The sequence below is a fragment of the Bombyx mandarina genome, chromosome 25 (genome assembly GCF_030267445.1).
Source record: "Bombyx mandarina strain Sakado chromosome 25, ASM3026744v2".
Taxonomy (NCBI): domain Eukaryota; kingdom Metazoa; phylum Arthropoda; class Insecta; order Lepidoptera; family Bombycidae; genus Bombyx; species Bombyx mandarina.
In genome coordinates, this window is record NC_143231.1 from 7,517,497 (window position 1) to 7,589,585 (window position 72,089).

At 35.9% G+C, this 72,089-nt stretch overlaps 4 protein-coding genes and 1 long non-coding RNA gene across 11 annotated transcripts; 3 read left to right on the plus strand and 2 right to left on the minus strand.

Moving 5' to 3' along the window:
- Positions 1-1,524: 1,524 nt before the first annotated feature.
- LOC114249328 (uncharacterized) lies at positions 1,525-24,819 on the minus strand. 5 transcript variants are annotated; one of them, XM_089738656.1, is made up of 13 exons: positions 24,651-24,818; positions 24,275-24,391; positions 23,549-24,078; positions 23,354-23,464; positions 22,829-23,047; positions 21,581-21,747; positions 21,254-21,369; positions 14,872-15,118; positions 11,923-12,088; positions 11,061-11,171; positions 10,453-10,548; positions 9,642-9,784; positions 1,525-8,706 (listed from the first exon to the last, which is right to left on the minus strand). In XM_089738656.1, exons 2-13 carry the CDS (start codon positions 24,304-24,306, stop codon positions 8,665-8,667), a joined length of 1,980 nt encoding a protein of 659 aa, XP_089594782.1. In that variant the 5' UTR covers positions 24,307-24,391; positions 24,651-24,818; the 3' UTR covers positions 1,525-8,664. The 5 variants fall into 5 exon arrangements, with proteins under 5 accessions (XP_089594782.1, XP_089594779.1, XP_089594778.1 ...); XM_089738653.1 differs by having other exon boundaries at positions 23,354-24,078; positions 24,801-24,819; XM_089738652.1 differs by having other exon boundaries at positions 23,354-24,078.
- Positions 24,820-26,771: 1,952 nt separating this feature from the next.
- flfl (serine/threonine-protein phosphatase 4 regulatory subunit 3 flfl) lies at positions 26,772-37,775 on the plus strand. The gene is given in 15 exon segments (XM_028182865.2): positions 26,772-27,101; positions 27,205-27,620; positions 27,840-28,536; positions 28,539-28,774; positions 28,845-28,935; positions 28,938-29,036; positions 29,206-29,265; positions 29,268-29,347; positions 29,664-29,730; positions 29,733-29,838; positions 30,923-31,020; positions 31,023-31,112; positions 31,556-31,756; positions 33,990-34,099; positions 35,926-37,775. Coding segments are annotated over 14 exon segments (2,316 nt in total). The 5' UTR covers positions 26,772-27,101; positions 27,205-27,323; the 3' UTR covers positions 36,010-37,775.
- A 4,151-nt stretch (positions 37,776-41,926) lies between these two features.
- On the minus strand, positions 41,927-47,993 carry LOC114249312 (cilia- and flagella-associated protein 36). Its single transcript, XM_089738353.1, has 7 exons — positions 47,731-47,993; positions 47,126-47,202; positions 46,736-46,939; positions 45,661-45,775; positions 44,835-45,055; positions 44,393-44,519; positions 41,927-42,147 (listed from the first exon to the last, which is right to left on the minus strand). The coding sequence occupies exons 1-7, from the start codon at positions 47,858-47,860 to the stop codon at positions 41,993-41,995; spliced, it is 1,029 nt and encodes a 342-aa protein (XP_089594479.1). The 5' UTR covers positions 47,861-47,993; the 3' UTR covers positions 41,927-41,992.
- Positions 47,994-48,787: 794 nt separating this feature from the next.
- Positions 48,788-52,493, plus strand: LOC114249319 (uncharacterized). Of its 3 annotated transcripts, XM_089738712.1 has the most exons (5): positions 48,788-49,424; positions 49,619-49,742; positions 50,177-50,207; positions 50,477-50,576; positions 51,913-52,493. In XM_089738712.1, the coding sequence occupies exons 1-4, from the start codon at positions 49,300-49,302 to the stop codon at positions 50,479-50,481; spliced, it is 285 nt and encodes a 94-aa protein (XP_089594838.1). In that variant the 5' UTR covers positions 48,788-49,299; the 3' UTR covers positions 50,482-50,576; positions 51,913-52,493. The 3 variants fall into 3 exon arrangements, with proteins under 3 accessions (XP_089594838.1, XP_089594836.1, XP_089594837.1); XM_089738710.1 differs by having other exon boundaries at positions 50,177-50,576; XM_089738711.1 differs by lacking the exons at positions 50,177-50,207; positions 50,477-50,576.
- Positions 52,494-59,262: 6,769 nt separating this feature from the next.
- On the plus strand, positions 59,263-59,994 carry LOC149499863 (uncharacterized). Its single transcript, XR_016325365.1, has 2 exons — positions 59,263-59,521; positions 59,848-59,994. It is a non-coding gene; the product is annotated as an uncharacterized LOC149499863 (long non-coding RNA).
- The last annotated feature ends 12,095 nt before the right edge of the window (positions 59,995-72,089 follow it).

Consider the following 72,089-nt stretch of genomic DNA (forward strand, 5'->3'; position numbering starts at 1 on the left):
TGAAAATAAAAATGTATACTTTTAGAATTTTACTCATTTTTAAATATGGAGTGGACGCTTAAAGAAGACCGTGTTGCAGTTATTGCGTTGCATCGTTGCGGTTACGCGCCAATTCAAATTTTTAACATACTGTAAAATTTGAATATAACCAAAAAGATTCGTTTATCGTACCATCAAACGATACAATGAAGACTCTAGTGTAGATGACAGGTCAAGAAGTGGTCGCCCTCGGTCTGTTAGGACTCCAGCAGTGATAAAAGCTGTGAAGGCGCGAATTCAAAGAAATCCCAAACGTAAGCAGAAACTGTTGGCCCTTCAGATGGGGTTAAGCAGAACCACGGTGAAAAGGGTGTTAAATGAAGACTTAGAGCTTCGGGTATATCGAAGAAAAACAGGACATCGTTTGAATGCTCGTCTAATGGACCTGAGACTGAAGAGATGCCGCGCTTTGTTGAAGCGATACGCGGGAAAAAATTTCGGGAAATTCTTTTTTCGGATGAAAATTTTTTTATCGTAGAAGAGAGCTACAACAAACAAAATGATAAGGTGTACGCACACAGTAGTGGAGAAGCGAGCAACCGTATTCCGCGTGTCCAACGAGGTCATTTTCTATCCTCGCTCATGGTATGGTTGGAAGTTTCTTATTGGGGCGTAACAGAGGTACATTTTTATGAGAAAGGTGTAAAAACGAATGCATTTGTGTATCAAAATACAGTCCTGACGAACCTTGTGGAACCTGTTTCTCATACCATGTTCAATAACAGGCACTGGGTATTCCAACAAGATTCGGCGCCAGCTCATAGAGCGAAGAGCATACAAGACTGGCTGGCGGCGCGTGAAATCGACTTCATCCGGCACGAAGACTGGCCCTCCTCCAGTCCAGATTTGAATCCGTTAGATTACAAGATATGGCAACACTTGGAGGAAAAGGCATGCTCAAAGCCTCATCCCAATTTGGAGTCACTCAAAACATCCTTGATTAAGGCAGTCGCCGATATTGACATGGACCTCGTTCGTGCTGCGATACACGACTGGCCGCGCAGATTGAAGGCCTGTATTTAAAATCACGGAGGTAATTTTGAATAAACTTTAGTGTCATAAGAATCTATGTTTTGTTAAGTTCATTTTGGTATATGGATGGTTACATAATGAATAAACTTGTTTCAATTATTTTACATTAAACATGTGACAGAATTTATGACCTGACTAGGTATAAAAATGAATTGCTGTTAGTCTCGCTAAAACTCGAGAACGGCTGGACCGATTTGGCTAATTTTGGTCTTGAATTATTTGTGGAAGTCCAGAGAAGGTTTAAAAGGTTGATAAATATGAAAATGCTTGAAATTTAATAAAAATAACAATTTTCCGGACGGATTCCTTTGTGTTTTTTTTTAAGTTTATTTTATACAAAAGTTTAGGTCTTTTATTTATCGATTGAAGCACTACGAAGTCTGCCGGGTCAGCTAGTGTAATATAATTATTTATTGTTTTACTTAAATAATTAAAATAAAAACAACACACGAGTCAAAGTTTCATATTTATTTCACTTTTTTTTAGCATCATCTCGTTACACGCAATGGACAATAAACTGTGAACAATTTCAGGCATTTAAAGAGGTAGCGGTTTCACTTATTCATCGAATAGTCACGATCGCAAATATCAGTTCACCGATTTCACTGAACGATACGAAATTAAATGCTCAATAATTAACGACTACCTTTTGATAAAATCATTCAGTCGCACGTTTCAATTTGAAAAAAACGGTAAACCGATAATTGTGAATCGGTACGATAAATTTTTTTTAATTACAATTATCATCACCACAATTCGCGTATTAGAAGGTACTAAAACACCAATTCTACTATAACCATTCTAACACGTTTCACAATCACGCATTTTAACAATTTCTTAAGACTTCCAAAGTCCTTACAGACAAATACATGAACACTACGGCGTTTAATAATTATTTAAAAAAAAGAAGAGAGAATTATAATTTCCTAAAAAAACCGTTCGGAAGATTAATTATTATTTGAGCGAACAAACAAGACGCTTTTACCGATTTTGAGACAGGCAGTTCAGTAGATTTCGTTTCCGTTCACAGAATTATATATGACATTAAACTAATATTAAAACTTTGACTTTGTGGATTTAAGGCGAACACGTTGTATGGTGACGCAGCATTTTTTTTTTTTTGTTTCTGATTCCCTAATAAATTTTTCGCTAATGCACTCAAATATGCAAAACATCAAAACCTATTCGGTTGAGAGTGAAACTCAACGCGTAATAATAAATGTATAATGTAATTAATTAAACCTTAAAATTAATCCTATCAACGTACTTATCACATGTTAGGCTATATTTCGAAACGCTCAATCATCAAACTACCAAGTAAAAACTTTAAAAATATCAAGTGCTTACTTAAATTAAGTTAATCTAAGAGCAGTCAATTCGCATTGTTTCTAAATGTAAAAGATACATTATTATTTTTTTGTTTGTTTGTTAAATATTATAACACTAAAATACAAGACGATTAAAACTATTGTTGTTTGTATAAAATATTACAAAAAAAAAAAGTACAGGTACCGCTTCCATTAAGAATAAGCGTATCCGTTATTCAATAAAAACTAAACGTGTACAAGTGAATTATTGAAAACATTTCCGCAAAATCAATTTTTTTAAATCTTCTAAATTTTCTTTTTTTTAAACATAAAGAAATTACAATTGAGGACATGAGTGGATGAAGGGGATATGATACAATTTGTTAAATTTGAAAAAAAAGGGCAAATGCAATTTCTAAAAATAACCTTCAATCTCGGAGTTTTAAGGTCTAATATGGTTTATAGGCACATTGAACAGCTTCATTCAATATTAAAACTCAAAAATCTTAAAAATTTAATTAATCCCTTCATCCATTTATGTCTTCAATTATGTACTCAATCGGCAAATAATGAATCGAACGATGTCACTATCCGGATACAGATAGACACTTAAAAATCAAAAATACCCTACACACGCACACTGGCGTAAAATTTAGTTATTAGAATCTAAATGTGATAAAAGGAACGATTTAGTTAAAATTACACCTCAAATATCTCATACCTTTAAACGAGCAATTCTTGTATATTAATATATATATATATATATATATATATATATATATATATATATAATCTGAATCTCGGAAACGGCTCCAACGATTTTCATAAAATTTAGTATACAGGGGATTTCGGGGGCGATAAATCGATCTAGCTACGATTTATTTTCAGAAAATGTTGTTTTATTCGTGTTTTCAATAATCAACTCTTCCCGACATCTATTGGCGAATAATAATACTATTTTTCTTAATTGAGGGCAACTAACCGCTTTAAAGACACAACAAGATGGCGTTATCAAAAAAAAAAAACCGGTCATCATCTAGTTATATTAATTTAACACACAGTACCTTATAAAATGGAAACTCCGGTTAAAATCTTCTTTGAGGGCATTATGTGTTCATTCGAATTAAATGCGACGAAGCCTTTTCCCGCGTAATTACGCGTACACAGATCGTAGACAATATTAAAACGACTTTTACTTTTTTTTTGTCATTACCTCATTTCCGACTTTTCGAATACTTTAAGGTTTTCGTGACGCGAGATTGAATCGTAAAAGCGCTTTTAATTGTGTTTACGTAGTCACGGTATATATCAATTATGACAGCGACCATGTGCACTAACTTATAAGTGTGTGTACCTGTATACTGTACGGGCGATTTTCTTGTCACGAAATTTGAATTCATAAACGCGAATTTCCATTTTCCTCTATCCTGTTCTCACCACCACCGGAACTCTTAAATGATGCAACCGCGGAAAATTATCGTCACCTAGCTTAGACTGGTACACACTGAAAGACTTATTAAGTAACATACGATGGTTTCTAGGGCGTTTTCTCGCGACAGAAAAATCGCCCATATATGATAGCCTTTGTCGAATCTGAATCCCCAAAAGGGTCTGCGTTACAATCGCCAATCAAACTTTTTTTACGTCTGACTATTTCGTAAATGAAATTTTTCTACTATTATACTTATAGTGTTCCAAACTTGCAACATTGGTTAGCAGTGACAAAACAAAATAAACACAGTACTACAAAATCTATAGGTATTAAATAAAAATGGCGCTTAACGAATGGGACGAAGGCGAATTTTTTCTTTAACCGGGTGGTTCAAAGTTCACAGAGGTCTCGAGAAACTCGGAAAGCTCTACGGGGAAACATTAGGGAATCTTCAGCAATACACTAGGTGTGAGACAACTGTTTCCAAAACAGAAACTTTAATAACATACACAATACTTTAACATAAATAAAATTGCACGGCTAAAATAACAAGAAGTCGTCGCCTTCTAACAGAAAAGACGATGTGTACTCGTATGTAGTGATGCGACTATGTTGATTTGTAAATCCCGGAGTCCCGGAATTAGCAGGTGCACTTCGAGGTTGAAGAAGTAACATCGTGTAGTAATAGAAGTAACATAACATCAATCACGCAAAAAAAATAATTAAATAAATTCTGCAAGAAGCCTTTGAAGTGAGCTTTGTGCCAATTTAAACCAGAATCTGCATAAGTGGACAGTGATCACGTCATTCACGTTATGCTATCTGCTAACTATAAACCTCTAAGCACTTTTCGGTTCCCCAACATCAAGCATGGGATACCTGATGATTGGGGACTTGTTGGTAGACTCAACGAGTTAACATGCGACGATTCATATCTATTCCTGTTCAGACAATCTCTTTATGAACTTATTTTCGAAAAATAAAATCACCTGAAAATTTAGATAATTATTTCGTACTGCATCTCTCTTTTGTTTTTTATTGAAATGTTTCAGAGAAGACAGAAAGTTCTGTTATGAATAAAAAAATTGGCAACATCAAATCTACCACTTCGATTGATGCTAGAAAAAAAAATCTGTCAGCATAACGAATAAAAAGGGAGAAAAAGGCTCGAAAGGATGAGAAAAAGGTTGTAGACTACGTATTTAGCTAATAAACATATTTGTACAAAAAAAGTGTGTTTTTAAAATATTTTTGTTTGTAACAGAATTCAAGCAGTGCTGGTCCTATTTTAATAGAATTATTTTAAAACTTTACCGATTAGACTTTTTTTAACAACAACTACAAAAAATGGCGAGCACCCATTTCAGTTATATTCACTGTTAATATATTTACTGTCATTCAAAGAACCGAACACGCTTAGCAAATAAATTGGAACGAAAAATGTTGTGGCTAAAACATTGATGCGAACTTCAGCTTCTTTGAGGACATCGTTAAGTTAATAACTACTTTTAGAATATTCGAATTGACGATTGTAATACAGACCCCAGACTAAAAATTATTAATTTAGACACTTTAGTTACACAGTTTGTTTACTTATAAATCCGCTTACATTTAAAAAAAACGTTTCACACTTTTCACAATCGGGCAAAGTGACATTGTTCTAAATATTTCAGCACAAAAAAGAAGAAATCTTCTAGAAATCATCGTCATACGTACAGTTGAATTCCATTAAAAATGTATATCGAGGGGTGAAACGCTATCAGGTTTAAGCGACATTTCGCTTAATACGCAATATATATCTTTGTAATTTTTTTTTTATTGCTTAAATGGGTAGACGAGCTCACAGCCCACCCGACGCCAAGTGGTTACTGGGGCCCATAGACATCCACAACACAAATGCCCCACCCACCCTCAGATAGAAGCTCATAGGTCTCAGTATAGTTACATTAATTAAAGGTCCGTTTTATTTCGTATTAGCGTCAACAGTTCGATGTCATTTATTTGAACTTCAATTATGTTTACCCCATTCAAATACCTGCAGAAGTTTTTTTTTTTTTGAAATGATTTTTCTTCCAAATTTTAAACCCTTTAAGCTCTTATGTAAAGCTGCAAAATATTCGCTTAAACAAAATATTCTTTCACCCTTCGATATGATTTTGTGAAAAGGTGATGAATAAGATACGGCATTCAATCGGTCACGGATACTCCAGTGTAGAGTTGGGAACTTTAATTACAAAACTAGAAATTATAATAAAATTGTTAATATGACGAGTTTTTTTTTTTCCAAACAAAAATGTTATTAGTACATAAATTAAATTTAAAAAATACCAATTCAATACTTTTTTTCTTTTAAATCGCAACCACAAATCAAATCACATTCAAATTTCTTATTATTTAGGAACATACAAAAATATTATCATTTATTTGGTACTCTGTTCGTTTTATGGTAAATACAAATTATTTAATACGTAAAAGAATTATATACGTTACATTAACCTTGATGACTGCTCCCTACGAAAGTATTGGAAGTGAGTGTTTTTTTTTTACGACTTTAGAAAACGTTTGTAAAAATCCCGCAACCCCATTAAATATTTCAGTGTTGCAACTGTTTAATGTTGACGTTGCCATAAATTAGGAGAATCAAAGTAGACGCGACGCGACAGACTCACTGAATCTAAAAGATACATTTTCGTAGTTTTAACAGTTTTTATAATTTAATTATCCCCTTCTTAATATTAACTAAACTTATCGAACGATATTTTAGACGCGAGAATATATGAGGCCGTCAGCGTCAAAGTGGCCTAAGCTTACCATAGTTAGTATGAAGGCAATTAGGTTTGAATTTTCATGAATTTGAATTTGAGTAGGCAAAAAAAAACAATACGCGCAAAATTATGTTTACAAAGCTATCTGTTATCTATGGGTGAAACTATGGATAGGCCGGATTTGCATCAAAATTTATTATATTTTAAATAAATTCCAATATACGTCATATAATAAGCTTGAATATAAAAAACATTGTGGGTTAGGCCACTTTTGCGCTGATGGCCTCCTATATGTCGTATGTCATCATTTCGACTCATAAATAGAACACACACAAGAATTTCCGAAATCTGCTTCAAGAATTTCCTTACCACAGATACTACCAACACATCATGAAAAGCATCATTGATTTATTATTATAGCGTATTTTTAAAACAGCTACACAACGAGTCAGGTGGCACAAACGGGGAAGACCATACCCTGCAGACGAAAACTGATGAAACAGTTGCATACACCCAAGGATACTTCTAAAATCATTCGTACATACATTACCAAAAGTACACAAATAAAACACGCGTTCATTTTCTCGTCTCGTATGGATCCATTCATTATTAGGTGACTCGCGATGCTCAACTATAAATAATATATAGTATTCAACAATTCCTCTAGTTTACATTATACTAATGTTCGTTAACAACGTTTTTGTAAACATTCGTGAAGTTTTTGGATTTTCGCTGATCCGAAACTAGTTTCCGATATATATATTTTTATCGATAATTTAGAATTGACGCTTTAAAGAACAAATATGAGGCATTAGGCAACTACATTCATTCATTCATTTTAGTACAAGTTCCAAGTTTTGAAATGAATTATTATACAGCTTCAATTAATTCATTCAATTGAAGAAAACCCAAAAACTTCACTTAATAAAAAGAATAGCTATATTTGGCTGATGTCTATACTATTTATTGCTTATCTATGGAACTTGGTCGATTGAAAATATGTACTTAATACTATTACATATTTTATTGGTGTTTCTGAGTTATACAAGTGATTTTTAACAATCATACATATGTATATGAAAAACATGTAAAGAATTCAAAATGCAACATTTATTTTATCGTATTTATCGAGCATTCATTAGAATATATTTCTGAAAGTATCATTTGCAATTTATCGATATGAGTATCTAATGTATGTATGTATATATTATCGATATTTCAATATATTGGACATGATGATCGCTTGCACTATTTTGAGCAGAAAAATATATTAGTTAGATAGATAGTAGATTATCTTAACACCTGTTTTTTTTGTAGATTAGTTAGCGATGTCATCTGAATTATATCGATAAAAGTATATTACCCGTTCAAAAATGATTAGAATTAAAGCCATCATCATATTCAATAATTTCTAATCGATACAACAATAGGGCAGAAAGTTTAAAATATTTAAAAAAATCGGTGCAAATATTCATCACAGTATAACATATAATATAGTACTGATGTATTTTTATTTATTTAATATACACATATTAAGCGTGTTATTATTGCTTTTTCGAATGAAGTATTATATTTAAAAAATAAATAAGTATTTATATGCATATATATATTTTTGTTCAACCTACATTACCTACTTTTTAACACCCAAACATCATTTTAATGAACGTACGTCTAACAAAACGAATAGAGTAAGCATACGCACTTTTACTTTCAACTAAAATATGTGTGTACCGATATTAGTTATTTTCCTTATGCAACGCGTCAAGCACATATACATATAACTCAGAGCACATTTTTGCTTGGCTTCAAAAATTGTAATGGAAAAACGATTATACAGAAAATACAACAAAAATGGCCAACACAGCTGTCGATATTTTGTTTCTGTGATGTTAGACGTTTAGTTCGAACACACACCAAACCGTTACACAATCTCTACTTACGTACAAATTACATAAAAAAAATTAAAGCACGAAGAAAAATATTTTTCGACAATTTCAACTCAACGTAGTCCTATGTTATACGAATTTGTTCCTAAATGTTAAGAGTACATGAGTCATTTAATAAGATAACTTAAAAGAAAATTATTATGTTATGACGGTGCGCTCGACGGCATCGAAGAAGGTACTTGTATCTGGAAAGGAAACCTCCTATAGAATGTTGACTGACATCAGACTACAACAAACAATTTTTTTTTCATCCTGCCATATCCTGTTTCACTATATCCGTGTTTTAGCTGGGATACGCTCGATATGCACGATTTTATGACCTGTTTCGTATTCGCTATCTATAATTTAGAAAATCCAATCAAATTTATCATACAAGAAAATACATTAAATAAGACGCGTTCCTCTTAGAATTTTTGGCAATGAAAATAAATATGTTATGATTTATTAATTTTTTCGTTTTATTGTATTATCTTTTACCGATAAATCATTGACATTGTAATGCGCTACATAATGTAATTAAATTTTATCAGACGAGATAAGCAAAGTAATTAAAAGAAATCTTCCTAATTTCTTTCCATTCTTTCTTTCTATCTCGAAAACAGAATACTGCATATTTTTAAATCTGAAATATATTCTGTGCACTAATGTCACGGGATTGAGTCTGGACGCAAATCACCATGTTACCATATTATAGCCATGCAGCATAAATTGTGCTCAAGGAAGGAAATATATGTTGCAACGACATGGGCATAGATGTGCTCAAGCCATTTGATCCCAGCCTTAGTTTTTATTTCTTTGCGTAAAATCGACTCAGTTTTTTTTTTGCTACAAAATACCGTCAGATTTGATTCATTAATAACTATTAAACTATCAACGAGTAAGCGATGGTTGAGATCATAACAAATAGATCATGTTAACACGTTTGTATATTGCGATTTTTGCTTTATTTGTGACGTCATAATTTTAACACGCATGACCTCATGATTGTTTCGAATTAAGTGTGTGCAAAATTGTTGATTTAGCTTATAGAAACTTGCGCAATAGTAAAATGACCCCAATTGAGACTGTAAACACTAAGAGACTAAGTCGCATTTCTTTATTATTAATATGAGTAACTTACTTTGTCCTTCGTTTCTGCTTGGGGCGTGAAAACACAGTCGGTGATTGAATCTAACGCTCTCTCGTCTAATACTCTTTCGTCGAGTACAGCTTCCAGCGCCGCTGCTAGCTCCGAACTTTCCGCGAACGACGACGACCCTTCCGCTAAAAAAATAGGAAATTATATTTTTAACTTCAAATAAATGATAACGCGCTAAAAAGTTCCCAAGACAATTTCATAAATTCCGTAATTACGCCTTCTATGACATTCTTCATTCACTTCTACTCTTTTCTATTCATTCATACATTACTTATTCTCTTGTGTTATAAGCACAGGCGTACAGTTTGAAGTTTAACTGCTTTTATATGACTCGTGAAATTTCCACGTCTTTTTCTCTGACGGACTACGTTAATATATCTACAGCAGTCGAACTTTGAGTCGTATCTTCAACTATTATCACTATTTTAGAAGAGACAAAGAGAATATAATGGTAAAAGAAGCAGTGTTTTTTTTTTTTCATTTTAAATAATTGACATTTTATACGTGAAAGTAGCCCGCCCCAGTGATTGACAAATTAAAGAGCGGACGGTTAGCGTGGCCCGGGATGTGATGCGTAGAGAGGAGATGCATGTGACTAGGAGATGTATGGAAATGGTAGTGCAAGGTAAAGGGGGAAGAGGTCGATCCAAGAAGAGAGAGAAGTGAGTGTTGAGATGACGGCTGATAGAAGAGAATAGAATAGAAAAGTTCGCTGTGCCGACCCCACCTAGTGGGATAAGGTGGAGTCAAATAAGAAGATGTAATTGAAATTTTCATGTATGTAAATAAATACCTTGATTAAAAAACTCCGTGAATGCTTCGTCAGGGATCTGACTTAGCACCGCTGGATCTAACAACACGTCAGACGGTACCGTGCCGACTTCGACTTCTGTAATGTAATGAATTATATACAACAATGTAATCATTGATTTTAATTTAAAAAAAATTAAGTTGGAACTTACATACGAATTGATCAAAACTTATAAAACTTGCCAGTATTATTGAATTGGCATAGAAGATTAATTTAATTTTGTAAATTAAGTGATGAACTTTAAATAATTATTGTAAACCCATATTTAAACAAAACGAAAAATAATCTTATTCGACTCGATCAGTACCAAAATGTATTCCGATGGGATGCAAATTTAATTTTGTCAATGTTCAAGTAATTATCATAATTGAATATCCTGATGCGAGGAATTTATTCCCAAATCGTATGGTATGCTAACCGGTCATTATAATTTTAATGTTCTTTTTTGTACAAATGTTTCTTGATATTATATTAACTTATGTACGAATAACTAAGTTTGGGTGTTACGCTGTGGGAAAGAATAGTATCGTGAACAGATAAATATTATTTAAACGTTACTAAAAGTGGGACTGAGTGTCTTTCACATTTACCTAGTTCATTTGAATTGTTCGCTGTAGCGATGTACTCATTCTCGCTCAGCGCGCCCATAGTGGTGTCTTCGGAGCTATCGTAATTTGATGAGTTAGAATAAACGTTGATTTCTGAAATAAGTTTCATTAGGATTATTATTAAAGACCATTCCATTAGGGACTAACGCTGAAAATGAAGTGTCAAACTCGTTATCAGTTACTGATAGGTTCCTGTCCATCTCTGCCGCAATAACATGAGGCGTTTTGATATGAAGTATAGGATTGGCGTTACTCCAGTATAACCGAGATTACGATGCCTTAAATTACAAGCTAGAGAATTTTGTATTAGTATCTATTGGTTTCAACTTGGCTTTATGGGCATGATCTCTTTGCCTATTGACAGGAACTAACAAATAGAAAAAAAAAACATCTATGCGCTCTTCAGGATACTTACGCTATGAAAATAAATAATAATAAACTTATTGGCAGAAACGCGAGGAGCGAAGTTGTGCGAGTTGTTTTATTTTGTAAACTTAATATTTCTTTAGCTTTAAGCGTCACGGCGATTTAATTATTTGTTTGGCATCGGTGAAAGTGCACAAACTTAGAAAATGAAACAAAGTCGTTGGACGTGGCTTCACGGGATTTTCCAAAAAATTTATTGACGTGTCACCACTATTTTTCTGAGTCATTATTTAATCCCATCTCGTTTCGTTCAATTTCACCCCCAATTAATTACAGTCTCAAATAAAACTTAAACTCAAATATATATTAATACTTTTTTATAAATTTGACACTGGCAACAATGACAAGAAGTCAGTTGCCATACTCAAAAAAGAAGAAAAAGATAGTAGTTTAATGAAAACGCGAAATTGCTTTATACCTGAGAGAGAATGTTCGGCTGAGGGCGGTGGTGCGGGGGGTTTGTTCTTGAGGGGCACGCGACGACGGCGCTTCACTCGTCTCGGAGTCCGTGACGTCATCGGCAGCACTCGACCGCGCACAACCTTCTTCGGTCTTGTATCGCGACATAACTTATCGTAGTTATCCTGCGAGTGACGGAAATGAGAATCAAAATCTATATATATATATTACTCACTAGCTGACCCGGCAGACTTCGTAGTGCCTCAATCGATAAATAAAAGACCTGAGCTTTTGTATAAAATAAACTTAAAACAAACAAAAGGAATCTATCCGACAGGGAACACATCAAAGGTAAAACAAAAAAAATATTTTTATTGAATTCCGAGCATTTTCACATTTATCTACCTTTTAAACCTTTTCAGGACTTCCACAAATAATTTAAGACCAAAATTAGCCAAATCGGTCCAGTCGTTCTCGAGTTTTAGCGAGACTAACGAACAGCAATTCATTTTTATATATACCTAGTCAGGTCATAAATTCTGTCACATGTTTAATGTAAAATAATTGAAACAAGTTTATTCATTATGTAACCATCCATATACCAAAATGAACTTAACAAAACATAGATTCTTATGACACTAAAGTTTATTCAAAATGACCTCCGTGATTTTGAATACAGGCCTTCAATCTGCGCGGCCAGTCGTCTATCGCAGCACGAACGAGGTCCATGTCAATATCGGCGGCTGACTTAATCAAGGATGTCTTGAGTGACTCCAAATTGGGATGAGGATTTGAGCACGCCTTTTCCTCCAAGTGTTGCCATATCTTTTAATCTAACGGATTCAAATCTGGACTGGAGGAGGGCCAGTCTTCGTGCCGGATGAAGTCGATTTCACGCGCCGCCAGCCAGTCTTGTGTGCTCTTCGCTGTATGAGCTGGCGCCGAATCTTGTTGGAATACCCAGTGCCTGTTATTGAACATGGTATGAGAAACAGGTTCCACAAGGTTCGTCAGGACTGTACTTTGATACACAACTGCATTCGTTTTTACACCTTTCTCACAAAAATGTACCTCTGTTAAGCCCCAATAAGAAACTCCCAACCATACCATGAGCGAGGATGGAAAATGAAGTCGTTGGACACGCGGAATACGGTTGCTCGCTTCTTCACTACTGTGTGCGTACACCTTATCATTTTGTTTGTTGTAGCTCTCTTCTACGGTAAAAATTTTTTCATCCAAAAAAAGAATTTCCCGATATTTTTTTCCCGCGTACCGCTTCAACAAAGCGCGGCATCTCTTCAGTCTCAGGTCCATTAGACGAGCATTCAAACGATGTCCTGTTTTTCTTCGATATGCCCGAAGCCCTAAGTCTTCATTTAACACCCTTTTCACCGTGGTTCTGCTTAACCCCATCTGAAGGGCCAACAGTTTCTGCTTACGTTTGGGATTTCTTTGAATTCGCGCCTTCACAGCTCTTATCACTGCTGGAGTCCTAACAGACCGAGGGCGACCACTTCTTGACCTGTCATCTACACTAGAGTCTTCATTGTATCGTTTGATGGTACCATAAACGAATCTTTTGGTTATATTCAAATTTTTCAGTATGTTAAAAATTTGAATCGGCGCGTAACCGCAACGATGCAACGCAATAACTGCAACACGGTCTTCTTTAAGCGTCCACTCCATATTTAAAAATGAGTAAAATTCTAAAAGTATACATTTTAATTTTCATGAACAATTCGAAATTCGAATTCAATAAACTTTTTTGTGGCCAGCATTCTAAAAGAAAAATTTTTACTGTGTGACAATACTTATGACCTGACTAGAGTTATAGATACGTGAACCAAAAATTTGTACCCATTTTTACGAAAATTGCGCGGACGGAGCAGTATGAAATTTCCCACACTTATAGACAATATAGAGAAGGAGTGCAGAGTGTTAATAGTTTTTTTTAAATACGCATAAAAAATACAATAAATCAATAAAATACAACATTACACACACTACCATGTCTGACACACACGCATTCTTTTGTTTATTGTTGAGTGTGTGGTCAAATTGAGAATAGATTAATATTGTTTGGCTTTAATATTATTTGTCTATAGTGTAGTTATGGCGAAATTTGTGATTAGAAGTAATCTTTGACAATAAAACCATAATAATTTTATATTAATACTTTAATATATTAATAACATAATATCAATTAAATAAAGTCGAATATCGACTACTGAGGGACCACTAGTATGAATAAATTTAAATGTATCAGTAAAATCAAGGTCTGTAGCGGTCTTAAGGTTGATCACAGGCTCAAGTAGCCGGTGAGTACTAAGATGGACCGTAATATGATTTACCCACTAATTGCAAAAAAGCTGAATATAAAAAAAAAAAAAAAACGTGTGGTTCTTTGGACGCCCGACAGAAGTGATAACTTAAACGAATCTAACTAAGTTGGACTATTTCATATTGAAATTGTTTAATTTGAGAAAAGATTAGGTTATTACTTGTATTTTATGTATATTAGTTTGATAATGCAAGGGAAGGTTATTTATTAATAAAATCTGTTATTGATTATCAAAATTTATTTTATTTTTAGTTACAATTCGTGAATATGTACATTAGAAGTTTGTGTACATAGATTATCGGTTCCTAGATTTAAATATATTTAGAAATATACAAATACATAATTAACAGTTACATATGTACGTACTCAGTAAGGCTGTCGTATGCGCGAGAGAAGACAGACTGGCGCCGTAACGCGTTACATGACGCAGCGGTTTACCCTCCCACAAGAATCACTTCAAAAATAAAGTGTCAAATAGATATGTCGCAGAAGAGAAACTTTGAAAAGTTATCTATCTCATTCTCTTGCACCCTAAATCCTGTATTGGGTACGTATGTGTCTTTAGACCTTAAAAAGTTTAAACCTCATTAAATCGTTTGATTTCGAAAATAACCAGTTCACGCTTACCCGTTTCCAGGCGTGTTCGGCGCAGAGTGGCGTGTGTTCGTGCAGCGGAAGCAGCGGATGCCTGCAGCGGGCCCCTCCAGCGAACACCGCAGCACAAGCCGCGTACAAGCGCTGTTCCGCTGCCAAAGTAACGTGCGCTAGACAATAACGTCCGCACGGCAAGGGTTCCGCCTCGCATTTTTCTTCGAGGCACTTAGCTTTCGTGGCATCCCATGAACCACTCTCGCCACCAGACCAACCGCTTTCTCTGTAATTTATTCTTTATTTAATTCAAAAAAATGCCGTCAGTATGACAGTTATGGGTCAATTATAATTACAATGTCAACGACCTTGTAAATCTTTTCTTTTTTTTATTGCTTAGGTGGGTGGACGAGCTCACAGTCTACCTGGTGTTAAGTGCTTACTGGAGTCCATAGACATCTACAACGCAAATGCATCATTCACCTTGAGATATGAGCTCTAAAGTCTCAGTATAGGTTATGAAAACGCATTAGAATATTATTATTTTTTCGAAAAATTCATTCGTCCGATTTTTCGCAAATGGTGAATCGCCAGCACCATGATCACCAACCAACTGATGTAACGAGTAAATACGAATAATCCTTACATTCGTCATAAAAAAGACACTGTGTGCGATGATTCATAACGAGTGCCGAATGAAGAAACACAATTAAGCCATTACTCGTGTCCGTACGTATTCGCCCGCACTCGTCGAGTATCTAAATGACACGTAACGAACTCAGATTTACGTAAATGAGACAAAGATTTTTCCTTCAAGTGCAATAACTATAAAAATATCAACGTAAACAAAACTGTCTATTAATAATTATTATATAGGTATTACTGGTCGTAATGGTTAATTTACATTCGAAATAATCCTTTTCAAAATGTATTTTATTGACGATTTCTTATCGTTTTTCGCAGTTCCATTTAACCTTTGCCCGTTGTTTCATTGCGTGTTTAGTATATGTGAAAGAGCACTTGTACTGATTGAATATTTTGTTTATATTAAACTAGTGAAGCTTGGTTACGTTCCGCTGTGACCATAGAAAGTTGTTCGATAAAATATTTATTTTTTTAAATTACTCGCGCGCTACATATTTGTACTTAAAATACCCTATAAGACTAAACCTTCCCCGGAATACTCAAAACAGCAACCATACAAAAGTTCGTCATAACCGGATAAATGATTTTTTTATTGCATAAATGCCTGCTTCCAGTTGGGACGGTTTCCGGCGCAGTGGAGGACGGGCAGACTCATCCTACTGAGGAATGGAGCACAGGCTTACGCTCCATTGTTTTGCTGGACGAGGGGGAAAAGTTACTGGAGCGAGTCGTCACTGCTAGCATCTGTGCGGGTCTCGATCTGTCCAGGGGCAGTACGGCTTCAAAGAGGGACCGTTCTACCATCGACGCAATCATGAGCGTGCATGCCCTCTCTAACACAGTCGTCACCAGGGACGGGGGACTTTGGAGGTGGCGTTGGACATCTTCAACGCGTTTAACACCCATCCAGATGGTTAATTCCAGAGCCGGATGTTACGTGGTAAAATGATCATGGAACCACTGGATGAACAGCGCTTCTAGGCGATGAATAAAAATCCTGCTGCGTTGGCGAGTGGAACGATGATAAGTTAGGTTAGTTTTTTATTTAGTATTATACAAAAATGTCTATATGTTCGTATTGCAGCTATTAATTTACGTGGACACTATAGGCAAATTTGATATTTTGAAGATAGGTTGTATTCTATCTAGCAAGCGCTTGACAACTGTGTTTTGGAGATATGGCGGGATAATCCTACTATGCTCCCAATGTTTATCAACACAATATCGAAATTAATAAAACAAAACAATTGTTTTATTGGTGATGTTTTACAGAATGAATTAATTGAGAACACTAAAGGAAAGATTCTCAATGCACTTTTGTATCTACGTATTCAAATGACATTAACACTAAATTTCATTGACATTTTGATATTGTCAATTCTTTGTATAGGCACAGATACATACAAGGTCGTCAAGGCCATAATCATATATAATTGAAAATATTTATGTGTTAATATGTCAGAAAACTAAAAGGTTAGGCGAGATTCTAAATAAATTCCTAAATAATCCTCGAGGTAGTTATATTCACGATAATTCGTTGTGTGGTTTGATGGTGGTGGATGCTCTTATTGTCTTGACCTGTATTTATCAATATACGTAAAGGAAATAATCAACGTAACGTAGCTTTCACTAATTTAAAAACGTCCGATGAACTTGAAAATTAGGACACGAATCAAGAACGATGACTTTTATACGACCCAGGCAACGACGAAAAGCAAAGCCGCGACATGCTTGGCTGAAAAGCATTCTTGTCAGTCCCCAGTCTTCAGTATTGCTTGCAATACGTGCTTTTAGGCCCCTCAAACACCGGCCACCGTCTCTCACTCTTGGTCGTGATCGACGAGTTCGACGAGAGGATCAATCCGTAGACAAAGTATACCGAGTTTCTCGCCGGATGGGTTCGGAGGCGTTCATGTCTTCAGGTCCTTAGGGTCTAGTAACCACATCACAACAGATGGAACTGTGAGCTCTTTTACACATTTAAACAATGAAAAGCCTTACAAGTATCCGATAAAGTGCGGTATACGAACAACTAGTATGACTGCCATACTTCCGCGAAAAAGAATTGCAATTGCCGCCAGCCACTTCGAGCATATGAACGATATCTCAATTGTATTGTATAACGGCTGATCAAATCGGAACGCGGGACTGCTTCACTGCAGAAACAGGCAAGACGGTGGTACTTATTCGTGCGGGCTTACATTGTTCCCGACCATATCATTAAATGGTAAAATTAAGCCCACCGAGTTCCTCGCCGGATCTTCTCAGTGGGTCGCGATTCCGATTCGGAGGTAGATTCTGTGAAACGCTTCTTTGCGTTAGCAAATTCTCTCAGATTTAGTACGTGAGCTCACCTACCCGTCCGCGCATAACTGGAATAACCTCTTAAGCTACCAGCGAATAGGTAAAAAAAACGATACCAGTACAGTGGTCTCATTACTTTGACTAAATATAACCAGGTTAAAAAAAGAAAGAGGTGTCATATGACCACCCTGTTGGAATGGAGCTCCATTTTCCATTTTTTTATGTGTATATTAAGTAGTAATCAAATAATAAATAAAAAGTCAGTATATAATAAAAACCAATCATAAAATTTGAATAAATGCGAATAAAGTTGGTATTGCTTGAATCATGGATTTCTGGAATTTTCGTGAAAATAGGTACATCACTGTCTTATTTTATTATCTATATCTATACTAATATTATAAAGAGGAAAGATTTTTTTGTTTGTTTCGAATAGGCTCCGAAACTACTGGACCGATTTGAAAAATTCTTTTTCCATTAGATGCCGACATTGTCCCTGATGAACATTTTTTTTTTTTTTTTGGTTTCATGTGTGTTTTAATGTTTCCGAAGCGAAGCGAGGGCGGGTCGCTATTTAATATAAATTTATAAAATTTCTTTGAATATATTCAAAATTGACGACCAGTTGAATCGATAGAAAAAAGTTTCACTTGTCTAGGTGATCGGAAAGTGCCCCTTAACCCATTAGACATCAGGAAAGTGCCCCAAAAATCACTGCAAACTGTCGCTTTTTGGGGTCGTTTTTCATTATTACTTTTTCCGGTCTAGCCCCTCAGTCCGCAAACAAAACATGCGCTAATATGCGTAAATATATATATATTTGTTTGTCTTGTCATTCAAGTGTGATCGTGTACGTATTATTAAAAATATGTTTTAATTAATGTATTATGTTACCACTACCGCCACTCGTGTTTTTTTTTTCGAGAAATGTTCTCTTTAATTCGATTTATACCTAACGAAAAATTGTACTGTGTCATTTATATTAATACATATGTCATGCGCAATTATAAATATCCTGTTTTTAAAATCCAACGTTCAAGTTCCAGTCACCGCGACGGCTGTGCAAGTTCATTGACACTTACGATGACACCGCGCGTATCAATTTTTCAAGGAATGTACACACAACGTTTCTTGTCTTGATTACAGTTTAGAATTCAGTTTTTTTTCGGCACCAACAGGAGGCTTTGCTTATACGTGTATAAGCATCGAAAAATAACTAAATAAAATCGTATTTTAATACATTTACTATATTATCATGTACCAACGGCAGATGGGGGGGGGGGTCATAGGGGCCATAAAATACCTACTTTTTACGTGTATCTATTGTTATCAAAATTAAATTAGAAGTTCTTGACTTGACCACGACTATGTGGCCCCCTCTTGGCGCCAAAGCTGGACCCGTCCTTGTCGTGTACAAATAAATATTTTGACTGATTTCAATGAAACGAAAATATTTTCTTTCAACGTAGCTGCGATACTATCGTGAAACGTATAATATCATATATTGAAAACATAACAACACGATAATAAATGAAGATATAATATTATTGTTGCAATAATGAATAAAACTTCACATGCAATAATTGGTCCAAGCACAGCGTGAGGGTTCAACAAACGGAGAACGGTAAGTACGTAATAAATGAAGGAATGAATATTTAAATACAAATATTTCTGTATCATTTTCTGAGCATCAAACGTAAATTTCAACTGAATCTCAATATCAGAGCTGATGGTTGTAAAGTGTGAGGATTTTATTAAATATGAATAAAATTTAAGCACTGTTCATTGGTAATTATTTGGGAACAGCTGGAACGATTTGTCATTATTTTTTGATTCGTATTAATACGGATATCATTTTTTATTTTTATTTTTATTGCTTGGATAGAATAGACGAGCTCACAGCCCACCTGGTGTTAAGTGGTTACTGGAGCCCATAGACATCTACAACGTAAATGCGCCACCCACCTTGAGATATAAGTTCTAAGGGTCTCAGTATAGTTACAACGGCTGCCCCACCCTTCAAACCGAAACGCATTACTGCTTCACGGCAGAAATAGGCAGGGCGGTGGTGGTACCTATCCGCGCGGACTCACAAGAGGTCCTACCACCAGTAAAAAATTATTATATTTTTTAAGAAATAATAACATGGATAATGTCTGTCGGGGAGCTATTTATTTATAATGAAATAAATTAACTAGCAGATTGTAATGAAACTCCAGAATTTTGATTACGTTTTAAACTCATCTAATATGCTACACATAAAATAAACCAAGACAAACTAGTTTTTCTTACGAATACACTGTATTATATCTCATTGGCTAGACTAATGACATACATTAATTACATTCTCAATTAGCTCCTGACGGAAGCGGATTTTAATTACTGTATTTTTAGATGAACGTTTGAAACGAACAATTGCTTCTTATGTTCTTAGTATTCAGGGTCACTCTAGAATTTTTCTAGCACTACCCTCAGGGACCATAGACAAATGGATTCGCTGTTGTATCTTGTATCACGAGAATTAGAGTAGATGACTGATTCTCATCAACGTCAAACATGCCAACCGGTAAGAACAAGCTTACCGTTAACACGTTGAAAACTATGACGGACCATGATGTGTCCACGGCATACTTTCCCCTTGGGCCGCATCAATATATCAAGAATCGTTCAAAAATTATATAAGTGTTTTTTCGCAAATATTGTCAAAAAGTATCTCAAAAATAATTGGCGATATACGGAAACAATGACTAGTCATTATTTTCCGAGGTGTGAAATGTCTGTTGCGCCACCCTGAACCCAACTTATTGGCGGTCACAGGGTGTCCGCCACGGCCTGCTGAGCTAAGCATGGTTTCTAGTCTAGAAATTTCGTGTCCCCGGACATGTCATAAGCACCGTAGTGGAGAACTGACATGACTCATTGACTAGAATATGAATATAAAGCTGTAAATCAATTTACTTTTTTCCCCCTTCCTATTCGCTGGTAGCTTAAGGGGCTATTCCAGCTACGCCCAGACGGGTAGGTGAGCTCACGGGCTCCTAATACTAGCCCTAGCCAGAGTAGTGCTTCACAGAATCTACTACCGGTTTGGAATCGCGACCCACTGAGAAGATCCAGCGAGAAAGTTAGCGGGCTGATGGTTAGCTTAGGTTGTACGCCGAATTCTTTGTCGAGTTCGATGAGTACGGTTAGCGGAGTCCCTGAGCTTGCTCCTAGTGCTAGAGCTAAAGGCATCTAATGCAACGGTTATTGGATCTGATGGATCCGTAAGGACGTGTAAGAGTGGAGAATTCATTACAGATTTTAATACGAGACAAATGATCTGTGGATCCGTCCCCTTTTCAATTTATAAAACTCTTCGAATCTGGCCGCATAACCGATTTGCGGGAGAAATATGCATACTCTCAAAGTGAATCATAATCAATAGTTAAGATAGGGACTGCATAAATAAAGAAATGTTCAATATACACACCTTAGCCGTCTTCGTTCATTCGATGTTAGAACTGCAGGCATACCTCGCATGGCCAGCAGGTGGTTAACTGTTTGAGTTGGTAAGTGATATGAAGGACCTTGCTTGTTCAGCTGTTTCTGTAAAGGTTATTACTATCATTGTATTTTTGTAATGTTAGATGTATATTTTTTTAGCAAATAAAAAAAAAAAACATCTCAAGATATATTTATGTTTAGAATTAAAAAAAAAACTATTTCTTTGATACTCAACACTAAATAGGGATGTAACGTTTTAAAGTTTCAAAAATATACTCTTACTTCTATGTGAACATTTCAATTACAGAATTACTTTGATTAATGTTGCTAGTGCTCTATCCTCTCTGTAGTCTCTGGCTAGTTTTAGTCCTGTATGTGCTCTCACAACGTGCCTCCGTAAAGCAGCCCGACGCAGCGCCAGCCTTGCACTTCGACTTTCTGCTGCTGTTTCTTCAACGCAGACCGGACCTCCGCCTGATTCTGAAATATAAGTGATTTTCCATTAATAAATAGTTATTTACATTGAAACTCAATTGCATTGTATAAATTGTCCTATTTTTATATTTGCACACTCAGAAAATATCTTACTAACAATTTAAATAAAAATATTTTACTACAGAATTCATTTACAGTTAGTTTACAATAAAATATATTTTGTAATAGCTCATGTATGTGAAAAAATATTATAATATTAATGAACAAACTCAGCATTATTATTATGATGATACACAACATGAAACACAAGTAACTAAACCACAAAACAAAAAAAATCGCTTGAATAAACAAGACCCCAAAGGGTTTTTTTTTTTAAATTAACTCTCTTTTTTATCTCGCCTACAATTGCCATTAGCTAATTCAGATAAAAAATAATCTATAAAATAATCAACTTCACCTAAAATTTTGATGTAAATGTTTCAAGTCAATGACCTCAAAGTCATTGATAATGAACTTCCGAATAAACTGACCTTCAGCTATGTCATAATAATCTGCAGAATATTTGTTATACTTCTGATGTCAAATGACCTTGAACTTGCATGATAAACATTATGTATGCACATATGGATACAAATTTATCATAATAATTTTAAACTTCACAGAATACCTGCTGTGTACAGGTGAATGTGGATGGTTTACTCTTACTTATGTAGTTAGATTGATTTGAATGTGGTTAAAATTTGATATTATTTGAATAATATTATTTTATATTTCAATGATATTTAAGTTCTGATACTATGTAAGCAAGCATATTTTAAGCTATGTTCCAACTAATTTAATATTGCAAAAAAAATTCAATTAGTCACCACTTTTCACAAAGAAAATTTGAAATTTACGTAACCAATTTAGATTTCAAAGTTTGTAACATGAATAAGTTAATTTATTTTTTAGAATATTTTTGCATACAAGCTTTCTAAAAATATGGCAATGCAAAAAAATAAATTAAATATATTCACAATTTTAGTTTATAGTTTGTTTATTTGTACTTATTTTACTACTCCTTACTTATTGTATCTTTTATTTGACTAAAAATGTTTTCATTTATATTACACTTTTCATGTATTACCATAATCAGGAATATTATCATCATCACTACTGCTCGTGTCAACCTGCCTGAACCCAGGACGTTTGCTGTCCAGTGGTCCACAGCTAAACAATATTTCTCCTGGAGCATGCCATGTACCACAAGGTACAGGCAAAGCACGGTTTTGGTTAGATATCCGTTGCAAAGCTTCATGAACAGCTGGTCCTCTGCCTTTACGCTGTTTTGATTGATGTGTCTTTCCTATTTAAAAATTGAATCATGTAATTTTTTATGTCTTTGTAAGTGTTAAGTTACTTAAAGTCTCTTACAGATTGGTACCACCATCCTACCTATTTCTGCTATAAGGTAATGCATTCCAATTTTGTTGGAAGGCAAGCAGTTTTAAAATACATTTGAGACTACGACTTTATATTTCAACAAAGACGGCGGCAGTCATTACTTTAACAATTTATACCAGGTGCCTATCTGCCCATTTATCATAAAATTCCAAATGGGAATCCTTTTCATTTTTAGCAATATCATATTAATTTATAATGAAGCACTAACCTGCAGATACTTTTTTGGGTGGTGTTGTAGGTACTTTAATGACAGAAGCAACAGATTCCCTATTAATGACTACTTTATTATCAACCAATCCTTGTTCTCTTTTGAAGACATCTAAAAAAGTTTCGTTGCTAGACGTTTTTGACAACAAGATGGTATTATCATTTACATTAACATTATTAATACTGTTTTTATTACTTGTAGATGTTGCATTTTCAATCTGACAGGGGCCACTTCCTTGATTAATTGAAGTTGTCGACTCTCTACGTATTGGCTCTTTAACCTGTTTAGTTTTCAATGCTTTGGTATTTGTAGTCTTAATATCTGTAGCAGTCTGCTTGGAGATGTGTGTGTAATGTCCGTTTGTGACAATTTCTTCTTTTTCCTTTTTAATATCACCATTTGTATATTTTACTGGTACCTCTAAATCTTTACTCGGATTCTCTAACTTGATTTTATCATGATCCAGCATATATGCATCTTCTGTATGACTAACGGTGATCTCACCAGCGACAACATCAGTATCATGAAACGTGTATAACTCGTTTGGATCTATTTTGAATTTAGTAAAGAAATTGTCATTAAATGGAGTTATGTAAGTTTGTTCATCACCGGAATTGTCATGTATAAACATGTTGACATCGCCACATCCCGATACACCTTCAACAGCCATTTTATATTGTGTAGCACAGCTTGCATCTGATATGTTTTGTGGAATACCACTAAAACTGAAGCCAGGACACATTATGCCTATTACGAATGATATTTAATAAAAATATAAAGAATGATATAGAAGTGTTAAGATAGTTTGCCAATTTTATCAATTAGTATGCAATTTCATTATAATTATGGTTTAATGATTAATTATCTACATTAATTAGGTATCTTGAGTTATAAAAGGTTTTTGTTACACCCAAAACTTACCCAACATTTTCTGAAGCACTCAAATAAGACATACTGTGCTCATTTTAGATTTAAACTTCCAAACAAAAAATTGTTTTACAAATCGCTTGCAAATTAGTTTGGTCCCATCTCTTCATACTGGAATAACAAATTGATTACTTAATAAACTATGTTTTTTGACTCTTTTTATTATGAAAATCTCTGTTTCAAGTTTCTCCTTGCAGTTTAACTGTTACTGACACATGTCAAATTAGTTATTTAAATATTTTAATAGTTTTCACAAAATGCAGTGTAAAGTGTGATGAAGTAATTAAATGTAAATTATTTGTTTTATTGTTGTCCAATCTGAAACAGTTATAAACATTGTTTCTGGAATATGATGATAAACGATCCTCACATGATTAAACGATTATATTATAGTTAGTTTTGTTCCTGGAATTATTTCAGTATATTATTAAATGTTAAAAGTGTTTTAATTAGCAATTTTATTAGGTTATGAGCATACAATTATTAAATAAAACAAAATTGTTAGAAACGAACAACTGACATAACGCAGCAAATGGCAGCCAAGATCCACAGATGAACAAAATTGTTACTGTTTTTGCTATTCTGAAGTGGCTGTATATAATCGGAAGCATGTGCCCAATCGAATTCGAGGTCAGTCAAAAAGTCAGAGTTACGGAAATCTCTGGGACTTTTAATGCGGTTATTAAAAGTGATGAATTCTTTTACTTTGTAAATTCTGTTTTTTCAGGTTAAGCGTGTAAAAAGGATGGCTTATTAACCGCTATTGTAATTCTTTATTTTAAGTCAAATTGTCCTAAGCCGCAAAAGTAAGAAACAAAATTAAATGTCAAAAATTGATCTCATCAATAATATTATCACCGGTTGTTTTATCTCTTTTAACAAATAGCTTCTTACAACAAGTTACCTCGTGCTCTTCCTGGCTTTGAACTACATATAAAATGGATAAAGGTATTTCAGATCCAAAACATAAACGTCTCTTGTTTTTTTTATTGAGATAGTTTGCACAATGCTGACAAGAAAAAAATTAATTTCTCTGATCCAACACGCACACAGTGTCATCTAATTTTACTTCTTTTAATTCTATTCAATAATATAATACATTTCATACATATCGATTTCATCCTTTAATATAAATATATTTTCTATTTGAATGATTTTATCTTCTTTTTAAATAAAATAAGTTACGTCCATGGAGTTAATAAGTACAACTCGACCAAGCTAAGTTTGCACCTCGCTGGAATGCAGCGGTCCCCCCGCATCCCCGCTCACCTTCCCGCGATCGCCCTGTCGCGTCAGTACAGTTAGCATCTTTGTCGCAACACGCATTATACGAGTTTTCGTCTACCTATACGTTGAATTTTAAATTTTTTAACTGTTCTTGTTAGGTTTTTTGTTGAAGTTTAGTTATATTTGCACTATTTTTGTTGGAGTTTGAATATAAATATAATGGCAGGCAACACTTGACACATGATTACAGATTTCGAATATTAGAATTATTATAAAATGTTTAAAAAACAGATGATTGTGTTCTCCTTAAAAAAAGGCAGTACTTCTCATCTTGACACGGTCAAAGAAACATGTAATAGTTTTATAAAAATATAAAGTTATTAATTTTATAATGGTGTAAAAGTGTTCAAGCTATATACAATATAATTATAATGAAGCAGTGTGTTTTTAAATAGCCCCTCATCAACCTAAAGAACCCAATCCCCTCAAATTTAACCGTCCAACAATTTTGGTTAAGTTTTTGTTAAACTGTTATTACTGAACGCTTAACGTTCATTTTTTTTACTTCGAGAGGATTGTTGTGGGCCACAAAATGAAAGGAAAGGTGATATACAGTGAAGGGAGAAACATAATCCTGAAAAAGAAACTTAAAGGAAAATTATTACTGAGCAATTGGGATACAAATTTAAAAAGTGCAAGAACGCCCGCGTGGTCTTAATACAAAAACCCGATATCGCTATATTCTAATGTACCTATGTATAATATATTGTTAAAAACAATAAATGCAAAGTTAAATCTAACAAACATTTGTTTACATTTTAAAGTCATAGCGAATCCTTTTTTCAGACCATACCTAAGCGGCAGTGTGACGTAAGCGATGCGAGGTGCAAACTTAGCTTGGTTGAGCTGTACCTACAGTTACGTCCTATGTCATTTTTGTGCAACAGAGCCTAGGCCTTTTGTTACAATGATTGGTTGTATGTGCTATTTACGAACCAACAAAAAAATGTTTTAATTTAAAACATAATAAATAAGATATGTGCATACCTACTTATTATGTACATACATTTATACTTATAAGCAGTGAATATAAATATTAAAGTTGTTATTTGGAGTACTATAAGATCGTTTCAAATCTATGCATATCCCAAAATTAAGCTTGGAACATATTTTCAAGCAGTGATTGAGAGCCGTCCTAAAACGAATAAAATTTGAATTTCGCGCAATTTATTCAATTTGAGAACCCCATTTTTGAAGCGTTGTTGTGAATTCAATATGGCGATATTTGATGTTGTACTATTTTGAAGGTACGTCAATTTGACGAATTTGTAATGATATTTTCGGTAAATATTGTGTTGTTTCCGAGTCGTAAATGTTCACAGACGGTTTTGCAATTGGAAGTATGTTTAAATGAATAAAGTGCAATATTGAAACGTTTACATTATGTATTGTTTTGTTTGTGATTTCCGACAATTTTAATTATTTAACCATTGTTTTAAGTAAGAAATTGGAAAAAAACTTCATGTGCTTAATTTGAAAAGCTTCGTTAGTGCTACTATTTTGGAGATACGTTGTGCCGGTGGTTCACGGTTAGGTGTGTTTCGCCAAAACGTTAAGACCAAAATGTGTTGTAATTGCGGTAATTAGATTCGGAATATTCCTGGTGCCTATTACTGAAGTTAGTTTTTTTTTTACAGAAGTTCATATGTTTTACTTACAAATGGGAGGTAAATAAGTTTAGTATAAGGTGCAAAACATAAGCGCCACAATAATTGAATCACTACTTGAGTACATAGTGTTTAGAGCAGTGACTATCATGACAGACACAAGACGAAGAGTGAAATTATACGCTCTGAACGCTGACAGACAGTGGGATGATCGAGGAACCGGGCATGTTTCTTCATGTTATGTTGAAAGGTTGAAAGGAACCTCACTCATGGTTAGAGCCGAATCTGACGGCTCCCTGTTATTAGAAAGTAAGATACAACCTGATACAGCCTATCAAAAGCAACAGGACACATTAATAGTGTGGTCAGAAGGTGACAATTTTGATTTAGCATTAAGTTTTCAAGAAAAAGCTGGCTGCGATGAAATATGGGAAAAGATTTGTCAGGTAAATTATTATTTTTGGTATAAAATAGATTCCTATCAAGGTGGCTCATTATTTGAGCGTTATGCACAAAGAAAGGAAATATAATAGAAAGGCTAACCTCAATCAAGGTAATGCTGGTTAATAATAGAGAAATAATATAAGTAATGTCATCAGTGATGTTATTAATCATTAAATTTTGCTGGGGTATAATAGCTATGAAGTAATAGATTTCACTTTTAGGTACAAGGAAAAGACCCATCAGTTGAAATCACTCAAGATATTGTGGAAGAATCAGAAGATGAACGTTTTGATGATATATCAGATAGTGTGCAGCCTGTGGAACTGCCTGCATGTGAAATGGGACGCTTGGAGGATATTAGTGAACTTGTAAACAGTTGTTTGGTCTCACCAGTACGTAAAGATAAGTTAACAGCTGCACTAGAGAGCCAACACTATATAAAGAAATTGTTGAATCTCTTCCATATGTGTGAGGATATTGAAAATATTGAAGGGCTGCACCACCTATATGAAATCTTTAAAAGTATATTTCTTCTTAATAAAAACACACTTTTTGAAACTATGTTTGCTGATGACACAATATTTGATGTTGTCGGCTGCTTAGAATATGATCCCAGTTTGCCTCAGCCCAAAAAACACCGAGAGTATCTTAGAGAATTAGCAAAATTTCGAGAGGCAATTCCTATAAAGAATAAGGATTTATTAGCTAAAATACATCAAACATACAGAGTTCAGTACATACAAGATATAGTCTTACCTACACCTACAGTTTTTGAGGATAATCTTTTAAGTACATTGTCAAGTTTTATATTTTTCAATAAAGTAGAGATAGTGAAACTCATAGAGGATGATGAAAAATTTTTGACTGATTTATTCAAGTTATTGATGGATGACAAAACACCTGATATCAAAAGAAGGGATTCTGTTTATTTCTGAAAGAGTTCTGTAATTTTTCCCAAAATTTACAACCTCAAGATAAAGATGCCTTTTATAAAACTTTAGTCACTTTGGGTATCCTGCCAGCATTAGAAATCACACTAAGTATAGATGATCAGAAGACAAAGACTGCTTCAATAGACATATTAACATATATTGTGGAATTCTCACCTTCAGTTGTAAGAGATTATACATTACAACATGCTAATAATACTGAAGAGGTAAACATCACTTCCTTAAATATGAATAAGAAGTATTCTATTCATTTAATAATCATGTTCTTTATTTTAGGAGCATATGCTGTTAAACATAGTTATAGAACAGATGTTACAAGATCGGGATCCAGAGCTGGGTGGAGCAGTTCAATTGATGGGTGTTTTGCGTATTTGCTTGATCCAGAAAGTATGCTTGCATCTGTTAACAAAAGTGAAAAAGCAGACTTCCTAAATTTCTTTTATAAACACAGTATACAAACCTTGATTGGTAAGTTACAAATTATCTACTATTTTTCAACATATATTTAAATATTTTTGCATGAGTTATGCAATGAAGTAAAAGTTGTTGAAGGATAAATATAATATCTTTAAAATATTCAGACTCATTCAATTAAATTTTAATAATATGACAAGTAAATTTGAAACTTGTTACACAGCTCCTTTACTAGATAATACTACTGGTGAGAAGCCTCTAAAAGAAGATTATCACACAGTGCAGCTTTAGGACTTGTACTAGAATTACTTTCGTTCTGCGTAGAACATCACACATACCATATCAAAACCTGCATATTAAATAAGGTAAGTAATTTTAAATAGTGAATGTTATCCATATTATGAAATGTATGAGATTGAGGCTGTTCTTTAGTTTACACTGATGGCATTGAAATAATTTATAATGATCAGTTGCTCAATTTTGTCATAATTTTTATTAATTAATGTCTTCTAATTTATGCCTGCTATTAATTAAAAATTAATATGGTTCCCTGTAAGAGCAGCATTTTGAATTTGTTCAGTGTGTTTGGATATATGAATATGAGTATAAAATATGAAAATAGGGAATCCTATAATGAAAATAGCCTCATATAATTCTCAAATAGCTGTTATTGGTTTATAGGACCTTCTCCGACGCATCTTAGTGCTGATGAGGTCGACACACACATTTTTGGTGCTTGGTGCCTTGAGATTATGAGAAAAATAATTGCATTGAAAGATGAATATTATAACAGATACATAATAAAGGGAAACCTCTTTGCGCCAGTTATAGATGCTTTCCTCAGGAATAATGGCAGGTTAGTTTTTTTTTTTATTGCCATTGATGGAAGATGAGAGGAGAAGTAGATAAGATGTTTAACTTACTTTAAGAGGTCTAATGAAAAAGTTTGTAGTAGAAAGCTTTTCAATACCCAAGAATAGTTACAATGCCTCCTATAAATTATTTATGGCATGTCATTCCGGAAACTATAACTGATTTATGTACTTTATTAATACAAGCTTCAACCCTACATAAATTTTCGTTCTAGAAACTATATTTCATGAACCCCTCCATGCCATCGCGATTTTTTGGTGATGGTGGTGGACTGCATGTCTTTGTTTGGCTGAATTACCTAATTAATACACCCTATATAAACATGAGAGGCCCCTTGTTTATTCAAATTGTCTGTATTAACTTTTGTAATTGGTTTGATTATTTGAATGTCTCAAAAGTAAGCCATAAAATCTAAATTTCAATCCAAACAAGCAAGAAAATACACATTCTGCTTGTGATGTTTATATATAGGCCCTTCATCTATGGTTTGAAGCTGACCTTGAACTAAACTTTGAGATTGTTCCAAGGTTTTGTGTGAAGCATTAAATAACTGTAAAATAAAGTTGTATCGAAATAAAACAAGTTTTAAAAATAGCTGCAGTTATTGAGAGGCCTATTTTGTAATCTCTTACTTTAGAGAATCTAGAAGTAAACGAATAAAAAAAAAGTATTAATTCAGTATACACTTGATTTGATTACTAATGTAGGAAGTTTATATGAAATAATTTTAAACTAGAATTCATCTACGTTTTCACCTGAGATTCAGGTCGACTTTAAATGCTTAGATGGGCAGATGCTTTTCTCGCAAGTTGGTGTTAAGAATTTTTAAAGTGCCTATGATTTAGATTTTGTGCTGCAGTATCTGAATACAGTAGCCTAAGCAGCAAAGTTTGACAACAAAGTTTCAAATTAATAAATCTTGATGCTGCAACTGAAACACATGAATGTTTCAAGTCTTGAAAAAAAAATTTTTGGGCTATTACCTGTCCAGTTTCACTGCACTCATTATAATAATCATATAACTATGTATAAGTATAAATATTAATCACTTTACATTTTATCTTCAGGTACAACTTGCTTGATTCCGCAATATTAGAATTATTTGAATTTATAAAACTGGAGGACATCAAATCATTATGTTCGCATGTTGTGGAGAATTATGGAAAATATTAGAAGATATTGAATATGTGCAGACTTTCAAAGCTTTAAAAACACGATATGATCAACATCAAGACAAATTAAAAGAAAGAGAAAGAGGTAAGGCTTATGTTTCAATTAGGTTTAAAGTAACCGTTTACAAAATAGATTTCCTGTGCCTAATCAAAAATAATTTAATACTTTTGTAAACTAATTTAATTATAACTATTATTTTTATTTCGATGGAAAGAAATTGTTGGGTTATACACACTGTATTTCAGATTTATTTGATTTTGTTATGATATATCATGAGAGCTGATAGGCTAATCTTGCCGTGAATAGTCAGTTATGTGTAATTTAAATAGTGAGATCTATTAGAATTTTCAAAATGAGCCTTCAATCTCACATTAAACAAAGTAGATAAGAGTAAACTATAAATCTATTTACCCACACAAAAAAATCTGCCCATATATAATAATAAATAATATTAGAGATATTCTGTGCGCTAGTACTATTAACTTTAAATCTGCCAAAGGACTAAATTTATGTTATTTTTCATTCAGTGAGCGGTAGTGTGGGCGTGACGGAAGCGGTTGTCCCATCGCTACTGCGCACGCGGTATCGTCGAGAAGCACGGGCGCCGGACGAAGAAGAAGAGATGTGGTTCAACGATGATGATGAACTAGAAGACGAAGCGCCGCTAGAGTCGGCACAACCGCACGCCCATCCACATGCGCACACGCATCACGGACTAGATGCGATCGGTAATTAGCTTCGAGATTTATCTGATAGATATAAGCAGTTTTGACAATTGACTGATGAAGTCGTCGTGGCCTAAAGGATAAGACGTCCGGTGCATTCGTGTTGAGCAATGAATGCACCGGTGTTCGAATCCAGGCGGGGGGTACCAATTTTTGTAATGAAATATGTACTCAACAAATGTTCACGATTGACTTCCACGGTGAAGGAATAACATCTTGTAATAAAAATCTAACCCGCAAATTATAATTTGCGTAATTACTGATGGTAGGACGTCTTATGATTCCGCGCGGGTATGTACCACCGCCCTGCCTATTTCTGCTGTGAAGCAGTAATGCGTTTCGGTTTAAAGGGTGGGGCAGCCGTTGTAACTATACTGAGATCTTAGAACTTATATCTCAAGATGGGTGGCGCATTTACGTTGTAGATGTCTATGGGCTCCAGTAACCACTTAACTGGGCTGTGAGCTCATCCACCCATCTAAGCAATAAAAAAAAAATGACTATTCTGTCAATTTACCATTATGTTAAAGGTTACGATAGTTTTTGCTACCTGTTTTTGGTTTGACTGCAGAAATAATAAGATGTCCTAATCCATGCAAACTTAACTCGCTGGTACAACATTTACACCATAAAATAAAAGAAAGACACTTAAACTCACATGAAGGAGAATGTTGATTTTTTAAAATATCTGGCGGCGATCACCATTGTTTTCGAAACCTTTTGAACTGATTGATGGAGAGCATACCCGATCCAATAGAAAAAGGCAGGTTTCAAATTTTCTAATAAAACCTATTTTAAGACAGATTCATGAACTACTTCCATGACTAAAGCTACTTTCTTCTTTGTCGCTTTCTTCATTGCTGAAGGTCGTGTCCCTGAAACTTGACCGTGGCCTGTTTCGTGAGCTGTTTCCATCTCGCCCGGTCCTCAGCTTCTCGAATGGCGGTTGCGACTGGCAGCCCAGTTAGGGCGGTTATTTGATCACACCAACGGCTAGGTAATCGGCCGCGGGGTCTCTTTCCGTCTACTTTGCCCGTCACAATCACTTTGTCCAAGCTATCTGACTGTTGGCGGGCAATATGACCGAAGTAGCTGAGGATCTCTGGTAACAGATTGTTGAGCTAAAGCTACTAACATAATGTAAAAAATAACATCAAATAGCATTTGTGCAAAATCTGCTATATAGTTCTACAGTGAAGTCATTATGTTTAAGTTGAAGAGTGACATGCGTTATAATGTCATAATCTAAACTCCAATGTGGAATGTGCCGATCGTTGTTATTTATAAGATCCAGTAACCACTTTGACAATGATAAAAGTAATCTTTCTTTAGTTGTCGTGTTTGTGTTATTAATCAGATATTTTGACGGCCCCAAGGCTATATTACTGATTGAATGATTGATTGATTGATTGTTATTATTATCCAGACAGTATGTAATATGTAAAATTGACTCATGGTCACTTTGACACATATTCTAAGACAAAGTTGATCCATAATCATAAACAATACTGAAGTAAACAACAAATCAGTTACATTACAATAAACCATAGCAGGCGAATCCTTCGCGTGCCGACTCGTGTGATTCGTGTCGTGTTATCGTTTCTCATCAAAGTAATAAAAAGTGTTTTAAAATGTTTTTACAGTCTCCTCCAATACAAGATCATATTCGAACTCTTAGGATAATCATAAGGTGTTGTCGCCATCTGACGACAGAGGAATGGACCCCCTTGATTTCTGAAAGAGTAACATAATATATCTTAGATCAAACAATGCCTTAATAGACTTGTTAAGTAACTTGCTGTATATATGTTTTGAAACCACAATTTTGTCTATGAGATTATATATTATTTGTGCACAAGAAATGCTTGAAACTACTTTTAATACAAAATATTTGGGCGCCTACCAGTCACAGATAGGCTTAAAAAACATTTTAAATAATTTGCGACATGACTTACTAGAATCCAGGATTTTACATGCAACTTGCAAAACAACTAATACGTGTTGTTCTTTTTGTTTTGCCCTCTAGGCTATAACTTTATATCAAGTACTTAAAGCAAAATGTTCGTATACATCTATCTAATACAATTACACGAAGGATCTGTCTGCAAATATATCCTAATATTTGGAACTAGTTTCTTGAAATTAAGCTCAGAATGAACATTTAGTATATTGAGAACTTTTTTGCCGGACTATGCATAACTACATTTTCATACATTAAAACAAACCTTTGTTACAGGAAAAATAGTTGAGAAGAAAGTTTGCTCTAATGCAGAGACAGTTAACGGACCGACTAGAGTTCTTCTAAGTACAGCGACGTCACCCAAACCGACGCATGCTGATGTTCAGGTATCCACGCCCAGATTACTCATAAGGTAATTTTGTTTCCCAACTCAAAAAGATTATAAGGGCTTTCTATGGGAAATGGTATCTTGAATCATAATTTAATCATATATGAAGTAGTCATTTTATTTATATTTTACTGACTTATTTAATTCTGAAACTGTCTAACTACAGTTTTGTTTGTTTACGCTGCTCATATCCGTAAAGATGCATGCTCTATGATCATGGTCTATGCTCAGTAAGGGTTTGTTAAGGGGGTCCTGACTAAAACACGCGGATTTTCATTATACGTTTCTGACGGCCACGGTAACTTCATTTAAACCCTCCATGACTCGAGAGACCAGTAGCCTTCCTTGAAAGAAATTGAAGAGAAGAGAAATTTGTCAACAGTACTGCCATTGTAAGCCTGTATTATTTTGTATCCCTGCCTATTTCTGCGGGAGAAGCAGAAATGCGTTCCTGCTTAAATCATAAACAGCTGTTTTTATAAACGCAACTCATGCTTATCGATCATATTCAATCTCATTACTTAGCCCGATCATCGTTCTCGTCGACCCGTCGCTTGCGACGAAGGGCTCGACGAGTAAATTAACCCTCAGACACTGAGTTTCTCGCCGATCTTCTCAGTGGGTCGCGTTGCCGATCCGGTGGTAGATTCTGCGAAGCACGGCTCTTGCTAGGGTTTGTGTTAGCAACGTCGTCAGGTTTGAGCCCCGTGAGCTCACCTACTAGTTGAGGTTACGCTGATATAGCCAGCCTCTCAAGGCTATCAGATTGGGTAGGAAAAGAAAAAAAAAACTTAGCGGGACAGATTCCAATCCTATCCAAACCGATTTGAACACCGCCGCCAACGACTATGTACTAGACTTCAAACTGGAAAACAGAGATTTTTGCGGCATTAGCGGATGGACTTTTACTGGCTTTAGATTTAAAAAAAAAATGGGCTAATGTTTTCTTAATCGTGTAATTTTGTGAAAACGTGTTAGGTAAAAATGCTTTGAGTGCCTTATGCCTTTAGTCAACACATGTTTATTAATTTATGTTTTATATATTATGAACAAGTCAGTGTAGTGGTAGGAATATAGGTCATATACAGCTTATCAGTATCGCGCTTGAACTTTAGCCGAAGTGTAATTTTTATGAAATTATAGTAGAAATTTTTCTGCACATTTTAATTTCCTTTAGTGTTTAAGTTAAAGTTTGCTTTGATGGTGATGGTTCAATTGTGTTAAAATTTTATATATTGTGAATTTTTGTAATTGTATTTTTATTGCATTTGTTGTCATATCCAATTTACTTTAGTATTTGATAATGTTTTAATATATTATTACAAGTTAATTACTGTAGTAAATATCATTTTATTATGTGCAGCAATAATAAGCAATGGAAATTTTGGAATTTCGCTTTAAATTCACTGTTTTTACAATGTCAATGGTGGTTCTTATGTTAGGGTACGTGCGAAAGTTCACAGTACTAAGTTATCAGTTTTATTTCAATAGGATGCAATAATATTTAATTCCTAGTGCCATGAGTAAATTCTGTATAGATAAGTTAACATGCTGAAGTCACATCTAGTGTGGTTTTTTCTCAGTGGGTCGTGTTTCCGATACGGTGGTAGATTCTGCGAAGTACCGTACTGTCTTACTAGGTCGGTTTGAGCCCCGTGAGTTCCTAATGTCAAGGAGAAGCTGAAATTGCTCTCAAGGCTATCAGCTTAGGAAGGGAAAAAATTAGCACTGTTCAGTGGTGTATTAATAAATACGGAGGTTGAATATAATTGATTATTAAATGAACATAGTAACGGCTACTAACGCTATTCGTCTAACTTATAGGGCCTTGTTGACTACGACGGCGATTCGGACGAGAAGAGGACGGCGGCGGGGGGCGGGGCGGAGGCGGGGTGGCGAGGAACGTGACGCGAACGACCGCGGCTCTCGTAGTCTCGCTCTCGCAGCACCCACTGTTTCAAGGAATATAACATACGGACATACGTCTCGCGACGCTGTGCAACCACCATCCCAGTTTAATTAATGACGTAAGCAATTTACGAGTATATTGATATGGTTGTTTTGACTGTACGAGTTTATATGATAATGTCATTTCGACTGATGCTTGATTTGTTTGAGGCTACAAAAAAAAGGCACGGGTTTGTATACTGTTATTGAATTATTAAACTTGAATGTTGACCAAAAAATAATTAGCTGATTCACAGACGTAACGCTTTTTTTTATATCATTTCATTTTAAGGCCGTTATCTGGCCAGCCAGTCATCTGCAGTCAAACAACTAAAAAAATGAGGTGATCCAATTGGATATCCATATTTTGTAAATACGAACACATACTGAAGTGGTCGACTTAGTGTATGCCCTTTATGCCCTGTAGAGTTAATTTAATGACATCAGAACGTAGAACAAATGTAATGATGTGTATTTAATATGAAGTAATGTTAATGTTAGATTACTTTCGTGGGCGTTAATCACAAAAAGTACAAAGAGTATAAGAATGGGGTTTTCTATAATAAAAAAATAGATTGATTTAGAAAAAAATAATATCGTCAAATGACTTCAAATTGTAAAAATGTATTTATAAAATCATTTAGGTTTATGAACGATCACAAGACCAATTTCTGAAGAAAATACATGTGCTGTGGAATTGCTATTCATTCACTAGTGTGTTATTTGTGTTATAAAAATACACACAATCGCTGCCTTATTTCCTTATGTATTTTAAATATACTTTATGGACGAATTTTTCAACTTGTAGAACGAGTTAAATGGAAAACAAAACATTATCATTTTTATAGTTTGTGTGAGGAGGAAGGTAGCATAATATTTTATTTGTATACTTTTATCTGCAAGTGGGGAACCAATATATGCCTTTTCGACGGCATGCTTATTATTTATTTATTTATTCACACAGTACTTTGCATTCCTTGACTCTGAGCTTTTGTGAAATGATTTTATATGCATTCTAATTCTTCTGACATTTTCTTTGTAGTTTATGTAATATAGTATTTTGTTGCGAGTAAAAAATTTTGATTGAATTTGGTGTTTTGCTAAATTGAATGGAGTATTAAGCAACCTAAATTTGCTTGGCAGCTCAAGAAAGAACTGTACTAATATAGTATAAGTACGTTTCGTCAAATTAATATTACTTAATATTTTACGCAATATACTGCTTATGCATGACATTCTTAACATTACTTATTGTATGTAGTTTATATAACAAAAATGTCTAAAATATATAGGTACCGTGACTGGAAATAAGACCGCTTATGGAACTTTAAACTGACCTATTTTTCAATTAAGCCAATATGTTTACAATTTTATCAAACTTTGTCCATGTATGTGTAATATTAGTGAAAGTCTATTGGTTGGAATTTTATTTCAAGGTGAACCCTGCCCAAAAGCTGTTTGTTGTTTGAGTGCTTATTGATTATTGATACCCTGAATAAACCCGTTTCCGTCCTAATGCTGTAAAAAAGCAATTTTTTTGTTTTCAAAGAAACAGTATAATAATATTATTATGTAGTGAGAAACTTATGAAGAACTTGAAACTGAACTGCATATTGATAACAAAACTGAAAACTAACTTGAAAACTAATTTCTCCTTTTCTGAAACTCTAGCTACTTCAATATGACTATAGCTACTTCAATATGACTAACATAAAAATGAAAAGAAATTTTAAAATATTTGAAATGTACTTAAATTTGACTAAAAAATACGGGTCCTGCTAAATTAAAATCTATTAAATACAATAGTATCAGCATTTCGAAAAAAAAACTGTCAATTGGAAAATAAATATTAGATTCATAAATATGTTCAGTTATAACATATTGCTATTTAAGTTTTCTCAAAATAAATGTTTTGTTTGTGCCGAATATATTATTAAGTATCACCAAATTCAAAATTCAATTATTTACTCACAACAAATTTTCATTGCTTATTTATATTAAAGATATTATTATATATAAACATATTTAGTTTGCAGTAATGTTATGTGATAAAAATATCTGACTAAGATTCATTTTTATTTTATTACTGTGTAAACGTGTAGATTTATCATTTTATATTTTGTAAATAGTGTTAGTTTGTATAAATAAAATGGTTGACTCGGTAAGAACAAGAATGTTTTAGCTGTCTCTTAGATTTCGATTTCTGTTTGTATGTTAAAAAACACAAAGACTTGACTGGATGGGAATGATTTCGTATTGGTGGATATATTATGTGTTTTAATTATTAAATTGTTTCCAATATACTCAACATTACGAAACAGTAAAAGCCTTTAAATCGTTTTTATTCACTCAAGTCTTTATCTTTTATGGTTCTACAGAGGAATGACTGCAACAACTGTGTATGAAATTGTAGGTTTTATCATAGGTTTTCTCTCGCACATCACAGACTCTTGTTGTCTTAGAAATTGTAAGTATTAGGGGTCACGAAATAAAACCTAATGATTCTTTCTGAACGAACAATGGACGTGAGTGATTTATTTATTTATATTTAATTCAATTAGTTCATTCTTATAAGCTGTTCAAGACAAGTCTAATATTGTTTTCATTAATACCTATTATGTGGTTAAATAAAATTGACAGTAAATAAAATGGAAGTGAAGATTAACAGTGAAAACGATAAACAATGTTTAAGAGTGATAGATGTCTTATTTAACCATTGACTTCGTTCTCGTAGCTATTTTCGTTGTTATATTGTGTAATTTGGACTTGGTAAACTCACGTTTTCTTAACTCTTATAGAAATACGCAATGTACTGATACTGTAACTTGAACTCATTTTGTTGGTGGTAGGGCGTATTTGAGGGTGGGTAGATAACTCCGCGCTGGCTATTGCCTATAGGGCAATGGCCGTGGCCAACCCGATTTGTCTTATCAGCTGTCGACCTGAGATCTCGAAGCGGGCGATGCCTTTCGCGTTGCGATATCTATGCGCTTAGCACCAGGCGAACCGTGAGCTCGTAAGTCCAATTCGCAATTAAAAAAAAATTGCTTCTTATGAGACACAATCAAATTATGAGTTGAGTTGTACGTAGTAAAATACCTGATTGCATTACTGCCCAGTGACAGAAATAGGACACTGGAGCCTGCCTGTTCTCAATATGCCATGTAGCGTAAGAGATTGATGTTGATGCAGCTGCTATTCGGTAACTGCACTTGGATTGTTTCCAACAAAAATGCACATAGCAGGTTATTGTTTGTTAAAGCATCCATAAGGGAGTTAATATTACTCGCCAAATACATTTCAACATAAATCATAATGCAATTAAAATGGAAATAATACAATGCACAAGTGCAAATTCATGAGTCATTGACTAGAATATGAATATAAAACTGTAATTCAATTTACCTTTTTTCTTCCTACCGCTGGTAGCCTAAGGGACTATTCCAGCTACGCCCGGACGGGTAGGTGAGCTCACGGGCTCAACCTGAGAGAATTTGCTAACACTAGCCCTCGCAAGAACAGTGCATCACAGAATCTACCACCGGAACGGTGACCCACTGAGAAGATCCGGCGAGAAACTCAGTGGGCCTAAATTGATCATTAAATGCGATTAGACGGTGGTAGGGAACAATGTAAGCCCGCACAGATAGGCACCACCGTCTTGCCTGTTTCTGCAGTGAAGCAGTCCCGCGTTCCGATTTGATCAGCCGTTATACAATACAATTGAGATATCATTCTTATGCTCGAGGTGGCTGGCGGTAATCGCATTTCTTCGTGGAAGTATGGCAGTCATAATACATGTTCGTATACCTCACTTTATGAGATACTTTTGAAAAGTTTTTCATTGTTTAAATGTGTAAACGCGCTCACAGTCCTATATGCTGTGAAGTGGTTACTGGAGCCTCTAGGACCTGTGTGCTTAGTGCGAGTTTCTTAACGTTCTCGATAGCGTAAAAGTTAAGCCAATTTTGTATGCAATTGGAACAGCGCCCCTAGCAGCAAACGTACGCAAACAATCCCATTCCATACAAATATGAGCTAACTTTTACGCTATCGAGAACGTTAAAAAAACTCCCACTAAGCACACTGATGACATGAACCCACCACCCACCTCAAAACGCATTATTTGTGTTGAATAATGGCCTTTGATCGATGGATTGTTTCTACGCAGTAATGAGCAAGATAGTATGCGATATACGACAACATATGAAAATTTATCAAAAACTATCCTGAGTGTTATTAATGCGCTGCACGTTTCACGGGAGACAACGGTTCGACATTCATTTGCCTGGGCCTCGTTTTTTTGTGGTCTTATGCTAGTCAGCCGATTAAAGAAGAGTATTTATTTTCGTTTTTTCCGACCAAAAAAAATTGCACCCGACCGTTCTTATGTAGCTTTGGAAATACATATCAATTCTTTTTAACAATATGTGTGTCTGATATCGAAAGCGTTCGATCGTTTGTAACGTGAAAATATTAATATGAAATTTAGAAACGCTGTTCCCCGTATGATGGTCTCACTTTGTAAATCTCAACGCGCATCTCTTAACCAATAGGCACAGTAAACGCGAGTCTTTAAATCGAATTATTAAATGCGTGGAATTAATTTGTCAGAGTATATTGTAAATATGACGTTTTATGTAATAATTTTATTTGAAATTCTGCAAAAAAAAACCACGTGTCTAATATAAAAAGTAGCGCAAGCTGTCAATTAGATTAATATACGATACTTATATTCCTTGAAATAGTTTATCGTTAAAAGAAAATACGAAGTTCTAGGTAAATGTAGACTAATGATGACTATTTTTTTATCTGTCTAGGTGGACGACCATCATAAAACTAATTTATACACAGATTAAAATTGAATAGATTTACCTATTGGCAAGTTGTGTAAAATAAATAAGCTTACTATAATGCTATTATTATGATGTCACTAGTTAAGTAAGCAATATAAATATAAGATAATACGAAATTTATGTTATATTATTTAATATTTGACCTTTAATATAAATGTCATGGTTCCTATGTTTGGTTTTACACATTAATATCGATCACACCTTGTATCGATATCAATGATTCCGTCTGTGAAACATTGTAAACAGGCAATGTAATACAAAAAAAAAATACACATTCTACTAAATTCCAGTGATGTGTTTGCAATTCATTGCCGATTCACGATTTGTGAACATGCCGATATGATATTGAAATCCGTTTAGGTTTTGGACTTTTATTTTATTGCTTAGGATGGCCCACCTGGTTTTAAGTGGTTACCGGAGCCTATAGACATCTACAACGTAAATGAAGCCACCTAGCTTGAGACATGAGTTCTAAACTCTCAGTATAGTTACAACGGCTGCCCACCCTTCAAACAGAAACGCATTACTAGTTCACGACAGAAATAAGCAGGGCGGTGGTACCTACTGGTGCGGACTCACCTGAGGTCCTACCACCAGCATCTACCGGCTGGCATCTTTCTCTGCCGGATCTCAGCCGGTCGTGATTCCGCGCTAGGTATAGTAGATCCATTCGCGAAGCTGTGGCGCATTAGCTGTCAGGTCTCTTTCGCTCCTGACTGCAATGTTTGCGTGCACCCTCCGCGTGTGTACCCTACTTATTACGTATAGCAGAAAAATAATTAAAGTGCTAATTTTTATTTATTTACATCTCATGTCAGAGCTGATAAAACGCTGACTGGATCATATATAAAGGGCAAATGCAATCGAAGTTACACCACTAGTATTAATTGTCAACTTCCATCAGATCAGTTGAAGCACGCAAGTTGTGATTAGTTTAAGACGTTATTAATAGTTAGTTGGATAAATGACTATCGAAAAGGGAGCCATGGATTTAGAAGAAGGAAAATAAAGGCGAGTGAATGTAATGTATTTTTCTTTGCTTAGGTAAGTAATTACAGAACAATTTTAGCAGAACATTTTTTTTGAGCTTAATGCATATCGACCACTTCAGTTTTAAGTTTAGAAGCCAGGGCTCTTCGTAGCTGCATCGCATCCGCAGTGGGTTCCGGTGTGGCTCCAGCGAGGGCCTCTTGTGCTACGCGAGCTGATCGCGGTCTAGAATTCATTTTGTGTGATCCTTCGCCTGCCAAGGTAATATTCAAATTATCAACAAAGCCAATAAGATTAGAATCGTTGCAGGGCTAACGTAGATCGTGTATCTAAGCCGGCTCAATCCTTTAGCAGGAGTTACTCTGTCGTCTTGGTATGTAGTGTTTTATTGCAGCACGTACAGATGGACAAACCTGCATTATGTCCATAATAATTTATATAGCGATGCCAATGCTTTAGATTTACTGAACCCTCCTACCCAAATACATCAGTACGCTTAGTGCGAGTTTTTTAACGTTTGCCTACGTTTCCGCTAGGGGCGCTGTTCCAACTGCATACAAAGGACAATGCCCAAAAGTGGGCCAACTTTATGTCAAAACTATTTGTACTTGAAAAACTATGCCTTATTTTTTCACGTTGTTTAGTTTATGTATCAACATTTCTTTCAACCTGGCATTGTTTTCCAAAAAAATAAATTACTTATTTGATAACATCCCAAAACTATCCATGCCATAGTTTTAAATTCGCCAATAGGCAAAGGGCCATACAGCCTTATAGCAAACCTATATGCTGTCAAACGAAAGAGTTGTTTGTGACTTGAACAACAAATTAAAAAAAAATAGCTAATGCTTATAATTCACAGCCTTCTTAGTTTATTTTTGTTCAATTCAATATTTATATATTGTAATTTTTTTTTTATTTTTTTTTTTATTGCTTAGATGGGTGGACGAGCTCACAGCCCACCTGATGTTAAGTGGTTACTGGAGCCCATAGACATCCACAACGTAAATGCGCCACCCACTTGAGATACAAGTTCTAAGGTCTCAAGTATAGTAAACGGCTGCCCCACCCTTCAAACCGAAACGCATTACTGCTTCACGGCAGAAATAGGCAGGGTGGTGTACTCACACGCGCGGACTAACAAGAGGTCCTACCACCAGTAATTACGCAAATTATAATTTGCGGGTTTCATTTTTATTACACGATGTTATTCCTTCACCGTGGAAGTCAATCGTGAACATTTGTTGAGTACGTATTTCATTTGAAAAATTGGTACCCGCCTGCGGGATTCGAACACCGGTGTCGCTCAACACGAATGCACCGGACGTCTTATCCGTTAGGCACCACGTAATAATAATAATTATTACTTAAAACCATGAATTATTTAATATTTTTAGATATGAATGATTCCATTAGTAAAAATATCAATGGCCTACCATTACTCTATTCTTATTATTTATTATTAAATATATGTATGTGTGTAATAAAATCTTACATTTATATCCGTTATCTGGTACCTGTAGCATAAGTCTTTACGAACTTATCATGGGACCAGTTAACGCGGGCGTGATTGTTAGTAAATTTTATTTATTATATATGATCAGAGAGTTTTGGCAGCAACCCGAGTGAAGCGTCACTTGAATTTTTATTTTAATGTATCTTATTAAAGATACATTTCTTATTAAAGATACATTAAAATAAAAATTCATACATACATTAAAATAATACAAATTACACAATAAACTTAATTAAGAATACAAATTACACAATAAACTTAATTAAGTTTATTGTGTAATTTGTATTATTTTAATGTATGTATGTATGAATTTTTTTTTGTATTTGTAATATTGTGTATAAAAGGTCTGCGTAAACTCATGCTCAGTCAATGTGGTATTCGTCGAGTTGATGTCAAAACTCCCAAAAAGCAATAAAAAGAGATACACCGGCTTTTTATTGACATAAAAAATATATAACTTCGACAGACTAGGCTGTATAGGCTACACTCTTTGCCTGCTTATTGGTGAATTTAAAAACAACAACAACAATATCGTTGCCGGCTTCCGGATTTTCATTTCATTTTATTATTATTATGAGGATATAATAATAATAAAATGTACGTAATATTTCTAGCAACATTAACCACAATTAACTTATTTAATACTGTAAATAATTATGAGAGCGATTATTGATTTCGAAGAAAACAATTAACAACTTAATTTTAGCTGCAGAAAAAACAGATTTCTCTTAAACCTGGGTGAGAATATAAAAATCGTTTTCTGAATATGAAACGATATTTCTTTGTCTATCAAATTAAGTTAAAACCATCATGACAGGACAACTTTTTTTAGGGGCCCAAACGCCCATAGAACATGGGCATTGTCCTTGGAGTTAACTTTTACGCTATCGAGACCGTTAAAAAACTCGCACTGAGCACATTAAATTCCGAGAAGATTTACGATTACCAGGGATTTTTTTGATTGCACAGGTTAGTTTGTTACCTGCTAGGCTAGTCTCGGTTTCGATGGCACCTAGTCGTTTTTCTCGGACTTGTTTCTTCAGAGCCAATAGTTTATCACGTTGCTGTTTCAAATACTCTTGACGGGCACGCAGTTCTTCATCACTTACCTGAAAAGTTTTTGAGTTCAAGCTCAAATTATCATTCTTCTGCCCTTCTCCCAGTCACCTGGGGTGGGTGCGACATACTTTCTCCTTCCATACTCCTCTATCATATACAATTTCTTTCTCTCTCACTCCTCTCTTACACGTATCGTCTTTCACGCAATCCTTTCATATTTTTTTTGGTTTTTAGGTTCAAGATACTGGGTCGTAACAATGGCAGTCACGTTTTTCGTGGCGAATTAATGAAAAATAATATTCAACAGAAATAATTCACTGAGTTGGGGCTAAAATGAGAATCGAATAACGAAATAAACTTATCACCTCCACTTTCGTGGACGAAGTAATTGTACTTTCCACGGGTTGCGCGTCTTCCTCGGGTACTTGTATTGTAACCTTTTTTACAAAACAGTCCCCTTTCTTATCAAAACTGTTCAGCTTAGACAATAAGGTCTGCTTTTGTGTAACAACAACTTCAGGCGTAACGTTTAAGGCTTCCTCTTTGTCATCTTCCATTTCCCCGATTCGTAATCTGGAAGGAATTTAAGTTTTAATCGACAAGGTGTATGTACTTAGTTCAAATGTGTTCAGAAAATGGGACTGGTTTTTCGTATTTAGATTTTCGGAGTATATAAACATCCAAAATGTAAATGCCGCCATCCACCTTGGGAAATAAGTTCTATGTCAAATTTAGAGCATAACGGCTGCCCCATCCTTTAAACCGAAACGCACTAGTACCACTTTACGGCAGAAATAGACAAGGTGGTGGTCTACCCGTGCGGGCTCATAAAACGCTATCATCAATTTGTACTAGGGATATATATTTAATCTAGAGGACGCGACAGACGTCCTGTGAATGCATACACAGAAATTCATTCAAGTCGATCCAGCCCTTTAGTTGCTGTATAGATAAATAACATAGATACTGACTGCAGCGCCATCTGCCGGGCTGATTTGTGAATCTAAACCATCCAGGGTGCGGCCCAAACGCATACAAAGGAAACCGTTCAAATCGGTCCAGCCGTTTAGGAGTCCAGTGACATATACACACGTACAGTAAATTAAATGTATATAAAGATTATTATACTTATGGGCGGTTTGAGGTAATCTTAGTAAATTAAGAATCTCACTTTTTATTTCAGTCATAAGTCATCATTATCAGGCCATTCTTCATTTTCATTAGTTTCCGAAGTTTCCAACTTTTCGGTATCAGACATAAAAATACTAGGCATAGTTCCATAACGTCTCTCTATCAGTTCTAAAGCCTAAAACATATACACATTCCGACCATATACATTATCAGTTACAATAAAGTAAAACTTTTTTTTTCCTACCTAATTGCTGTAAGTCTAAGGGGCTCTTCTAACTGCTCATGGACTGGTATGTGAGCTCACGGGCTCAACCTCAGAGAGTTTGGTAACACTGGCCCTAGGAACAGCAGTGCTTCGTTGAATCTACCATCGGATCGGAATCGCGACCGATTAAGAAGATTTGGAAGGTAAGTAAGTAAGCTGTCTATGGGCTAGTTCGCATGTCGAACTCTAGGCGTGCTGGAAGAGCACTCTACATTAATACTCAATAGTTTATTTCATAGTTTTTGCATCGGTTTAAATTTTTTAATTTAATTTTAATCTTAAATTTAATCTTAGGTTGTGTGTGACCACGAAAACCGTAAATTAGACTAGTAAGATAGAGCGTGTTTCAATCGATAACTGACGACAACGCTTATAGATGGTAATGGCGATAATTTCAATTACCTTCATATTTTTGAAATGCATTTAGAAAGTAACGCACACTGCAGTAATATAGGTTTCATATTCAAAAACGACCGGTAACAATATTGATGGTAAGATTATGTAAATTCGTGTAACGTAACATTCTTTATAATTAAAGGATTACTGGTGGCCCGGAGGCCTTTGCAGTTTCACCAGGACAGGTGGAGAGCAATGGCTCAGCCGCGAGAGGTGGGATTAGCTAACAGCTGCCCGAGCGCTTCCGAAGGAGACATAATAACTCGAGAGCAGCTGCTTCGCGAATTAATCTACTATCGGATCGGAATGTCGACCCGCTGAGAAGATCTCGCGAGACATTCAGCGCGCTGGCATGTTTTTGTTGCACGTCGAATTCTTTGCCGAATTCGACAAGTACGGGGTTACCGGGTCCATAAGCCTGCTCTTAGCGTTATAGTTGAAGGCGTCTAATGCTATATAACGTAACAGTTTCACCTGCAGTTGCAACTCAACATTCTTATGTGTCATCATTTTGACGAACATCGCGTAATCATTGGCGGCCCATATCTGTTCGAATAATCGCCGATGGAATTGAGCGGGCAGTCCCGCCAAATCTCTTGCTGACAGTTTGCAGGCCGCTTCAAACTGTTCCGCCGTAATCCCAATGTCATCCATAAACGAGCCCAGCATTACGTCTACCTATAATTTATTTACTTAAATTACCATTTTTAAAACTGAAAACGTGTCAACTAAAATTTCTTTTTTATTGTAGAATTTCTTATAAATGTATTCAACAAAATTTGAAAGCAAGGAGTTAGAAAGGACTAGCGTTTCAAGTTCATTAACCTAACATTTCTAATAACAAGCTTTTAAGAATTCGCTCACCAAATTACGATAGTCAATGTGGATCTTTTTGTATTCAGCTCTATCGATTACTTCTCCATTTTCGGTCGGCTCAAACGCTGTTAATTAAAAACGCCTGGGCTATGAATTTTAGCAATCACATTGTAGCGTTCTTATAAGTTAATTTGAGGACGATGGAAATTATTGGAATCATGACTTTAATTAATAATTTAAATAATAAAATGAACCTCTCTGCGGTATGGTCTATTTACGGGTTTTCATTGTGATTCTAAATTAGAACCATAGTAATTGTTAATGGGTCTCTAAGAAATGCATATAGTTGACGATGATATTTATGATTATAGAAAAAACGTATGAATCTAATGTTGTAAAGTGAAGGTAGGTACTATCGTTTCGATGATTTTACTTTGGTTAAAATTTCACTGAATATTAATTAATTTAGTTCACAAATGCTAATACACATATTAACGAATGATTATCTGTTGCGAATACAAATATTTTACATTTGAATATTGCCGGCCCCCTTGTTTGACCTTTAGTATAGTACAAGATACGAGTAATAGAATGCAATCTAAAGAATAGAATAGGAAAGAAAAAAAATAGAATACAATGCAATGTGAACTTACGCAATGATCTTTCTTCAATAAATGTTTGTAAAGGTACGTTCCATATGGGTCCGTGAAGAAAACCCACCAAGGAATCGAACACCCATGCATTTCCATCATATTCAAGATTATCCATATTAATGTCTGCCATGTCATGAAATTGAGTTGTGTGAGATCACTTAAGTAATTTAATATCAGTGGCGAAAAAAACGTATTTCTTCTCCTATAATAGACGTAGTGCTGAGTGGCGACTGCTAGGCTTTTGTAATTCAAACTGTTAAACTGTGTTTACGTTTTTGTTGTCAGAGTAACTGTTTGTTTGAAAAATTAGTTGTCAAGGAAAAAGGGTACTATATTATAACTACAAACTCCCTGGTGTATACTTAAATGTTAGTTCAGTTATTTCATCTTTTTAAAAAATGTACTTATAGTAAATAATATGAGGGAAATGATACCTTAGACGAGAACAATAGCAGCATATATCAACAACAGCTGATAATGTTTTGAATCAATATCCAAGGTCATCTAAACATGTCAATGAATAAGAGACGGCTTTTTAGCGAGAACGCGAGAAGCGAAATCGTGTGAATTGTGTCTATTGAAGTCTTCGTAAATTCCCATCATTTTACTTCACCTAATTGTTATTTCATTCCATCATCCCATCTCGTTTTATTTAGTTCATCTCAATGGGTTACAAACTCAAACTAACCAATTTCACTTCATTCCGCAATTACTATTTTTCAAAAAATGGTGTGAAGGAAAAAAAGTAAAGGTAAAGTGTAAGTACAAAGTGGTGTAATGAATTTAAAGAATAATTGAAGGGTTATTTTAACTCGGTATTGGTATCAGTGACATCCCAAGAAGTTTGCCATACTGACAAAGAGAAGAATAACAGTTACAAAATATATTTCGAAACAGATAACGAATAAAAAGGTGACTTCGCGTAGCGGTATTGTCTCATCTAATTTCATTAATTTTCTATTTTTCATACAACGATAGTTGTGGATACAAAGTTTGACTGTATGGGTATAAATTCTTTTGCCTGACCAATAGAAGACATAAGCAAAAAAGTCAATCAGTTCATGAATCAAATTAATTGTGATTACATTGTACAAATTATTTTGAAACAATCAATAAAACAGTCGAAAATGGTTGAATTCAAAAAGTAAAGTACCCACAGATATCAATCTTACGAAAAATAAAATAACCAAAGAATCTAGAAAATACGCAATCTTTTATATGGACCTAAGAGTAAAACATTAAGAATGTGAATCGAAATCCGTACTATTTTCATGGACGAAAACTGATTTGATTTGCTTAATTCGTATTTAATAAGATGTTAAAGTGTATAAAGTTTCATCTGTAATTTGGGCTAGAATTAATATGAAAATGATGACTAGATGTATCCCGGAAAAAAATAAAGGCTTTTTCAAACGCTTAGATAAATGTCTCCTTTATCCCATGAGAATAGCGAAGGCCTGAAAATCAATTTAATGATTGAAAAGGCGGTATTCCTAACTATATGCAATTCGACATATCTTTTAATTTAGAAAAATCCTATAGTTATAAATCTAGCAAATTATTTCTCTTATGGTCTGTCATACTATTGAATTGTTTAATTGTCACTTATGTAGGAATAACATTGGAATTAGTGATAACTTTTTTTACTATATGTATGTGTTTAGCGATTATTTGGTTCCGTATGCTAAAATCAGGTATGTTCACTGAGTTTAGTACACCAAAAATTTAAATAAGTGGCATTTAAGAAATGCTGAATTTGTTTTTTATTATGCCCCAAAAGGTTAGATATTGCTATTTTGAAATGAAGGTGTAATAGTTTATTAGCTAGAAATATGTCATATGCTATTAAACTTAGTGAAACAATAAGATTTTTAAATGTATGTTTCAGAAACAGTCTTGATCATTCCAAATGTTGGTATACGCAGCACTCAGAATTATCCAACCAGAAACTTACACACCTTGTATCATGGGACAGAATTGAAGATATTATTATAAATGAAGTTATTGTGACGGTTAGCTTCTAATTTAATTTTTATCATATTTGATATTATTGATAATATTATTATATTATGGCTTGAATGATAGAAGGCTGTTGGAAGGGTGATTTATAACAAGCATTGTATAGAGATTACATGAATGAATGAAACATCATTTCAGTTTGTCAGGCTTTGTAATTGGTATGTTTGTATATGGATTATTAGTAATTTGGATTTCAGTTGCTTTCCAAACATGGATTTTACTTGCAATGTTAATACGATCTTAACTCAACCTTAACATCATTAAATCTTCCGCGAGTCAGCCATGTATTCTGGTTTGAACAGTAGTGGTATAGTACAGATGTTAATTCATTTAGACTTTTACCTCATGTCTTAACGCATTATTGACAGATCATGCTTAAGGTCTCCAATCAGTAAAAACTGGTTAAGCTGCTTTTGTATTTTTATAGTTCACAAGGATATGGAGAAGTCTGTATACAGGTACTAACAAAATAGCTAAAGAGAATAGTCGATGGCTGATTTATAAGCTATCTGTAGAAAAGCAATAGATAAAGTAGACAGTAGAAAAGCTAATTAATAGGTTGGTGGTCAATAAGTTAACTGGAGACAGACAATTAAGGATAAAACAAAGTCAATCAACGCTTCTAGTCACACATAGGCAAATTTAAATGTGTTTTTTTAAATACTTATGCAATGTAAGCCAATAGAATGAATTTTTCAAATAGTTTTGTATTATTATTTTGTTTCAGTCTAAAGTTCTTATTACTTGACTATTTTGGTTAAAGAAGATCCTGAGAACACTGAAAACATTGTACAAAATCAATCAACCCGACTGGTGCCTCTTTTTTGGTATTTACTTTATTCAATCACACATTATAAAATAAGTTATTTGTTGTTTTAAAGCTTTCTTGGCAGCACCCTACCTATGTCTGCTTTGAAGCAGTAATTTGTTTTAGTTTGAAGGGTGGAGCAGCCATTGTATTGTAAAAACAGAGACCTTAGAACTCATATTTTGAGGTCATTGCAGCACTTACGTTCTAGATGTCATCTCCAGTAATCACTTAATACCAGATGGGCCGTAAGGTAAAGGCCGTAAAAAAAAAAAACCTTGTAATCAATGAAAAAAAAAAGAGTTTTAATCTCATGTTTTTTTATTGCCCTTTTGGGCAGACTACCTGAATTGTTACCGTCGCCCATGGACTTCAACAATGCCAGGGGCAGAGCCAAGCCGCTGCCTACCTTGTAAGTTCTCTCCACAAATATTGTTTGAAGAAAGATAAGTCATAGCGCTCAGAAAACACGGTGGAGGGGAGCTCATTTCAAAGCCGGATGGTACGTGTCAAAAAAGATCTCTGGAAACATACTATAAATAAATAAATATTTACTAACAATCACTCCACATTAACTGGTCCCGTACTAAGTTCATAATGAACTTGTACAATGAACAGGTACCAGATAACGGAAATAAATGTAAGATTTTTATTATACACATAATATATTTAATAAACATCCATAACCCAGGAAAAGACATTTCTACATTATCATACAAATATCTTGGCGAGATTCGAACCCGCGAACTCCTTGTGTAGTGACCATGTCACTTACCACTACACCAGACGGCCGTTAATAGGTGACCGCAGTGGCTCCAGGTAGTATGGATGAACTCTACTACGGTGGAGGGCGGTGCGATGGTACAAATGAGATGATGGAATCATCTCAAACAACTCAAGTTGCAGTTAAACTCTTAAGTGTACTGAATGTTCATTGAGATCAACCTAACATTTAATACCTTATATTATAAACTATGTACTATACTGCAAATGCTTTTTTATGATGAATGATTACTGGTGGCCGGAGGCCTTTCCAGTTTCACCAGTACAGGTAGGCGAGCGAAGGCTCAGCCAAGAGGGTAGGGTTTGCTAACGGCTGCCCGAGCGCCTCTGAAGGAGATCTAACAGCTCAAGAGCAGTTGAATGAATGAATGTGCAAATGTTATGTGGAAAACAATGAACCGCAGCATTATTAAAATAATAAAAATAGATTCGGCCTGTTTCACCTTTAACAATACTGCAAAAATGTGTCAATTATTTATTGGTTACATGGCCTCTTGTTTCAATACACTGGCGATCTTTATCTCTGGTCTCAGACCAGGCATCTACATGAAGAATTTTGTATTTGTTTCTAGAGGACAAGACCCAGTTTGGCGGTGTTGGAAAAGATTTATGCAGATGTACAAGACTTACTGACGGAGGCTAAGCAACAAGTGTAACCTGATTCTTAAGTTATTATACTAAAATATTATAACAATGGGTATTGAATTTCTGTGAAGTTACTTCATAATTTCTCAGAGTTTTGATTCTTTGAGTTATGCATCACGGAATGTGGTCACAGGGGTTTATTGTTTAATCAGCTTATCAAGTAGCTAGTTACCACGATTAGTGTGGCATGGTCTGGGTTTGAATCGCAGTCGGAGCTCATAATTTTATTAATGTTATTTGCGAATTGGGACCTGGGTATATTCTTGTGGAAGTGTATGAAGACAGTGGTACCTCTAGTTTGGGGCTGTTTAACATGTATTGAATAAGTATACTTTTGTATTAAAGCCTGTGAAAATTGAAAAATAGACGATAAATTTTATGAAATATTAAACTTTTGAATATAAATGTTATTTGTTACAATTTGCAATGTAGGTATGTAGTATGTTATAGTTGATTATATATGTGTAACTTAATCAGTATTCAAATAAAATTGTCCTTCAGTAAACAATGCGATTTTTATTATTTTTGTTTTTTTATGATAATAGAAAAATGGTGCTCTGATTAAATGAAAAAACCTACTAATTGTTCATAGACTAGCAAGTCTACCAACTTTATTTTAATAACAAATAAAGATACACCTTTTTTTATCTACCTATGTTGATAGCCTTGAAAGGCTATTTCAGCTTCTTGACGTGTAGGTGAGCTCACGGGGCTCTAACTGGAGTGTTGCTAACACTGGCCCTAGCAAAAGCAGTACTTCGCAGAATCTACCACTGGATCGCAAACGCTTTCCACTGAGAAGATCCGGCGAGAAACCCATAGACTCGTGTTAATTCGCTGGTTGAGCCTTGCGACGGGTTCGACGAGGACGGTGACTGATGCTTGTGGTACCTAAAAGCACCGTTAAGGGATCGGGAGGATCCGTAATGACGTGTTTAGGGCAGGATACACCTATCGCATAGTAAAGACTATCACAAAAGAAACATTAAAATGGTTTTACTCCCTTTGTTTTGATTGCATGTATTTAATATGGATCGAATAATAATAGTCTCCGGTTTTCGTCCAAAAGATACCGGTCTATGAGTTCAGAAAATATCAGTACTTTACATCTATATTAATACAAATCTACAGTGGTTTTTACGGATGTTCCGTTATAACTACTGTAGGCTTAGTGCGAGTTTCAAAAATCGAATCGAATGACTCGCATCGAGTGTACGCTCTTCACGGTGAAACGTGCGGAGCTCTGAGTGCGAGTTACTCGATTTGCAGGACGTTTATTCATCTTGAGAAGCGATATTTTTTTCTTTATATTGGTAGCACGCAAGGTTTTTTTAAGGCGTTTAATTGAAATGCCAAGCTTTCTAACGATATTTATAATTAGTCGGGTAATGGGTAATGTACCTGTGCTTAGTGCGAGTTTTTTAATTACTCAGTTACTCAGTCGATGTTAATGTTATGTTTAATTTGTGTGAGTATCAGTGCCACCTAGTGGTAAGCTTATGAATCTCATTTTGTGGAGAGAGAAGGTTTGTTTATGTTGCTGTCTCATGTATCGAATAGCTTTACCGAAGTGAGCCTCTCGATTATTGTATGTGCGAGTGCGAGTTGCAAATTAATGGATTTTGAGAGTATTTCTTCACTTTCAAGCAAGTTAAGTAGTCACTAAAATTTTGCCGTGAAACCAATACAATATCAAGATTTTTTCTTTCGTTTTTAATAATAATGTTGTTTTTTAAGGTTTTATCTATCTAATGGTTTATACACATATATTTTTTCGGTTAGAAAATTTTATAGACGTCTAGCTAGTTGTAAATACATATTAATTCTTTGCTTTTTCATTTAATTCTTATTAAATCATTGTTTTTTTTAAAGAGTTGTTTGATGAGAGAGAGAGAGTGGGATAGAGTTGTTTTTTTTTATTGCTTAGATGGATGGACGAGCTCACAGCCCACCTGATGTTAAGTGGTTACTGGAGCCCATAGACATCTACAACGTAAATGCGCCACCCACCTCGAGATATAAGTTCTAAGGTCTCAGTATAGTTACAACGCCTACCACACCCTTCGAACCGAAACGCATTACTGCTTCACGGCGGAAATAGGCGGGGTGGTGGTACCTACCCGTGTGGACTCCCAAGAGGTCCTACCACCAGTGAAAGAGTATTATTTATTGTACACCAGCGACCCGCCCTCGCTTCGCTTCGGAAACATTAAAACACACATGAAACCAAAAAAATAAAATTTTTTTTTTTTAAAAGTAGCCTATGTTCATCAGTGAAAATGTCGGCTTCTAATGGAAAAAGAATTTTTCAAATCGGTCCAGTAGTTTCGGAGCCTATTCGAAACAAACAAACAAACAAATCTTTCCTCTTTATAATATTATTATTGTACACAAAATGATAAATATTGTGAAACATTCTTTCTTGGTCTTATCGCTAAGAGTGATCTCTTCCAGACAACCATTAGATGGGCAAGAATAATTTCGAAATGAATTGCACACTGTGTACCTATTTATTATAGAAATACATACACACACGCACACACACACACGCGCGCGCAATATACATATTTACAGGTACATACGTACAGATTTATATTTATAAATTATATAGAAATTTGAACAATGTAATAATTTTGCTTCTTTACACATTTATAAATAAGGATGGATGCTCGTAATAATTTTAGTATATTTGGGCCACCTAATGAAGATCATCAACACTATTACCGTAAATACAATCATTTTATAAACGTTCAACGGGTAAATGATTAAACCTATGTAAAACATAATTTCTTTAATTAAAAAAAGCTGAAATAATTACCTATTCCAAGATTAATTATGTTAAGTATGTCTAAATATGTAATTACAATTAAATAAATTCTATAATAAACTTCTAATTCTAATACTTCTATTAAAGTTACTAAAAAAATATGTTTATGCTGGGCAGTTTTCGTGTATTTTAAAGGTTACGCCATTACGGCAAAGTTTGTTTACGAAATTGCACCCTTAGAATGGAAGTGGTATAACTAAAAAATTTAAGATTAGTTTTATATTTCAAAACACTTATGTATTATTATTAAGAACCTACATTTTAAGTAGGTAATACGTGAAGCAAAAATGTTGTTCTCCTTTTTACGAAAATTGCGCGGACGGAGGAGTATGAAATTTCCCACACTTATAGAGAATATAGAGAAGTAGTGTAGATTGCTAATTTTTTTTTTTAATTGTGCATAAACAAAAAAAAATAAACTAAATGAATAAAAAACCTTACACACATTACCACGTATTTGACACACACACATGCATTTATACTTTTTTGTTTATTGATTTATCAATCTGTGGTCAAATTGAGAATAGAAATATTTTTTGTCTTTAATATTATTTTTCTATAATTAGCTTGCGACATAGGAGCAATTATTATTATAGGAATGATATATAGAAGGTGACAATAGAACTATAATAATGTTCAAACTTAAATTTAAATAAATTATGGTCAAATTTCGACCATGGACTACCATTAGTAGATATTAATAAAATATTTATTGCCTTTCACACAGATTTAGATTATTACAGGCAGCCTACAAGGAAACAACAAAAACAACAAACACTATTATTCTTTCTGGCAAGCAGCTCAACATTTGCACTTGTTATTGATTAATAGGAATTTTATTAAGAATATTGACAATTTTTGAGGAATTTGACATACGGATTAGTTATAGATATATGTGTTACTTAATGTAAATTAAATTAGTTTTATAAGTGCAATAAAAAATAATTTAATGATAAATGATAAAGCCATACCTTTTTCCAATGTGACGATAGAGGGTATCCTATTATTTTTTCTATATTATTCTATCAGCTTATAAATTAAACATTCTCTTTTAGTCTAGAAAAGGACAAAGTACTCTTTCTGGTCTTTTTCAATAAAATGGCATGCCTTAAAGTGTTTAAAGCGGAAAACCTAAAAAATACAATTATTGTATTACAATATTGAAGTACCAGAAACTAATAATTTTGGGTTGAGCCACTTTAATTCTAAAGGTACAAAATAGTATGAACACGTGACATTAACCGATAATTTTGAGTAGTTGGTTCCCATTAAAATGCTGTTAAAATGCGTTGTATTTCATTTAGACGGTCTAATGCCAAAACATCACGTGCTACCAATATACGAGAAATAATATTATTGCTGTCTCGGTGAATAAACGCCCTGCGAAGCGAGTAGCAATCTCATTTATCTCAACTCAACATCCAATTCTTCATTTTTCACCGTATAGAACGTAAACTCGATTTGATTTTGATTTATTCATTTACAATTGAACAACTAGGAAAAAAGATGAAAAAGACATTTTGGAGGGATCGCGAGGACTAATTGTGTGAATTGTTTTATTTTGTCTATTTAATGTTTCTTAGTTAATGCGTATTTAATATTTCTTCGTGTATAGGTGTAATTTTGAGACCGTCCTGGCCTAAAGGTTAAGGCGTCCGGTGTATTCGTATCTTGCAATGCACCGGTGTTCTAATCCCGCCGGCGGGTATCAATTTTTCTAATGAAATACGTACTTATCAAATGTTTACGATTGACTTTCACTGTAAAGGAATAGCGTCATGTAATAAAAATCAAACCCGCAAAATTAATTTGCGTAATTACTGGTGGTAGGACGTCTTGTGAGTCCGCACGGTAGGTATCACCACCTTGCCTATTTTTGCCGTGAAGCAGTAATGCGTTTCGGTTTGAAGGGTGGGACAACCGTTGTAACTATACTGAGACCTTAGAACTAATATCTCAAGGTGGGAGGCGGCATTTGCGTTGTAGATGTCTATGGGCTCCGGTAACCACTTAAGATTAGGTGGGCCGGAAGCTCGTCCACCCATTATGCAACAACAGTAACGTGGGTTTATTAGCTGTTTAGTATCTGTGAAAGTGCGAAAATTTTAAAAAAATAAACAAAACGCTGGACGTAGCTTCTCGAAGTCTTCGAAAGGTCCACTGAAAAATCTCAGTATATAATCAGCATTTTGCAGAGATTATTTTATCCCATATTATCTGATCTCATTTCATTTCATTCATGCCAATTGATTAATGCTTCAATTAATCAAATCCATTTCACTCCATATTATCATTTTCATAAAAAGATTAGGCTTTATGGCATGATACTTTTGCCTTCTAGTTGGAAAATAGAACTACTAAAGAATACTCGATCGAAACGATAAAACCCTAATTTGTAACACGCACTCGCACAATGTCATTCGTGGTACTCATTTCGGTAAATTACTCGGTTACGAGATCACACGTTAATATGAACTCGCACTCATAAATAACACCGGGTACGTTTGCCGCTAGGGCGCTGTTCCAATTGCATACCAAATTTGAGCAAACTGGCTCGCTATCGAGGAGCGTTACAAACTCGCACTAAGCACACTGAACCATGCATCCGATTGACTTGAAACTTGGTATCCATGTAGAAAATACATGTACTTAATGGATAGGCTAATATTTATGAGTGTTGGACTCCCAATAATAATGACTAATAATAATGTTAATTTTAAATGCCCAGCGAAGCGGGCGAGTACGGTTAGTCTTTAGGTACTATTTTTACTACTACTACTACTAGATCATCCAGATTCATCCAGATATAACGTCATCCAAAGAGGATTATATCATCCATATCTCGGAGCTTGAGTTCGTCTGTAATTTGAGGTAGGCACTATCATAAACTCAGAAAGCTATATCGGAATCCTTTTTACCTAAAGTTGATAGTTTTAGGATCACTTTATTTATCAAACAACTAGGTATAGATGTTTTATAGCATATTTTAGGTATTTCGTCAAACATTTTGAGAGGTTTTATTGATAACTCGCTATCAAGAAAGCGTACAATCAGGCGATCGATTTTGACAGCATAGATTGAAGATTTTGAAATGAGTCATCGTGAGTCAGATAGATACTTTTACAGAAATTTAATATTTTTTTATATCATGTTATTTTAAACAAAACATCTAATATTAATAATAATTTAACCAACGTAATATGTCGTTTCAATGATATTAATGTGGTTGGGGAGAATTAAACCGCATTGGTTTAAAAAAAAGGAAAAGAAAAAATAAGAATAAATATCAAGTGCATGCGGCAGAGATGCGAATGTGAGATGGATATGTAGAGTGATAAGAATGGACAAGATAAAGAATGAGTATATCAGAGGAAGTGTGAAAGCAGACCCGGTAATCTACAAACTAAGAGCGGACGGTTAGCGTGGTATGGACATGTGATGCGAGAGAAAGAGAGAGAAAGAGAAAATACAATTGGAATAGTTTACCATTTCGAGGAAATTTATGGACCTTTCTACAATTATTGAGTAAAGGTCCTCTTATCTCGAGAAGGTCATGGCTAGGATGCTGTTGGGCTAGACCCTACCATGCAGAGCAAGGACGCGCATCGCTTTCTTATGATGGCATAGAACTCGTCATGCCCGATGCGCTACATAATCGAGGCAGCCCCATCATCCTAAGTGCATCGTTATACTTTACTCGTATAGGCATTTAGAAGGAGGACCTTTATCTAAATCCATACTTAGTATTGTAGTGTTACATTGTTATATTGAATAGGATTTAATTTGGACGACATATGTTACACGTACAGCTTATCAGTTTGTAATCAAAAGAAAATTGGTAATCTCGTTAGTAATGACTAACGCTCGTTATCTTTCGTTGCACACTTGAGATAAAGCGTTGCGTAAGATGAACTATGGTGCTTTTCTGTAAAACAGACACAAAGACAGACGAGTTTCAGCGATGCGTGGAGATAACTGATTAGATAGATACGTCTCATTTATTTATTTAAGTGAGTTAACTAGGCCACTTTGTCATGAATCACTAGAGAAGTCCATAGACAATGCAACGTGAACTCTCTTTGAATTTTTTTTATTGCTTAGATGGGTGGACGAGCTCACAGCCCACCTGGTGTTAAGTGATTACTGGAGCCCATAGACATCTACAACGTAAGTGCGCCACCCACCTTGAGATATAAGTTCTAAGGTCTCAGTCTAGTTATAACGGCTGCTCCACCCTTCAAACCGAAACGGGTTACTGCTTCACGGCAGAAGTAGGCAGGGCGGTGGTACCTACACCTGCGGACTCATAGGAGGTCCTACACCAGTCTTTTGCGTGATGAAAAAAAAACATTGTTTCTTTAGAGACGAGTTAAGCATTCGTACGCATATTGTGACAGATTTTACTCTACAATGTTCCAATTTGTTCCCAATGGGGTTGGCAACTGTCAAAGTGGCGCTGGTGTGCATTGTTCCCATAACATTCAATATTTGTATTGGAATTTTTGATTAAAATTATTTTAAGCACAATGACGCGTTGTTTTGTACCAATATGCTCAGAAATTGGAGTACATCAATTCCCGAAGGACAAGAAAATTAGAAGACTGTGGTTAAAGGCCATTTGACGCGAAAAAAGTACTCCCACAAAAGTTCGAGGTTATGTCGTAAACACTTTGTGGAATCTGACTATGAAAACATTAGTAAATACACAGGTATGCTTCTTTCTATCAAATATTTATAATGCATGACTAAGTGTAGCACACATCTTTGTTCTCTTATTTAAAAATCCAATAATAATTAGTTAGGCATACTATTAGTTGCTAACAAATTTTGCAAGTAATTTATGCTGTAAGGAACCTTTTAACAAACACAAAATCAGACTGGAGGAAACACATTCCTCATGAGCTGTTGTTCATTATCAGCTGTTACTAATGAAAGTTCTATCTAAATCGCTGCATCCATTGCAATAACAAATATTTTGAACTATGGTCAGGTTTCCTTGTGATAGTATATTTAAATGTTATTCTTTGTGTTGTAGGTGTCAAATATTAACGTAATATCTGAAGAAAGGTGCTGTACCATCTATATTTTCATGGAATATGAAACCAGTTTCTGAAGAAACAAAAAGTAGAGAAGTTACTTATGTAATATTAGAGAAGGAATTGTCAATAAAAATAATTAAAAATATTCCTGATTTTTTATTTCGACAAGTGTGTATAGTTATAATACAGATGTTTTTCATACAATGCTTCTTTGAAATATTTTCATAAAGATATCTAATTTATTTAACATATTATTTATAAAATTATTGTCTTTTTCAACATAAATCACTGATGTCCTTGTAGGTGTAAATGACCAAGTTGCAGTATGTTTTGCCTGAGCAGTATAACTGTCCTTGGATTTGATAATAATATGGCAGGTTTTTTTTTGAGACAATATCCCGTTACATTGTTCTAAGTAAGGCACCGTTGTTATATTTATTTCATGTTTTCTGCTAGCGTATGGACATTTCACTTAATTAGCTTAGCTATATTCAATAGCTTCTTCGCCCAACACGCCATCAGGAGATGCAGCAAGATATGGGCGCTCTTGGCTATTGAAAATGCCACATGGTTCCACAAGCAAATCATATATATTAGCATATTTTGCTAGAGCATTTTTTTCATTTTGTTTCAAAATTAAAATTTTGGTCATGTAGCTCTAATCTGAAAAAAGCAAAATAATACATTAGCTGGTAGGTAATGTGTGTAATATGAGCAATTCTTTTTGCACATGCTACAAGGAATAAAGTTCCTAAGGTACACAATTTAATATTATTATTATAATAGCTACCGGAAACAGTTTGAGAGAAGTTTTCTAAGTTAAAATAAAACATCAACATTGTACCTTTCGACAAATCCACTTTTTTCTTCGTAAAGATGCAACACGTTTTCTCAACTCCTCCTTTAATTCTTTAACTATCCAGTTGGAATACATGTTGTAAAACTGTTTAGCACTACTTAGAAAGTAATAAGAACCGTATCAAAGTCACAAAATGCCGAAATATCACGAACGCAAAACACACAAATGGCGGCTCTCTGTGACAAGGGAACAAGCTACGCTGGCGACATCTGAGAAAAGCTTTAACCGGCCAACCCCATTTGTATATAGGCTCGTCCTTCTTCAGTGAGGTTGCGTAAGGATTTGAATGTTAATATTTTAATGTTTTCTTTCTGTAAATCTGTATTTTACTTTCATAGACAATTTTTTGATTTCTCTCTTTTTCATTCAGTTGATTAGCAAAGAATGTCGAGTGAATCATACAGACAAGTCTTGTTCTGCATAGGCTGGTTACACATTGTGATTTTTAATAAAATATAGTTACGGCAAAGTGTTCATTTAAGCTGATTTCTATTAAAACCCAAATAAATTAGCAGTTTTCGATCAAAATATTCCAAAACTCAAAGAACACTTTAAAGAACTATCGAAAACTAAAACAAGGCTAGAGAATTAGGTAAGCTACAAATATTGAATGTTACGTAAATTGAATTAACAAATAATCCGAATACCAATTTACTTTAACAGACATTGAAGTCGACTGAGAACTTGGACTATGGACACAGCAGTTAAGATCAGTAATCACTCAATCAACGAGTATGTCGACAAAAATTATTTTCTTCTCATCATCATCATCATTATCCTGTCCTTCTCCCAGTTACCTGGAGTCGGCGCAACATGTTTTCTCCTTCCATACTCTTCTATCATATACTATTTCTTCGCTCACTCCCCTCCACAAAAGCTAGTCAAGTTTAGTTCAAGTCTAGCTCCACAAAAATTATTTTCTTCAATATTATTAAATTTATATGACTGTTTGAAAATGCCTGTAAAGGCCTATTCGAATGTATATTAACTTTAAAAATAAATCTGGATTATTAAATTCACAATTTTAAAATTATAGGTAGTACATGCTAATTCTCTTATTTGAATTCGGCATAAAACTGTCGTTTCTGTCGAACAATGTCGTAGGATTTAGGATACAGGTTTTAAACGAGAGACATTTTAATGCTATAAAATGTCGTTTTTTTTTCTATTGCTTAGATGGGTGGATGAGCTCACAGCCCACCTGGTGTTAAGTGGTTACTGGAGCCCATAGACATCTACAACGTAAATGCTCCATCCATCCTGTGATATAAGTTCTAAGGTATAGTTACAACGGCTGCTCAAACCCTTCAAACCGAAACGCATTACTGCTTCACGGCAGACATAGGCAGGGTGGTGGTACCTACACGTGGGGACTCACAAGAGGTTCTACAATTTGTAAGAGGTCCACATAAGAAGTCGGTGTCCCAATTGTGTCTTAGTGTGGCTGATTCAGCGAAACACTACTCTTGTTAGGGAACGGGCTAGTGTTTGCAAGTTTCTATGAGGTTGAGCCCTGTGAGATCCACCTACGATTAGGTAGGGGAAAAAAATTGTGGCTTCGTAGAGTGTATTGCACGTATCGTCAGCGCAACCACGACCACTCTGACAAGATTGTCCTACTAAGAAGAAATAATGCATTTAATTAAAAAAAGAGAGCATTGAGAGAGGCTGAAACTTGTCTGGTTTGTCGCGAAACCTTAGGCAGCTGGAGCAATGCTTAATGGCACTATCCCCACTACCTAGTTAAATTTGATCACAATCATTCAGCGTTCCTTTTTTTTTTGTTTAGATGGGTAGACGAGCTCACAGCCCACCTGACTGTTAAGTGGTTACTGAAGCCCATAGACATCCACAACGTAAATGCGCCATCCACCTTGAGATATAAGTTCTAAGGTCTCAAATATAGTTACAACGGCTGCCCCACCCTTCAAACCGAAACGCATTACTGCTTCACGGCAGAACTAGGCAGGGTGGTGGTACCTACCCGCGCGGACTCACAAGTACATTCAGTACAATACATACATACAGTATATTCAGCAAATAATATATTTTCATGCATAATCTATATATATAAAAATGAAACCCGTTTTCCGTTGTCACGACATAACATGAAAACGGCTTGACCGATTTGGCTTATTTTTTTTTTGTAGTTTTCTAATACTCTGTACAAGGTTCTTACGGAAACAAATATTAAGAAAATCTCTCAGAAATATTAAAAAATATACATTTAATTTTGCATATTTATTTGTGAACTATTCCACGCGGACGAAGTCGTGGGCAAAAGCTAGTTAGTAATAAATTTGCTTAAAATGCTTTCTTAAACTATTTGCTTATCATTATGACGGCAAACTAGATCCGTCACCGACCGCGATATATCGAACCTGTACAAATTAACATCTTGCTTGCGTACGGCGCGACGCTCGGTTTAATTACACACGTACATGAATTAATTGTTTAATTTAAAGGACACAACTCAAAGGTAGACTTGGAAGCAGGGCCGGATTGCGTCAGTTTTGTTTTAAGTAAAGAATATAAAATTTGTTATCGTTTTAGAAGATTTTTTTACAGATGTGCAAATTCACAAGAGGCTTGTGGAGAGTATTAAGCGGTAGGCAGCGGCTTGGCTCTGCCCCTGGCATTGCTGAAGTCCATGGGCGACGGTAACCACTCACTATCAGGTGGGCTGTATGCTCGTCTGCCTACAAGGGCCAGAAAAAAAAAATCTCGGTCTAAGGTGTTAAGAACTTACTGAAGATCATAATTTTTAAGTTTACTGTGACCCAAACGTCATCACTTATCATGAAACACGAGGTTCAAATTTAAATGGCATCGTAATAAGCGCTGTCATTCCGGCCACACTTCAACTTTACGTACTATAGAAGAGAGCGGATCCCCAGGCTTCTTAGAGCTATTTCGTGGAGTGAATAGGTGCTATTTGAAACAAAACATTATGAACATCACACAAAATTGGCCATTCAGAGCCACCGGGTAATTTCTTCATTTGTTTGTCCGTAACTAGCACTGAGTTTTAGGCAATTTAGTGTAAGTTAAGTTGTAAGCGAATATGTTCCACGTAATTTGCGTAAATATTTCTAGTATTATTTAGTTTGAGTTCATTATGTTCAATTTTTTACTTAAATTTTACGACTATACTATAGTCGTTGATTATGTGTGGTATTAAACTCTACACTGTTTAGACAAAAGAAGTTTCCATGCTAATATTTCCGACACCCAGTTAGATAGAACTTTTTATAAAACCGCCTCCAGAATTCGAACCTTCGAAGCCGTCTCTGAATTCATCTACATAAGAAAAATCAGCCCTGGGATGAATGCGTTAAAAGGCAAAACTTCTAAATACACTCCTGTTTTGCGAAATAGTCATGTACCTATTAAGTAACGCTCACGAATTGTCACCATGCGTAAATCGTACAAGAAGGTCTGAAGTCTAATATCGTTAATGTTGTAGCTTAGTGTTAAATCGAGCGTTGTATTCCTAGAATTAGAACGATTCGCGCGGAATCGAACAATCACATTGATTTGAGGCTTTCGCATCGCTGCGTAGAAATTGAACAATCATTGCTGGAATCTCGTTTAATGGACGCGACGGTACATGTGCGGATTATTGATTAATTTTCACCTTTCTTCCAACGTACTTTTTTAATTAATTTAAATTAGAGGCTATCTATGTGTTCGAATAATTACAATAAATTGAACACGTAGTTTTTTACAGAAATAACTAGAAATAAATATTTATCTATGTAGGATTGGTAAGAACGGAACCAAGGAATAGATAAATAAGGTTGGAATGGTAATGTAGGCGGGGCAAGCGTGCCACAGTTATGATTCTACAATCATAACTCGACCGATTCTTTCATTCACCGCGCTTAGTGCGCTTCGGACTACTTGGGCGAACAGATCTCCGTTTTATAGTGCCGTGTTGTGCAATTATAACTTGTAAAACAAAAAGTCAGACCTCAAGTATAGAGCGAGGAGGTATATCTTTCGATCGGTAAGTCGAAATTACCATTTAATTACAATATTATTTATCTAAAACATAAAAATATACTGAGCATGATGAAATTCCAAACATTAACAATATTATTGCAGCAAGTTATAAATAGCATACATTGCGCGATGTGTACTCGCCCAATGAACGCAATGACCAAGTCAGCTTCTAATGTACTACATGCATTGCGTTCTCTACACTTCAATCTTAGAACGGAGCGTTAAGATGTGAGTGGGAGAAAATGGAAAGAAAGGGAGAAGAGAACGACAGACAGAATGACAGAGAAAAGGAAGATGGCGAAGACGGTTAAAAAATGAGCAAGGCGTAATAAAAGTGTTAATTCATTTTTAAATTATTATTATAATAAAAGATTTTGGAACAGTGGAAGTTTTATTTTATGCGCTGCGATCCCTATTCTACATCTATATTGTACAAAGAAGTACCTAATAATTGTATCTAATGAGCGGAAGATGTTGCATAGTAATATTTTCAGTTATAAACTGCTGAAACGGAACTGAAGATGTAAGAAATATAGGTAGAGAATAGTTAAAACTTTCGTTAAGGTAGAAAAATCTTAAATTTAACAAAAATTAATGAGAACTTTGTGGCGAGGCTTGGGTAGACCTATGTCCCGCAGTGCACGTTTGTGGATTGAAAGAAGAAGAAGATAATAAAAATATTCAACAACATGAACACAATGCACAGCGTACCTATAACTAAATAAAAATTCTAGAAAATTCCTAATAAATAATTACACAGATGAAAAAAGAAAGTGATAAAATAAGATGCAAACCTAGCTATCTCAAGTGGCACATCTATTTGTAGTAGTAATACCCTATCATTTTCTGTGATACAAACAAAACCACAGCTTAGATATCATCAAGTTCTCTTAATACTGCATTTACAATACAGCATTTTTAATGCTGTGGATAGTTAGCGGACGGCCCGTCAGAGGAAATATAAATCAGTCATAAAAAATTGTAGATTTACGTCACAGTACAATCGGTAAAATACGTTTTTTTTTGTTTTTATTGCCTAGATGTGTGGACGAGCTCACAGCCCACCTGGTGTTAAGTGGTTACTGGAACCCATAGACATCTACAACGTAAATGCGCCACACATCTTGAGATGTAAGTTGAGTTGTAGTAAGTAAGTTGAGTTTTAAGGTCTCAGTATAGTTACAACGGCTGTCCCACCCTTTAAACCAAAACGCATTACTGCTTCACGGCAGAAATAGGTGGGGCGGTGGTACCTACCCGTGCGGACTCACAAGAGGTCCTACCACCAGTAAATATAAAAGCCGTATAGTTCCTTTTCTCTGAGGATACTTCAGTATTTAACGGTATTTCGAGCACACGGAGACATTCCAATTGTCAATTAGTATAGCGGGCGAGTTAACGCGTTGCTTCGAACTGTCGAAATAGAGGCACGGCCGGCTAAAACGGCACGGGACCGAACTCTGAACTAATTGGCGATGCGTCCGACAGCACGATCAGAGAATTGTACGCAACGAATCATTTCAATTACCTAATTTGATTTCGGAAGACGAATGCAATAAGTTTGCGTTCGACTTTCAATACCGATCGTAATCAATATTTTTGTTTAGGATATTTGGAGGTTGGGCTCTGGATGTAACTTGTTCTTGTTCTGTATATTTATTTAGCATAGAAATTTTAGCAGTCATTCAATTGTCCCAAGCTAGGACGTTTTCAAATTTTCATTTTGCCTCCCATTTCGTACTGGATTCACTTGGAATAGACAGTAATTGAGTAAAATTTATTTTAAAGTATCTGGAAATTTTAAAACATAATTTAAACATTACAGCACAATTTAGAAACATTTCTATTTGTTGTGATGATTTCGATTTTGAATTGACATGTAAACTTTCATAAACATTTTGTGTTGTAACAAAAATAAGTGTCTGAATTCGAAATAACCTAATAGAAACTTAATAGCGACAAAAGTTATTAAGCAGAGGATATAGTATACAACAACAATTTGTTTAAGATACATAACATACATAAAAAAACATAAATATGTAGCATAAAACAACTGAAATATTATGTAAACATACGTATGAATGTATCTTAAAAGAAATCAATTAAAAAAATAGCATATTGCATCATAAAAATAAGCAAATCAGGAAAGCATTACAATAATGAAAATATTCCTACGTTCCTCTTTTAAAATATATTTTTGATGAAACGAAAACAGTTTTTAGCGGTTTTGTTTCTTAGAAATCACTTTTAACAATTTCTCCGCCACACATGTACGTTCCCACGTCTTCTAAATAAAAAATAAGTAAACAAATCTCTAAGTCATTGCAACATTTGCCTCTTCAAAGATCAAAAGCAGACTTCGAGAGGTTCTTGGGGGGGCAAATCCGATACTTGATATTTTCGAAGGTTTCCCTAATTTGTTTACAAGAATCTACACAGAATATTCGATGAATTCATGCTCTCTAATAAAAGTCAACTCCCAGAAATGTATCTTAGATATTTACGGTCATCGTTTGTCTTAATTATTTTTGAAGTTTGTAGATAACTTACAGATACTACTATCTATGTTATTGTGCAGCAAATGTGAATCACTTGTATCGGGTTAATTTTATTTCCATCCGTAGTGAGCTTTTGGTAATTAATCGAAACAAAAAACATTATGCATGTCACAGTATTGTGTCGATCAGCTTGGCATGCATACAATCTATATGCTAATTTTCCACTTGGAGATTTCGGACATAAAATCTCGGATCGAAGAATCGATAGATATGTTAAGATAGCAAACTAGTTTATAGACATTTCTTTGCTAGTTTGCATTATCTGTGTAAATTCCAAATCTAAATTTCACCATAAACCAATCATAAACTGGAAAACTCTGATTAATAATTACAATAATCCTGCTTATTTCTGTCACGAAGTTACATATTTCAGTATGAAATGACAGATATACGCGAAAATTTTGAAAAGATAGTTGATTAATTAAATTTTTTTTTCCCGATCCGGTAGTAGATTCATCTGCGAAGCAGCTGCTCTCGAGTTGTTAGGTCTCCTTCGGAGACGCTTGGGCAGCTGTTAGCTAATCCCACTCCTCCTGGTTGAGGCTTTGCTTGCCCACCTGTCCTGGTGAAACTGGAAAGCCCTCAGGGCCACTAGTAATCATTAAATCATAAAAATGAATAAATGTTAATATTCAATGTTGCCTAGCTGTATGTACACACAGCCCCTACGTACATATTTTGACGACATTCCGATAGAGGCACCCGTCACGTGCGGACGTGCTCATCGTCCACTCGATCGCCCGGTCTTTGTTCGCCCGGCTTTTGTTAGCCCGGCCATTGTTCGCGCGGCCTGTGTTCGTGATACATCTGCCGACCAAGTGTGTTTCCTGGAAGCTTTTATTTGTTTTGTTTTAGTTATTTTTGTGTTCGTGGAACATTTGCCGACAAAGTGTTTTCCTGCAAGTATTTATCTGTTTTGTTTCTTTTTGTAATTTCTGTTTTGTTGTGCTTTTTCTTTGTCCTGTAGTAATCGCGCCGCATTGCCACCTGTGTTCAATAGAACCGCTCAGGTCCGAGAAGTTGGGGCCTCGCCGCAAGGCGAGTGTTTCAAGACCCGGGGCCGCCCCACCTGGGTACTCAGCGATCATGGACGCTGTATTCGCGGAATTCCTCCGACTTCGCCACCCACAGCTCGCCTCAGAGTTTCTGGCCTTCAAGGCCAATCACACTGCGAGCCCTCTCGAGGACTCCGCCGCGCTCGCTGCTCCTGCGTCGCCTGTACCTGCGTGCAGAGCTTCTGCATTGAGCACCGCAGCCTCTGTCGTGCCTGCCACTCCCGTGTCGCCTATACTGGCGAGAAAAGCTGCTGCGTCGTCCGCCGTGACCATCGTTTCAGCTGAGCGATCATCCGCGGCCTCCGTCGCGCCCTCTAAAACACCTACACTTGCTCGTAGGTCGCCTGCACCCGCCTCCTCGTGCTCCGACTCTGACTCGGACATGGAGGTCGACCTCGCCCCCGCCTCACCGACGGATGGATTCACCCTGGTACAGAAGGGTAAGAAGCGTGCCGCGGAGTCTCGAGCTCCCGCGGCCGCTAAAATTAGCAAAGCCGTGAACGCGTCGCGCCCCCGCCCTCAGACTCCCGTTGCGCCCCCAGCCCGTGCCACTCCGTCGCCGCGTCCGGTGGCACAAAATAAAACCCAGACCCCTCCCCCGGTTATCCTTCAGGAGAAGGCAGCTTGGGATCGAGTTTGCCTGGCCCTTAAGGCCAAAAATATCAACTTCACGAATGCCCGTAACCTCGCGAACGGCATTCAAATTAAGGTTCAAACACCCGACGACCATAGGGCCCTCTCTTCTTACCTCCGTAAGGAACGTATAAGTTTCCATACTTATACGCTCCAGGAGGAGCGCGAACTCCGCGTTGTAATACGCGGAATCCCTAAAGAGTTAGATGTAGAGCTCGTCAAGGCTGATCTGTTAGAACAGGGCTTTCCAGTGAATTCTGTTCACCGTATGCACACCGGTCGCGGTAGGGAGCCATATAATATGGTTCTAGTCACCCTCCAGCCTACCCCCGAGGGTAAGAAAATCTTCAACACACAGACCGTCTGTAGGCTCTCCGGTATCGCCATCGAAGCCCCCCATAAAAAAGGCACTCCTAGCCAGTGCCATAACTGTCAATTGTACGGGCACTCTTCCCGTAACTGTCACGCGCGCCCCCGATGTGTTAAGTGTTTGGGCGATCACGCCACGGCCCTCTGCGCTCGCGACCAAAAAACCGCGACGGAACCGCCTAGCTGCGTCCTGTGTCGAACACAGGGTCACCCCGCGAATTACCGTGGTTGCCCCCGAGCCCCTAAAATAAATCGCCGCGTCGCCCGCCAAAACCGCCTCCGAGCTTCCGGCCCAGACATCAAAGCCACGGCACCCTCTGCGTCGCAGGCTAAGCCAGCGTTCGTTCCGGCGGCGGTGCCCAGTGTCTCGGCCTGGGCAAAACCGCTGCCGTACACGAACACGGCTACAACTCCCTCCTCCGCGATTCGTCCCGCCCCCGCGACTCGTCCCTCTCCCGCGACTTGTCCTCCGACCGCGTCCGACAATCTCGCTTTAGCGATCGACTTCTTTCAGTCGATCAACTTTGAGCGCGTTAACGCTTTGGGCGACGCCATTCGCGCTGCCTCCACTGCACAACACTTTATCGCCGTTGTGCAAGAATACGCCGACGTATACGCGTCATTAAATACGTACGTCCTCCCCTCACTCCGCCGGTAATCAATGGCGTATATAAGTAGAATAAAGCCCCTATCCGTAACGATAGGATTTTTTAACGCTTACGGTCTCGCAAATCAACGTGATCAGGTTTCTGACTTTTTGCGTGACCATCAAATTGATATCTTTTTAGTGCAGGAGACCCTACTTAAGCCCGCGCGCCGTGACCCTAAAATCGCGAACTATAATATGGTCAGGAACGACAGGCTCTCTGCCCGTGGTGGTGGTACCGTCATTTACTATAGAAGAGCCCTGCATTGCGTCCCGCTCGATCCTCCCGCGCTCCCTAATATCGAAGCATCAGTGTGCCGAATCTCACTGACGGGACACGCGCCGATCGTTATCGCGTCCGTTTATCTTCCACCGGATAAGATCGTTCTAAGCAGTGATATCGAGGCGCTGCTCGGTATGGGGAGCTCTGTCATTCTGGCGGGCGACCTAAATTGTAAACACATCAGGTGGAACTCACACACCACAACCCCGAATGGCAGGCGGCTTGACGCGTTAGTCGATGATCTCGCCTTCGATATCGTCGCTCCGCTAACCCCGACTCACTACCCGCTAAATATCGCGCATCGCCCGGATATACTCGACATAGCGTTATTAAAAAACGTAACTCTGCGCTTACACTCGATCGAAGTAGTTTCAGAGTTAGATTCAGACCACCGTCCCGTCGTTATGAAGCTCGGTCGCGCTCCCGATTCCGTTCCCGTCACGAGGACTGTGGTGGATTGGCACACGCTGGGCATCAGCCTGGCTGAATCTGATCCACCATCGCTCCCGTTTAACCCGGACTCTATCCCGTCTCCTCAGGCTACCGCTGAAGCCATAGACATCTTAACGTCACACATCACCTCGACATTAGATAGGTCATCGAAACAAGTTGTAGCGGAGGACTTCCTTCACCGCTTCAAATTGTCCGACGATATTAGGGAACTCCTTAGAGCTAAGAACGCCTCGATACGCGCCTACGACAGGTATCCTACCGCGGAAAATCGTATTCGAATGCGTGCCCTACAACGCGACGTAAAGTCTCGCATCGCCGAAGTCCGAGATGCCAGATGGTCTGATTTCTTAGAAGGACTCGCGCCCTCCCAAAGGTCTTACTACCGCTTAGCTCGTTCTCTCAAATCGGATACGGTAGTAACTATGCCCCCCCTCGTAGGCCCTTCAGGCCGACTAGAGGCGTTCGATGATGACGAAAAAGCAGAGCTGCTGGCCGATACATTGCAAACCCAGTGCACGCCCAGCACTCAATCCGTGGACCCTGTTCATGTAGAATTAGTAGATAGTGAGGTAGAACGCAGAGCCTCCTTGCCACCATCGGATGCGTTACCACCCGTCACCCCGATAGAAGTTAAAGACTTGATCAAAGACCTACGTCCTCGCAAGGCTCCCGGTTCCGACGGTATATCTAACCGCGTTATTAAACTTCTACCCGTCCAACTCATCGTGATGTTGGCATCTATTTTCAATGCCGCTATGGCGAACTGTATCTTTCCCGCGGTGTGGAAAGAAGCGGACGTTATCGGCATACATAAACCCGGTAAACCAAAAAATCATCCGACGAGCTACCGCCCGATTAGCCTCCTCATGTCTCTAGGCAAACTGTATGAGCGTCTGCTCTACAAACGCCTCAGAGACTTCGTCTCATCCAAGGGCATTCTCATCGATGAACAATTCGGATTCCGTACAAATCACTCATGCGTTCAACAGGTGCACCGCCTCACGGAGCACATTCTTGTGGGGCTTAATCGACCAAAACCGTTATACACGGGAGCTCTCTTCTTCGACGTCGCAAAAGCGTTCGACAAAGTCTGGCACAATGGTTTGATTTCAAACTATTCAACATGGGCGTGCCGGATAGTCTCGTGCTCATCATACGGGACTTCTTGTCGAACCGCTCTTTTCGATATCGAGTCGAGGGAACCCGCTCCTCCCCACGACCTCTCACAGCTGGAGTCCCGCAAGGCTCTGTCCTCTCACCCCTCCTATTTAGCTTATTCGTCAACGATATTCCCCGGTCGCCACCGACCCATTTAGCTTTATTCGCCGACGACACGACTGTTTACTATTCTAGTAGAAATAGGTCCCTAATCGCGAA

Excerpts from the sequence above, each read along its gene's own strand:
- LOC114249328 (XM_089738653.1), bottom strand. The coding sequence starts at position 24,306 with ATGTCTTATTTGAGTGCTTCAGAAAATGTTGG. Across the intron at positions 21,370-21,580 it reads CACTAGCAACATTAATCAAA|AAACAGCTGAACAAGCAAGG; the intron begins GTAATTCTGTAA and ends TAACCTTTACAG. Across the intron at positions 8,707-9,641 it reads AAGCAGAAACGAAGGACAAA|ATACAAGTACCTTCTTCGAT; the intron begins GTAAGTTACTCA and ends TTTCCTTTCCAG.
- LOC114249312 (XM_089738353.1), bottom strand. The coding sequence starts at position 47,860 with ATGGCAGACATTAATATGGATAATCTTGAATATGATGGAAATGCATGG. Across the intron at positions 47,203-47,730 it reads TATTGAAGAAAGATCATTGC|CGTTTGAGCCGACCGAAAAT; the intron begins GTAAGTTCACAT and ends TTTAATTAACAG. Across the intron at positions 45,776-46,735 it reads ATGTTGAGTTGCAACTGCAG|GCTTTAGAACTGATAGAGAG; the intron begins GTGAAACTGTTA and ends TATATGTTTTAG.
- LOC114249319 (XM_089738710.1), top strand. The coding sequence starts at position 49,300 with ATGGTCTGTCATACTATTGAATTGTTTAATTGTCACTTATGTAGGAAT. Across the intron at positions 49,425-49,618 it reads GTTCCGTATGCTAAAATCAG|AAACAGTCTTGATCATTCCA; the intron begins GTATGTTCACTG and ends TGTATGTTTCAG. Across the intron at positions 49,743-50,176 it reads TAAATGAAGTTATTGTGACG|TTCACAAGGATATGGAGAAG; the intron begins GTTAGCTTCTAA and ends GTATTTTTATAG.